This window comes from Lycorma delicatula, chromosome 1 (assembly GCF_047948215.1).
Source record: "Lycorma delicatula isolate Av1 chromosome 1, ASM4794821v1, whole genome shotgun sequence".
NCBI lineage: Eukaryota > Metazoa > Arthropoda > Insecta > Hemiptera > Fulgoridae > Lycorma > Lycorma delicatula.
Window position 1 is genome coordinate 357,969,497 of NC_134455.1, and position 72,089 is coordinate 358,041,585.

At 31.1% G+C, this 72,089-nt stretch overlaps 1 protein-coding gene across 1 annotated transcript; it reads right to left on the bottom strand.

Moving 5' to 3' along the window:
* Positions 1–4,861: 4,861 nt before the first annotated feature.
* LOC142317920 (uncharacterized) lies at positions 4,862–34,434 on the bottom strand. The gene is made up of 2 exons (XM_075354459.1): positions 33,670–34,434; positions 4,862–4,945 (listed from the first exon to the last, which is right to left on the bottom strand). The coding sequence occupies exons 1-2, from the start codon at positions 34,432–34,434 to the stop codon at positions 4,862–4,864; spliced, it is 849 nt and encodes a 282-aa protein (XP_075210574.1).
* Positions 34,435–72,089: the final 37,655 nt, after the last annotated feature.

A 72,089-nucleotide genomic window follows, 5' to 3' on the forward strand; every position in this document is an offset into this window, starting at 1 on the left:
GTAATTTGCGTTCCTATCCGTATGGACAATGGTGTAATTTATTTACTGGTTTTGACCGTGATAGACTAAGCTTTTGAGCCTAGTAATCCCGGCGTGATTCCCCTTCAGTCCATCCGCTGAAGTACTTCCGGTACCAGCACCTATGGGCTAGCAGGAGTGCGCCTACCGGAGCTCTAGTTATTTGGAGAAAGAAATGCGCCCCGTTCTCCAGACGGAGTCGCATATGCTGACTAATTGAAATTGCGGTCTCCTCGTGTGACGGTGTGGGGTTATGTCTAGCTTTTTATAGTTTTAACTGGATTTAATTGCGAAAACGGTCACTTCCGCGGCCGGAAATTTTGTGCGGTTTCCATTTATAGGTTACGCAATATAGAGGCTCCTAAGCCTGGTTTGTCAGTTTTGACTCTCCTACCACTTCTTCACTGTGGTTCGTTTAATACGGAATGAGGCCGTTTTCTTATATCCTGTATAAGAATACGGTCCTCTCGGCAGATGTCCCGGAAAATGGCCGTGTTCGGACACGGCCACTCTCTCGAACAGTCTGCGTGCCTGCGCCACTCCCACCTCGGATACGGTGTGTACTCCCGCATCGTAGCGAAGAGTGACGTTTCTGATGAATAAGCGTACAAGTCATGTTGTGTCCAAATTATATATTTTAGATTAGTTTTCAGTTTTGCAATCATCTATTATAATGCAAATAATTTTGAAATGTTTACTGAAAATCCTGTCTATCTCCTAAAAATACCATGCCATCTGTTGACCTTATACAATGTATTTCCTTTCTATTTGACTAATTATTATTTTTTTATCTAAACACAAATGTTGAACAAGGTTGGTAATATTCTACACCACCACCTTACTTTTTTAATCATATCACACAATTTGGTAATATGTTATTTTTATATCCATTTTCTGATTTATACACAATTTCCCATGTATCTGTTCAAACTAATTTTTTGCTTCATAATAATTTGAATTTTTTTACATCATTTTGGTTGATTTCCGGTTGAATGGTTTTCTTCCACATATATAAAACAAATATTTTTTCTTTAGCTTTATCTATGTACCTCAAATAATCTTATTAGCTCAAAATTGCAACCTCAAAATTGCAACCTCAAAATTGTTCTCATTCTCTTGCTGAATCTAGTTATTCTACAAGAATTCATTTTTTTTATTTATTTTAAATACAGTATTCAGTAAATTTGTGAAAATACATTGTTACCTTGTTACATTGTTACATTGTTGTTGTAAAAATTAAATATTTTATATTTTGAAGAGGATATAGATATAGAAAATAATTCATGAAAAAAAAGAAAATTTTAATTTAATTTAACAATTAAATAAAATTTTCACTTTACTAATTCTGTTAGTAACCACAGAATCAGCTTGGAATGATCACTACAATATAATCGTTAAAATTATTTAAAAAAAAAACGAATTAAAGCATCATTAGCGTCATTGAAGAAGAAAACTATATTTCCTTTTTTTCACTGTAGAAGAGAAACTTACAGAATTTCCCCTATTTTAAGAAAAAAAGAATCAAAAGAAAATGTAATAAAGTTTAATAATTTGCCTTCAAGCATTAATGATGTCATCTTATCATTACTTTTGGTATATAATATATAGAAAATGGAATAGCATTATTCAGGAAATTGGATTTTTTAAACAGCAAAAATGAGATTCAGTTAAATGATTCGAGTTTTAATAAAATGGGAACTTAAATAATAAGATAGGATTATAAGTTATCCCTGAAAAAATAAGAATAATTATGAAAATCAATTTTACATCATCTTATTAAATATATTTTTAAGATAACTTATGTAGTAATAATATAATTGTATATTTAATATAATAATACTCATCAATGAAAAATATTGCCTTATTTAGTTTAAAAAAATTGTATCATAAAATTGAAACTCTAAAGAAAAAGAATATCTAATGCAATTCTATATTTAATATAAAAATTGAATGGCAACTATTATTTCAGGTACAATATTAGATATATATACGAGTATATAATTTTATAGTTTTATTTATAGTTTATAGTTTTTAGCGACTTATAGTGTAACATAACTATACTGGTAAATTTGTAATCTTGAACAAACTCAGATCAACTACTCCTGAGACGTGTAGTTAATTGAGTGAAACCCAAACAACAAAGAACACTGGCCTCCGTGGCGTGAGTGGTAGCGTTTCGGCCTTTCATCTAGAGATCCCGGGTCGAATCCCGGTCAGACATGACATTTTTACATACGCTACAAATCAATCATCTCATCTCTGAAGCAATACATAACGATGGACTCGAAGGTAAAAAAAGACAAAAAAAAAATACCCCAGTATCCACGATCTAGTATCCAAATCCGAATAAAATCTTTATTAGGATTTGAACCTGAAAACTTCGACTTCGAAGTCAGCTGATTTTCGAAAACGATTTTACTAGTAGATAAATCCGATGGGTTTGATAGATATATTGTTTGGTCAAAAGACTATCATAGTAAAGATTCAATACCACTAAGCAATTAAAATTTCAGTATGTTTTTATGTTTACTTTCACGGAATAATTAATTAAAGCTATTATGAACCGCTTATATATATATATATATATATATATATATATATATATATATATATATATATTCTAATTATAAACAATTTAATTTTAAATGAGTATTTTCAGAAAAAAGACAATTATAAAAAATAAAGATAATAATAATAATAAAAAATCATTAATTGTGCGGACAAGGAATATGCGACCACTTTGTTCGTATTTCGCTTTTGTATCCTGTTTATTGAACGAAAACTTTGAAATAGGTGAACGGACTTTAAAACAAAGTTCCCGAGTTCCTTAAACTTTGATACGAAGTAAGTTTCCTCAGGGATAAAGCTGGCTGGTTGGTTGTGCAAACATCATGCAGGATATGGTAACCGAGATTTGTTTTCCAATATCTTCTTTCTAGGTTATTTGAAAGAAATATATACTTTGGGCTTTTGTGGAAGTTGTTTAACGTATTTTTTTTAATAATAATATAACATTTTTATAATGTTTAAATAATAACAATCACTATTTATCTCAACAAAAAAAAAATTTAATCCGTGAGATATATACATTTTTTTGCTAATATGTATTCATAAAGACTGTTTAGTTCAAATTATAATAATCAATAGCATGTGTCAGTTCAATTCACGGGAGAACTAAGAATGAAAAGATATTGAAAAATCAAAATAATAAATGTATTTTTAATACAGTTGTAAGCTAAGTATTAATGAGAAATTTTACATACATAAGAAATAGTTTTATCTTGGTAAATATTATATATTGTTATACAAAGGTTATTTTTTTTCAAGGTCCGATCGGTCACGAAATTAAAACCACAGTGAAAATAAAAAAAAAATTATTTTTAACAAGTACTTACATAGTTACGCAATTTCTCTACATAGCCGCTACTCCGATTTAGATATTTGTCGTAGCGTGGTACCAACTTTCCAATACCCTGGTCATCGAACGGAGCCGCCTGTGTTTTCAGCCATGTTTCTATGCTGGTCTGCAGCTCTTGGTGGAATTCATGGAACGTGGCACGATCATTACTGCAGCATCATACTGCGTGACACTTCAACGTCTACGAAGGGCAATTCAGAATAAGCGGAGAGGAATGTTGTCTTTCTCCATGACATTGCTCGGCCGCACACTGAAGCTGTAACAAAGAAGCTCCTGCAGCGTTTTCGTTGGGAAGTGTTTGATCACCCACCATACAGCCCGGACTTGGCTCTATCCGATTTTCACCTCTTTTGTTCACATAAAACGCTGGTTAGGAGGACAACATTTTGGCACAGACATCGAGCTGCAGACCGGCGTAGGTTCAAAATGTCAGCTATGTTAGCTAAAAACTTATTTTAGCTGACATAACTCACAAAAATCAATATTTAACTTTTATAAAATATTTCAATCATTAGTATTTCATTTTATTATTTCTTGCACTTGAATTCATTACGTCAATAAAGCTTGTTACATTTTTATGACGCATCTGTATGGACTAGCGTTTCTAAATCTGGGGGTGGTGATCCCATGGGGATCAGGGAAATTAGACTACAGCGTCACACGTAAACGATAATGAAATCATTTTATGAGGAAAAAGTTCATTTATTATAAACATTTTACTTCTATTTTTAAGTACACATATATAGAAAATAAATGGGATGGTTGTGTTTGTTTTTCATTTAAATTTTCTCCGTAAGTGGATCTATGATAGAAACACACAAAGGAAAATTGATTGCAAGTGATAAAAACTTATTTCTATATTTAATTTTAGCGCAATCATAGACAAAAATCATTTTTCAAAGAGGTAAGATGTAGTGAAAGAGATTATTTTCAATTCTTGTGTGACTAAATTTTCATATTCACTTCGGCGAGCAAACCAAAACGTATCTAAACTACCAGTTTTGAAGTGCAGTTGTAACGTTTTATCTACAGACGTTTCGATGAGCTGGTCGTGAATCTCAACCGGTAACTTAGCAGCTGTAACAAAATTTTCAGTAAATAGATTCAATAGCCATCGCTTCGAGAAATCGTTTTTATCTTTCAGGAAATACTCCTTCAATTGAATTTTTAGCTCACGAAATGCATTTTCATGCTATCCTAACTGTAGGAATAATAATGTTTTCTTCATCCAAATTTTATTCAATATAATCGGAAGTGAGTAATCGACTTGAATTCACATTCAAGTCGTTTAAGGGGGGAAGTTCATCAGCTAAGTAAATCAGCAGCAAATATACTCATTATTCTGTAAAAATATTGAGAATAGCATTTATTTATGCTAGAAAAATATTATTAATTCGTCTCTCAATTTCAACAACCTGGTTAAAACTAACCTCGCAATAACCATCTGACTTCTGCATGGAAAAGAACTGTTCTTTTCTTTTCGCTAATTTCACCGCTTAGTTCAACAGCCTGTTGTATAAAAAAAATAAAAATTTTTATAACTTTACAAAGAATTTGTCTAAGATTTTCTGGTATATTTTTTGTGGTAAGAGCATAGTCTGTGTAGGAAGCAGTGCGCTGATTCTCTGCCCTTGGAATAAGACTATCTTTTGTTTTAATTTTTTCAGAAACACACTCTTCTTTCTTGTTACCGCCTTTTGTACCATCATAACATATTGCAATACATTTCGCTCAATCAATGTTATAATTTTATTATTATTTTACTAGATAAAGACACATTGTCTTCTTGTATGATCAGTATTGATTTGCAGTTAAACATATTTTTATTTTATTGATCTGTTCCTATCGCATTCATATCTCACAAAACATAAGGAGTGACAGATGTTTGTAATTTTTTTGCTGTTACAACGCTGACCATATCAAATTCAGCACACAATATGAGGTTTCTCCGATTGTACGGGATTTTAACATCTAAGCTACTCTTAATTCTACGAGATAAGATGCTTCAAGTGTACTTTTACCAGTATCGCTTTATTTATATATAGAAGCTCGATGATTTCTAAAAATATGCGATTTTCTTTCAAACAAATTCTAAGGATTTCCAAGGTTTTTAATTTCGGATATTTAGTTTTCAAGTGTCGGATTAATTTTGATGGCTTCATGCTTTTGTCGGAGAGACTTGAAAGCAAATAACACACTACTGTTTTCCATCCAGTGAGTTAAAACTATAATTTAAACAACAGCCATTGTACAAACTTGTCTTTTTACAAATTGATTAACTGAATGTAGATGACTCACTTTGTTTTTTCACAAATTTATCCATTTTGCATTAGAATCTAATTGAAAAAAATTGAACAATTGCATCATTTGACCGCACACTAAAAAAGCAAAACCTTAATTATTATTATTTCCAATGAATCTACGCTTTTACGCATGCTTCACATTTGAAACCAAACTGACGTTCTACAATCGCATACGGCGTCTTTTTATACTTCGCTCTTAATTTCTCGATTGCTTACTACTCATATATTAACGATATTAATTACACTGTATTTTATCGAGTTTTATTTATTTATAGTTCATGTATGATCTGGATTAAAGGATTAGATACAGAATACTTATCTTTTCAGTATTTTTGTAGGGATATTTTTAGACAAGATAAAATGTAATTTACTGCATATTTGATAATTATTTTTTAACGGTTTTAATAAGGTTATTGAATAAACGCTTACTGAAAAAAAACACAAAGCATTAGTTAAGTGATGAGGCCGCTTGTATGTTGTAAATAAAAACATGAGAACATGTAAGTAAGAAACACCGAAAAAAGTAAATATTATTCATAACATTTTAACATGAAATAATTGCATGTTTGAATTTTTTGTTTCCTAGATAGTATAATTTGTATGTAATAGGAATCTAAAAACCAGTCTGAATGTGTTTCCCACTTGTTAAAAAAAAAATTGCCTAACAGCAATTAAGTTTATATTTTAATGGCTTCCCACCAAATTTTTTAAATACATATGATAATTGTTTAAATTAACTATTTTATAAATAAAAGATAATCTTAAATTTAATACAGGAGTTTTATAACATCAGTTGCAGTTCTTGCCCACTAAAACCATTATTTATAATCGATAAACTGCTCTGTTTGCTATGGTATCCAATCTTTCCAATAAACTGTAAAAATTCGGACAATTTCATTGTCTATTCTACTAAACTATTACAAAGAGTTTGGTAATGATGTAAATTTTTCAGTTTAGCTGATTACTTGAATTTATTTCATACCTAAATTTACCTTTACAACCCATCATGTTTCTTTTTGAAATGTTTTACAATATTGTTTGATTTGTATTTTAAATTGAATAGTTTTATTTATAATAAATTTTACTCTTTATTGTATTTAAATGAATTATTTCTTCTTACGAAGATATTATGATAGTATTAGCTGTAATAATGGTATTAATTTTATTCTCAGTAATATTTTACTTTTCTGTTTATTATTTTAAAAAGATTACTAAGTAGTGTTCTTGTTTCATTGATAATATTATTTTGTCTTATCTTAGTATAACAAGTTTCTTATTGACAGTTTTAAACAAAATATTGAAAATAATGGAATTTTATTATTAGTTTCTTGATTCCATTCCAGGTATAAGCTATATTTATCATATATTTGAAATAGTAATCATAATATAATATCAGTATTATAGTAATTTTTTTCAAACTGACGTTCTGCAATCGCTTTCGCCTCTTTTTACTGCTGAAAACACAACGTGTTCAAACGTATTCTATGCATATTCGATCATGACTCTCTCACAGCGAATATTATGCAAGAAGACCAAATTATATTGAGCATCTATACATCAAGTTGGAACCTGTAAATTGCTCATGTTTTTACACCTCATACATGCATGTTCATATCCGTTGTAATCAATGCAGCTAATTAGTTTCAATTAGGTTTCATTGGTTTGGGGGAGGGAGGTCGTGAAATATTTGTTTAATTTTTTTTTACTTTTTGGGGGTCGTGGAGCTAAAGGACACTGGTGACTTCATTAGATTTATTTTTATATTATTTAAATTTTAAGTGAAGCGGTAGTAGTTCACGTATCGAGATTGCCTGGTGAATGAATGATGATCATTTCTTGTAATACATTTTTTTAACTATAGTTAACGAAAACAATATGCTGTTTATCTCTTGTTCACAACAATTTAAACCACTGATCTCGTCTATTTGAAAAGCATTATTGAAATGTTATTTTTTTTTTTTTTATGAACCGTTGGTTTACCTTTATGTCATTTTATAAATTGTAAATGTGGTTAACATAATTATTATGATTGGGAATTTCCAATTATTTGTTAATTTGTTTCAACTAATCATGTTTTATGATTTAAGAAACCAATATAACATTAAAATTAATTACTAATGACATTCGACAACTTTACAACAGTGAATTCAATTGAACGTAATTAGGGTAAATTACTTTCATAATTTATTAAAGTAATAAATTAAGGTTAATTACTACTATACCGTAATTAACTGAAGTTATTACAAAACGAAATAACAATATTTCATTCAGCGTTCCACTCCTTAAATTTATTCGCTAACAGTTTATTTCATCTAATGTAATTCTGAGTGCAAATTTAATAAAACTCCATTAACAAACTAATATTTATTTCCAATTAATTTCATTAGAGAACATAATTTTTTATCACTTACCGTAAATTTTTACATCAACATTTCTTAAATATGAAATACGGTATATTTTCTAAAATATATTGCTATTATCTTTTTTTTAGAATTTCGTAAAAACACATTTTTCCAAAATTGTAAAAAATTACTGGTTTTAAATAAAATGTTATTTAATTAACTGAGAAATAATATTAAAAAAAATATAGTAATGAAAATAATTGTATGATAAAATATATTGTATACTATAGTAAGAACTTTATTGTATAATAAAGTATGTAACGTAATTTATGATACATTTTTATTTTAAAATGCTAGTATTTATATATATATATATATATATATATATATATATATATATATATATATACTACAAAAGGTAAAAGTATGTGATATTTAACTTAGGAGTCATTCTCTCAAAGGGATGGGGAGACAAATGGAGTTAGGTGTCATACTTATGTCATAATTTTTGTATTACGGTTTACTTTATTTAAAAAGATAAAAATAAATCTTCATGTATGAAAGATTTTCTGAAAGTAATTGTAAAACTTATAAATAATGGTTTTAGTCCAAATTTTCAACTTTCTCATGATTTTATGGTTTTTGTTCAGATATAATACATATATGAATAAAATATTTTTACCATTCTAAGTATTATGGTTGTTTCTTTTTACCTTAATATGTCTTAATAACTCAGGATTTAATTTCACTCAAAATACTCAAGATATAAAGAGGTAAATCAAAATGTATGAGGTTAGAAATGATTTTTTGGTGAAAGAAAAAATTGTTTACCGAGACGAAAATTTTAATATTCTGCTGCCAATTGTTTTTTTTTTTTTTTTTTTAAATTATTAATGTAAAAATGTTAGTTGGAAATCATGTACTCCAAAAATAAGTGTAGGTAAAAATGCGCTTTATGGATTTTTATAAATAATATAATTTTCTCAATGTTTTATTGAGTATTTTTAATTTTTTATACGAGAACAGCCTGTAATGAGTTTTTTTTTACGAAGTTTTTAAACAAATATATTACCGTTCCTGATATAAGCAAACTTTCTCCTTTTAAAAGTTGAAAAGTTTTATTCTTCCCTTTATATGTTACTTAATTCACCGTAACTATTCTAAAAAATTGTAGTTTTGATTCTCATTAATGAGTTCAAAGAAGATTCATGAAAAATTTTACAAGAAGTGCTATTTATTTCGTCTAGATAATCACGTACATAGAGACATCAGTTTAACCATTTCCCATTTACACATTATTTTTTCTCATTGACTGACGAAATCGGTTCATTGAAATGAAATGACGTTCATGAAAAATAAATCAATTGTACAGATAAAGAAAAATACATATGATAATACAAGTTACACATTATATGATATTTTAGTTTTGTTTCAGTGATTTTCAAATAGATTTTTTTTTATTAGGTGAATAGAGACATTTGAAATCAGGCTGATTTTGTTGTATGGCTCAATTTTAGTATTTGTAATTCATAAACACCTTTTTAATTTTAATTTTTACAGCAAATATATATGATATTTTATTTTATTCAATGGCCTAGTTTATCAAAATGATGGATAACAATAGATACTGTCAACATCAACCATTTGGTGATTCATTAGGCCATTCTGAAGATACACTGGTGAAGTAAAGAAATAATTTATCATGTACACCATATCATCATGTTTTATAATATTTTATACGAAGTTAAATTTTCTACATGGTGTGTTTATGTATTTATTATCCATTTGACAAAGTTACTGTACGTCAAACATAAAAAAAATAGGAATTTATACGCCAATATATTGGTTTTCATTCCAGATTTCTCAAAAACTACGGCATATATGGTTCTGAAGCCTATTTTATTCAATTTTTCAGGTCAAAAATCATAATAAATCACTAATTCTTCTGCTTAATATTCTCCGGGGTAGCTGAATTCTGAGCAAAATCTATCACTACCGTAACTCGCAAAAGAAACATTTTAGGATGTATATGTTTACGTAAATTTTTCTATTATTTTTACGAGTAGAATAGGCTATAATAGTCCCGAGAGAATCTCGTGAAACTCTGTGTATGAGTTCAAATGTTTTTATAAAAGAAATGCATTCCAAAAACATTTCATTTTACGTTTTGCTATCAATAGAATGCTATTTCTTGTTTAACAGGAAAATGATTGACTTAATTTTTAAATGTTAATTACTTCCTCTTTTGAAGAAAACTGTACTAAAATTTTTGTTCAAACAAATACTGATTACGCATAATATTGGTTCTAACTACTCGTAGATTATATAACTTTTACTTTGTGTTTCCTAAATATTTGTCCCGTGCATACAATTATTAAATGTTATTGGAATTTCATCATTTAAATTTTTCTTGAATGTTATAAACAACGTTAAAATAATTTTACTTTGTTAACGTACTTTTCTAGGAAAATTCCTTTCCTGCTTAAATCCTTACTATTATTGCTTTATATTATTATTATAGATTTATTTGATTCAGTTCCTTACGTTAAGAATGATTTTTAAAAAAATACTGTTTATTCAACTCTTAAATATTGAGAATTTTTATTTGTTATCTATTGTTTAAATCCTTTATTTATTATTACTGTTTTCAACTCGGCCTTATAAAGCACATTTTTGTAAAATTTCCTTCTGAAACATCAATCTTATCAAATATTTCAAGAATGTTGTTTTATTTCTATATAGGTGTTTCAATGACTTCATTATAGAGCATTTCTTCTCATTTTATTCGTAAACCTGTTAATAATAATTTAAATACATACATAGTAACATCATTTAACACTTTTGTTATATCGGTATCATTCTGAAATTTTTATGTTGCATTTTAGAGACGTAAATTTTAACAGCAAACCAAGAATATATTATCAATGAGTACCTTTATTGTGGTTGATGAATTTCTAAATAATTAATTTAATTTAATTTTTAGTTTTAAAATGTGCTTCATACGAGAATTATACAAAGTCCCCGGTTGAACTTATATGTAACTCTGGATAAATAACAATGTCGTTAAAAGTGGGTTAAGCCGACTATGATTAACAGTGATAAATATCAGGACATGTTAAAGATAAAAAAATAAAAATCTGATGTAGACACCACATGACTTCCTAGTACCTCTAATTAAATTAATATACAAATTTTTGCTGCACTTCATATAAGCTTATTTCATTTCAAAGTTATACTATTCTCCAATTCATTAATAAAGTGAACAGTTATACAATTGTAACAATGTGTTATACAGTTATACAGTGTGATGGTAACACCACATTACATCACATTTCTTTGTGGTATCCGTATCAGCATTTTATATTAATTTATATGTTAATTTTTTTTCACAACTCTCAAGTAGTTACGTGGTGGTGTTAGTGAGAACGTGTCGGATCTGTAACCAAGTACATATCGGTTTGTATCTGATTTCATTTACATAATTTTTTTTTTAACTTTTTAAATATTTATTTAACTTTTTCACTTTTTTATTTAAATATATTGATTTATTAATAATTATTAACCTCTGTAAAAACTGTTGCATTAAAATGCAAAGCAAATATAATTTTATTTTTATTTTTTATTGTTATTGTAATTTCTTTTTACAATCATAGAGACCTTAATAATTATCAATAAATCAGCATATTTAAATTAAAAAAAAAGTTTAAAAAAATGTATATGAAGTCGGATTCGAACCGATGTACTCTTGTAGGATCCAAATGTTTCATAAATTAAAATTTTATTTGGCTATAACTCTATAACCAATGTAAATAAGTACCACTTATGATATATCATTGAAAACCTCTCACTGAGGACTTATTGCTACAGTTAACAAAAAGCCCAAAATCCAAACTGTTAAAGATTTTGGGCTCTTTTGGATACTTTTAGTCCAGTAAATTGCAATCAAAACTGGAGGTGCACAACTAGGTGTTACAAAAATCCAAAATTTCAACATCCTACCGCAAATCGTTTTTGAGTTATGCGGGATTCATACGTACGTACAGGCATCACGCCAAAATTAGTAAAAATGGATATTTCCGTTGAAATCTGAATACAGAGACTTTTCGCGATCTAAATACTTCCTTTACCTCATGCCAGGAAGTAAAAATGATCAGTAGCCTCATAAGTAAAAGAGGAAGGAATTCTTAATTGCTGAGAAGCTAGTGGAACATTGAGGATAAAAATTCAGGTAAATTATCTGTTTTTTGCATGTTAAAATACAAAAAATAAAATGTATGTTCTCTTGATAAGAAATATCATTATTTACGAATATTTATACTCATACAAAAACCTATAAAATATGAGACGTTAAGAAATGTTCCGAGTTACGAAAAAAAAATTATTTTACCTACGTTTTAATGTAAAAAAAAACAAGGTTAAATTCTTATAGCGAGAACTCATGTTACTCATTCATCATCCTTGTTAAAAAGTATAAAGCTTCATTACGGGTACAACTGAATGGAATATAAATCAAATGCTATTAGATCGATCCAATTTGAAGTTAATTTTAAATAAGAAATAAATTATTTAAAACTAATAAGATTTTTCAGTTATTCTAACCTCATTTGAAACTAAGAATATAATTTTAGAAGAATAAATATTTTTTGAGATGTTTTCTAGCAATTTTGACTATATTTATTAAAACTTCCTTTTCCATATTTACTCAAGCATAATAAGTTTTAATTAGAAAAACTCAAAAATTATTTGTAGAACAATATTCTTTTATTAAACTGTTTTTACCATAGACATTCTATAAGGTTCGTGAAAAAAATATTGATGAAATAATAAACGTCTTGGTTATAATTTATTACTTTCTTCTACAAATTATTTGAGAAAATTATGTATTCTATGGTTTCAAAATTTAAGTTTTCCCGAATATTTAAAAAATTTATTTTAATAAAATATATTATTACACAACTGCAAATATTGAATTAACGTTGAAATATTTTTTTCTTAAAAAAAGAACATATGAGTAGGTTCATTAGCTAAATTTGAATAACCACTTAGTTACATAAAAAGAAACACGATCAAGCATATGTACTCTGGATAACCAATTAAAATTAGAGTACATAATTACCTTACTTTTTAAAATTTCAATTATTTTTTTCTTCAGTCATTTGACTGATTTGATGCAGCTCTTCAAGATTCCCTATCTAATGCCAATCGTTTCATTTCGGTATACCCGACATACATCCTACATCCATAAAAATTTGTTTTACATATTCCAAACGTTTCCTGCCTTACAATTTTTCCCCTGTACCTGTCCCAATAATATGAAAGTGACTATTCCATGATGTCTTAATATGTGGCCTATAAGTCTGACTCTTTTTTTGGCTATATTTTTCAAATGCTTTTTTCTTCTTGGAATTGCCGCAATATCTCTTCATTTGTCACTTTATCCACCCACCTGATTTTTAACATTCTTCTATAGCACCACATTTCATGCCTTTTCTAAATGCCATGTATGTCGGTTTGTTTTTCTTTAATCTTCCTTCTACTATTAATCTGAGCGATAAAATTACTTCCCTTGTCCCTGTACTTTTACTGATACCAAATTGGTCTTCTCCTAACACTTCTTCCGCTCTTCTTTCAATTATTCTGTACAGAATTCTAGTTATGATTTTTGATGCACGAGTAGTTAATCTTATTTTCTGTATTGTTCACATTTTTCTGCTTCAGATTTCTTTGGTATTATGACCACAACACTGTTTTTGAAGTCTGACGAAACTTCCCCTTTTTGAATAAATATTACACACCAGTTTGTATAATCTATCTATCGCTCTAAATACAGGCTCAAATTTCTATATAGGGTCATTTCTTCCCAGTTTTCTTATACGTATTTTTTCCTTATTTCTTTAATGTAAAAAAATATTTTTAAGTTTTTTAAAATGAATAATCATTTAGAATGTCTCAATAATAATTACGAAGTACAAATTTATTGTAAGATACACAGTTAGAAATTTAATCTTACGGTGTAGTTTTTATACAACAATGTAAATACTAAGCGCTAAGAATTAACTTTTTGAAAGTACAGAGGATCAGAATTCATTAAAGAACGTAATGTTTTCTTAAAAAAGTTTTAGTTGTAATATCTTAAAATTTCCCATACTTCTGTTCCATTTATTTTAAATTTAATTTAAGCCATACACGTTCATATTCCCATCGTGCTCATCTATACTAACTTAAGACATTTGTAGATCCTTAATTGCTTTTGCAAGTTAACTTAGAAATTAAATTTATAGTTTTAGAAAGGTTTATATACCAGTAAAAAGAATGGGGTGAAAGAAAGTTACGTAGCAGGTTGAAGTACGTTTAAATTTATATGTACTAAAATAGATTGTGTAGAGAAGTAATCAATAATTTATTCCTGAAAGAACAAATAAAAGTATTGACTTAAAGAATTTTTTAATTTGACTTTCCTTGTTTACAGTACGAATATAACTTATTTATATAAATCGTCTTTTATCTATTCCCATAATAAAAAGTTAATAGAAAAACGTTTAATGAATAATTTCTATTTAAATAAAATGATTCATAAATAATGTTACATATTTTCAGGAGGTGTTCTACTGGTGAAAACAAAAAAGTACAAAAAAATACGGTTAGGAAACGCTTCGTTATCGAGTGTAGGCTGGCGAAATATTTCATCCAGATTTATGCACCTTATGTAAAATTAAGCAAGACTGAAATTTACGGGCCAATTTAAGGGAGTAAATTTAGTGTTTATATATACAATCTGATGTGAAATATTGAAAAAATAGGGAACAAGACTGTAGTTTTTTTTTTGAGAAATCTGAGGTAATATATAAAAGTTGGGATTGAAAAACACTAGTTTATGTTTGGCGTAAAAAAAAAGTTATTAATTTGGTAAAAAACATGTAATCATTTGGTAAAAAATTTTAAGAAAATTTGATTCTGAGTTGAATGGTTTGAATAATTTTCTTGAAAACTACATAGAACTTAACTTAACTCCATAAACCTAAGAATTTGGAAATCTATAATTTCTTTTTTTTAGAATTTGGTACAATAACTGTAGAATTATCTAAAATTACACAGGATACAATACCGTTCAAGTTCCAAATGGCAAATTTCATATATATTTCATTAATGGATTGAAGTTAACGAGAATTTGAGATATAAGTGAATACAAAAATAAGGATTTGAACCTTAGAACTTCGACTTCGTAATCAGCTGATTTACGATGACGAGTTTACCATTAGACCAACCCGGTGGGTTGTCCTTAATTTTGTTTATAACATTATCAGTTCTAAACGGTTAGTCAATTTATAGTGAAACCTGTTTAAAATTTGAATAAAAAATAAAATGTATAAAACTTGTATAAGAAATAATAAAATTATCATTACTTTTTGAATTGTTATTCACATAAAGCAGAAAATGGAATAGAAGAATATTTTTTAAAAAACCTGAATATTAAACGATTTATAAATCCTATCTATATAATATGTGTATACAAACTTATGTTACTACGTGGTTATGAAGTCAAGGGGCTTCATAGTCAATATATGTTATAAAAAATCAACAAATTTTATTTTCTTTAAAATCTTACTCCTATAATAACTGTAGAATTATCTAAAATTATTGAGGATACAATACCATTCAATTTCTAGATGGCAAATTTCATATATATTCCTTTAATGTATTCAAGTTAAAGAGAATTTGAGATACTAGTCAATTCAAAAATAAGAAATAACTGACATGGTATTCCACAAACGTTTCAAGCCAAAATCTACTTTTTGTTATAATATAACTCAAGTAATTAGTTGTCATTAACCATAATTTAAGTAAATAAAATTACTGCGTTTCTCATAGATTCTGTATCATAACGACGGCAGTTATATAACTTTTCCATCTGTCTTAAGTATAAGGATATAGTATTCCTACCACCTCTTCACTGCATAAAAGACAAGCCGTTTCCTTTACATGATGTGTTGTGAAGCATCTTGATGGAAACGGTACGACAAGATCTGAAATGGACACTACTCATCACTCAGCATAAGGACAAGATGTAAATAAGAGGAGAATCCACTCTCTAATGTAACTTTCTACGTAGACTAGCGAGTATGAAATTACTAAATCGGTGTATCCCTAATGAAGAGAATACCTATGGAAATAAAACAAAATGGCGACTGGAATCTTATATTTGTAATTAATTTCAATATATGCAGTCAAAAAATGATATTTAGAAGTCGAGAGTTCTAAGGTTCAAATAGTAAAGGTTATCACTTTTAGACGGATTTGAATACTAGATCGTGGATATCGGAGTTCTCTGGTAATTGGGTTTCAATTAACCACGCTATTCAGGAGTGATAGACCTGAGACAGTACAGGACTACATTTCATTCATATTCATACATGTCATCCTCATTGATCATCTGAAATAATACCTCCCAGTGGTTCCGGAGGCTAAACTGAAAAAAAGAGTGTCAAAAAGTAATTATAAAGGAATTACAAATTATAATTCAGTCAGTGGCAGTCATGATGATTGCTACAAGCTAGCTATTCATATGCTTTTATGAGTTAACACTACTAGTGGTATGAAGATAATTTACTAACTCTTGAGAAACGTGTTACAGTAGATCATTATAATTTCGTATTAAAATTATTATTCTTTTTGTATTAATTATAATTTATTTAAACTATGACTTCATTCTTTTAATTAAACTTTAACGAATATAATGTTTTACATTTTTTTTTTTGCTAGTTTAAAAATAAAATGTGTTTATTGTAGGATGAGCTAAATGTTATTTACTGCTTTTTTTGAAATGTATATGGTAATAGACCATGTAAAAGAAAAAAAATATATTAACAGCTAAAAACAATAAAAAATCAATTAAAGAAGCGATTATGTTTGTCTGCAGGAGAAAATCACAATAAAACATTTAATTCAAATAAACATATATTTTTAATAGTTTATCTCCGTAGTTTACAAAAATAATGCAAATTTAAAACTTATCCTGTGTGTCTTCAACCAAGTGTTGAAGGTTATTTGTTATAAAATTATATAGAAATTTCTAAATCTAAAAAAGAATGCGTTTATGATTTACATTTAATAAATGTATATAAAAATGGGTGAGGAAAGCATATACAAATTTGGGGATAGAAATGAGGAAGCTGATAAAATTTTATGTAGATTATCTTCTGCAAATACATATGACAATTGTCCTACTTTTCCTTTCTTTCGTTCTTTCCTTTTTTTTCTGTTTAACATCCGGAACCACTGTAAGGTATTTACTTCAGAGGACGAACTGGGATTATGTGTATGGATGTAAGTGATGTGTAGTCTTGTACAGTATCAGGTCGACCATTCCTGAGATGTGTGGTTAATTGAAAACTAACCACCAAAGAACACTGGTATCCGCGATCTAGTATTCAAATCCATATAAACGTTTTTACTAGGATTTGAACCTTAGAACTCTCGACTTCGAAATCAACTAATTTGCGACGACGAGTTCATCACTAGACCAACCTGGTGGGTTGTCCTATTTATTCTGATACATATAAACTTATGAAACAATGTGTGTGTGTTTAAGGAGTGAAAATAGACATTACAAAATGTGTAGCGAATGGTCTAGGAAGACAGAAAAATCTTTAATTAAAAATGTAAAAAAGAATGGTGAAATAAAATTTTATACGCAGATGATTGTAAATGGTTAATTAGACAACATTGGCAAAAATTTTCTTTGATCATGATTATTTTTTTATCTTTGCTGTTCTAATTAAAATGCTTATTTACTTTAAATGAACCACATTTTTGTAATTCTCAAATATGTCAGATAATTTATGATTTAAAACAAAATGGAGATACGAACATTAAAAATGTTCAATTTACGATTAGTAGGGTACTAAAAATACCAAAACCGCCAAAAAAAAAACAATTAACTATTATAAAGTGCTTCTTAAAAATTATAAAGTAATAATTATAATGATAATTATAACTTGTTTTCTTCTAGTTTTTAACTGTTGAAACCACAGTCAACGTTTTGTATGTTGTGTTATAAGAATAATAATAATGTTACAATCATTGATTTTTTTTATGTTAGGATCATCGACTGTAAAAAGACTAATGACCGTAATGGTCATTAGTCTTTTTCAAAATAAAAAAAACGAAAACATTTTCTTTCCCACCCTGATAAAATCAGTAGCTAACTTGTCAGAACACTAGTCACGTCAAACACATCATCCAGAAATATAATTGTCGTATAACATTAAAATTCTTAAAAGTACTTTAGATAACAAGGGTATATATTGCCCATGTCGCTAAAAACACTCAATCCATTACTAAAGAAACGTTGCCAAATCTTTCAAAATAACTGTGTAGTCATAAAATTATTAAAAAACTCATCATAATTATTTTTTCATTAAATTTACCAAAACCTCATAAATTCTTGTCTTCTATCGCGGAGGTGTACCCTTAGGAAATCACTCATTTTTTTTCTTTTGTCAGTGTTGCTAACGGCCTTCACTTCAATTTTACGGGTATCTGATGCCTTGAAGATTGAATATTCCGATCCTCCGCTGTAAGTTACAGAGGATGTTTTGGTGCCAACATCAGATGACACGATTCAGTTTGTGCGGTTAGGAATGAAAAAGATTCACTCCCCGCTAAAGCGTATGGTGGCTGAAATCCTCGCCCTCACTTAAAGTTCTCCGTGTTTTTGGAGGGTCAATTGTTGGTCGTAAAATATCTTCTTTTTCAAATACCTCTACCTCTAGCTTCTGAGTTTCCTATATAGAGATTTTTTATCAATTAATACTTTCACTTCTGACTTTCTCTGTCATAGGTTTCTCTTTGCTTCACCGTGGAACTGTTCGAAGACTCATTCCTCAATAAAGAAAAATAATTTTCTGTTTAATGACATCTGCTGTTTTCTTTATCGGTTTCTGGCTGTCTTCTCTGGTTGGATGATTTCAAAATTTTTTATTCACAGTACGTTAACTGTACTTACTAACGCCGATGCTAGCTCCGCAATTACATCTTTCACTTTGAAAGAAACTGCAGTAGCCGCAGCAACGTGTGCGTACGATACAACCTTCAGCGATCAATTTTGGAAAAGTATTTCTCGCTTTGAAGTAGCTCACTTTTTGAATTGTTTTAACCTCTTGGTTTGCTACTTCATTCTTGTACGTTGGACAGTTTCTTCATCTTGCAATATGATTTATAAAACAGTTGACGCAGAAAGGTGAATCCCTGCATTGGTTGTCAGGATGCAGTGGCTCACCACAAACACAGATCTATTTCCTAGTGTATTGTGCCGCTGTTTATCTAAATCGCTGATATCAAAAGCACCACTACAAAGAATTCGGGATGAACGGATGGATATCCTGTTTTTTCGTTTTTCACTAGCCTATGTTTCCTCAGCACATATTTTCAGGACATAAAATCTAATTTCTTGAACTTGTGTTTGTTTTTTATTGGGTTATTTCACATCATATTTCTCAGAATTAAATTCTTTATAAGGTTCTATAATAGATTTTACGCACTTCTTAATCATTTAACAAAACTTCTCTATTATAAACGAAAAAAAAGTGTTTTTAGATAACAGTTTTTTTGTTTTACGTCGGATATGAAAACTACTAGGAAAGTGGTTCCTATTTTATTCAATTTTTCAGATCAAAAACTATAAGCAACTATGAAGTTTATCCCTGCGTTAACAGAATTTCAGTTTGATTTTACTCCACCTTTTGTCTAGGAATCAGGCTGGAAATTTTGTTAGACGTTACTCGCCAACGAGCGTTTCCGGATCATTGTTTAAATGAACTTTTCTATTATATTCGCTAGTATAATGAGCTCAAAAAGCGCCGGTAACATTACGAGTATCATCCTGGTGTGTATGTTGTCGAGTGTTCCTAGTTCAACCGGGATATTTAGAGACTATCAAACCAAAATTGTTTATATAAACACAATTTATTACTTTAGAGACTTATAAAAAAAAAAAAAAAATAATAATTACAATAAAAATTATAACCCAAATAATAATAATAATGACAATACATAAAAATATTGTATATACTCGTATAACATAAAAAATAGTAAAATAAAAAGAAACAAGATTTATTTAATAAGAGTTAAATTATATACACCAGAATACAGAGTAATTTAATTAAAGTATAAGTACTGCTAATATTAATACTTAATATTGCATTAACAAGAAAACACTAGAAAAGTTTAAAATTGAATTTCGGCAAATGTTATTACTTCTACTGTTAACAATAGAAAGAACAACCCTACACTTTATGAAATAATATACAATCATTTTGACTATTTTTTACCAATAATCACCGCAAACATTTCGGCATTAACCCACCGTCCACAGTGGAATGTTCGTGACGTACTCCTTATTCGTTGTTACCACACGCTTACTGATATCGCTGTGACCGTAACCGCGTTAAACTCGGGCTTCCGAAACTACGCACTGTTATTACCTATTATCACGACTGTGCCGAATACGGCCTAGCAGAAATACTCACCATCTCGGTAGTTCCTTTTTTCCCCTTTCTTTTTCCTTTTTAGTCTCCAGTAATTACCGAGACTGAGATAATTATTGAGATAATACCTCAGAGTATGATATGTATGAGTGTAAATGAAGTGTAATCTTGTACAAAATTCAGTTAGACCATTCTGGGGACGTGTGGTTAATTGAAACTCAACCACTAAAGAACACCAGTATCCACAATCTACTATTAAAATCCGTGTAAAAATAACTAACCTTACTAGGACTTGAATGCTTTGGACTCGACTTTCACATCAGCTGATTTGAGAAGACGCATTCACCACTAGACCAACCCGGTGGGTTATCTCGCTATTTCCTAGCAGTATTTATATCCTCTGACCTGCAGAACCAGTACCCGCCTCATCCCTTTAATTGTTAAAGCGTAATAATTTTCATCGTCCGCGTTCTTACGTTTTTCTATAAGTTCTTATGCCAGTCCGCTTACCTTTCTGGTCGAACAAGAGCTTTTGGAGGTGCCATTGTCTGTAATACAAAGAACAGATTCTTAAACGGACGCGTTACTCTGAAAAAAGAATCCATTTTAGTTTTGTGATTTTTCTTTTCATTATTATTTTCTCTTTCTTTCTTTCTTTTTAATGGAAAAAATTCATTACCCTGGTCCTTTATATGGTCCTGAGCAGTTTGTGATCTATTACGGATAGTTTAATTGGTTAAGCATGAAAAAAAATGATATTTTTTTCCTTTCTACAAATAATATGATACATAAACAGTTGACATTTCTTTTTACAAAAAAACAAAGATTAAATTAATGTCCATTGTAATGTATCGTAATTAATTCTTTTAACGGATGAATAACAAGTGTCGAGTTTTCACATTGTATGTTTATACCATAGTAATATTTTAACAGTTGTAATTTTCTATGATATTATGTAGACCGTTAAATTAGTCTTATGGGGTAAGAGATTAGAAGTAAAATCAATAATAGAATCTATTTCCAATTATCTAGCAAAATGTTTTTCAGTTGTTTCCAAACCAAAATATGGTTTGTAACATTAAATTAAAAATTAATAATAGTAATGATAAGTAAAATACAATTCCTAAATTATTTTTTTTTTTCATTTAATTACTTATATATATATATAGTATATTATTACATTATATCTTTTCATACACAACATAACTGTAGTAATTAATGTTGGAAAAGATTTGGGATTTATATTCTTAAAATTAGTTTTGAAATTATTAAAAAAAGACTTTTGTTTATTTAGTTAGTAAAAAATATTTTGGAATTGATGAAGGTGATGTTATGGATTTACGGTTCTGAGGTGAACATTATAGTTTGTATAATACAGCTCTTAATCATTCTTTATCAAATTGAGAGGTTTTTGTTTTACTGAAGTGGACTATTATAAAATCAGTAAACACAGATGCTCTTCTTAAATATTTAAAACACATATCAACCTATTTTAATTCATATAGGTTTTCATAAAGTTTTAGTCATATATTTATAGTACTGTCTTAAGATATATTTTGATATCCGTTGTTTAATTAAACAAGAGCCATTTGATTTTCGGATAGGTATGCAATTTCAGATACTGGTTTAAGGGATTTTTTTGTTTATATAGATTATATAAATAAGTAAAGCAAAACAACCAAGTTTATTATACATCTACTAGTAATATATATCAAGAATTTTTTTGTGGCAAAGAATATACATAATGACACATTTTAAAGTTTTGAAGAATTGAGTGTCTATAGCAGTGCAACGTTGGATTTGTAAATACAAAACTTTGACATACGAAACTGTTAAAGTATGTTTCTCGCTGTGTAACATTCTTTTTTTAAGGCTGCTTATATTATATTATAATGAAGAGCATTTAGTAGCATATATTATTTATAATATATTAGGTTTTTTCGTACAACTGAAATAATTATTATTATATCAAATAAAACAGATTAGATTATCATTGTACTACATATTAAGTATATTGAATACTGGCAATAATTTTTTTAACCATAACTAACATTTTTTCATGTTACCCAGTTATTACCGGTGAGCAACGCCAAACTCAATTCCCACACGTGTACGGTTGTCTGTTGTACGTAATTAATAAACCCCACTGTAGTTCTATCAAACGCTCCACGTATTGATTCACTTACACACAGAGGAATTCCTTTAAAAAAATATTAACCACAAATCTCTATTTATTTTTCACTAATAAATTTGCTTTTTAATTTATTTTTAAATAAAGGAATTAAAAATACGATTTTTTAAAACCGAAAGTTAATTATTATTAAAATTAAACACTTTTTCCTATTAAGATTAAAATAAACCCATAACCTCTATCTTAGTTGCTAACTAAAATCGCACATTTGGAAGGAGGATATAGTTAACAACTAAATCCTACAAATATGTTATATCCTTCCAAAGATGTTGTTTTGGAAAAGGAAATATTTTAAAAGTTTTTATACAACCTATGTATTTTCTAAGAAATATATGAAATTTGCTTTCATAGAAAACGAAAGTATAATTTTAAAACGAGTGATCCTTTCATTTAGCCTATAAGCAGAGGGCATAAAATGAGCAGTTTTATAAAAATAATACACTGTAAAATTACTAGTAAACATATGGTTATATAAACAGCTTATTTATATTAGGTATAAACATTTTTAGTCTATCTTCACGTAGACGTAAACAAAATTTTCGTGAAACGAGTTTTTTTTTGTACATTACAAAAGTGAGTGATACTAATTTTGAGCAACGTTGTGCAATCAAGTTTCGTGTTAAACTCTGTGACAATGCTACTAAAATCTTTTCAAAATTGATAAGACGTATGGAGATGACCCTTTGTCACGAGCCCAAGTTTTTAGGTGGTTTAAAACATTTTAAGATGGCCCGGAATCTTTTGCGGACGATCCACGCTCTGGAAGACAGTTAATGTCAGAAAGTGACAACAATATTGAGCGAATCAGATATTTATACGGAACTACCGGAAATTAACTGTAAGAATGATCGCAGAACAATTGAATTTGAACCGTACTACAGTCCATCAAACTTTGACAAACGAATTGGATATGAAAAAAGTTTGTGCAAAATTGGTCCAAAAAAATCTCACTGTTGAACAGAAAAACAACTGGGCGGAAGTGTGCCCCGATCTTCTAGGGAGAATTCAAAATGACCTTGATTTTCTAAAAAAAATGTTATTACTGGTGATGAATCTTCGATATATGAGTACGACTCAGAAATAAAACGCCAGAGCAAGGAGTGGCACACTTCAAACTCGCCACATCCCAAAAATTCAAAAATCAAAACCATGCTAATTTGTTTTTTCAACAGTAATGGCATTGTCCATAAGGAGCTTTTTTCTACAGGACAGACTGTAAATCAATGTATTTACCGAGAAAATCTTGAAAGACTGCGGAAAAGAGTTGCCAGCATGAGACCAGCCATCAAAGATAACTGGATGCTGCATCATGACGATGCACCTTGTCACACTGCACTCTCAATTAATGACATTAGGAAAAATAAAACATTCCTGTAGTTCCTCAACCACCTTGTTCACCTGACTTGAGTCCTTGTGACTTTATCTTGTTTCCGACTTTGAAAATCACCGCAAAAGATGCGATTTTGAAACAGTAGAAAACATAAAAAATGTAACCGACTATGTAAAGGATATTCCGGTTTCTGAGTGCCCACACTGCTATGAAGAGTGGAAAAACCGTTTGACGCGTTTCGTGGCTTCCCAAGGAAACTATTTCGAAGGTGACAGAGGCCATGTATAATTGAATTGTAAATAAAAAGTTTTTCTGCACCAGTCTACTTTATTTACAGACCTCGTATTACATTCGTAATAGTCAGTTAAATATTGAAATCATTTATACTTTTAATCACAGGATACGTAATAATTTACGAAGCCAAACCTCTTCAAAACCAATTTTAAGGAATTGAATACTGATTTGACAATAAGCTTCTGTATATATATTTATATATATGAGTAAGAAATACCAATCAGTTAGTCATTCTTTCACTGGTTGTTGCTAAAATTGTAAAGTAATCAGATATTATTTTGCAGGCTTTGTTTTGGAAGAGACGATAAAATATCTGTAAAAAGATATCTGGAATATAAACTTAATATTACAAGTAGAACTTTAGAAGAGTGAATACTTTAAAGGATGTGTTTCTGGGCACATCAATTAAAGAATGAAAATCAGGTATTTTCCTATGGTAAGCGTGCTTGTTAATAAACCTAACTTCTGAAGAACATAACTAATTACTAGTAGTTTTCAAGGTAGAATACATTTAAATTTTATTTTGTTTAAGTAAAAGGAGTTATAAAGTGGATTAATACTGGGTAGAATTAAAATGCAGCAGTTATTTTAAGCCTTTAATAGCAACAGGTGAGGCAGGAATATCAGTAAGGACATGAAGAAAGGGAGAAGCATAGTTAAGAGTGCATTGCCGTACCAGTCTGCACTGCGGAATATAAGTGCCAAATATTCTTCAAAATTTCTTGGATTTTTGCCATTTATTGCAAAAAATTATTCGTACGGAATGATGTGATAAGTTAATACAATAGAGAGACAACATTTAGAAGCTACGATGCAGCAGAGATATTTAGTTTGATTCGTACTTGTGAGCGGAATATGAAATGAAGAATGGTCACGTAAATTTCTGATACGGATACACCACGATGGATGCGCTGAAGCTAACTAGGGGAAAATGGAGGGTGGAAGTAAAAGAGGCCATGTAGGCCAGAATTAAATTGTTTGTGTTCGTTTGAAACGATAAATGATTATGGAGAGATAACTGCATTTGTAGATATCGACTAAAATAATAAATGTAATTCATTCTTTCATTAACTGTACTTCTCTTAATTAACAAATTATCTTTCAAATTTTATCGTAACAAATCTAAAAGTCGTCTTTGTAAAGCGTAAATATTTTATTCTTTCCTTTGCTTATCTTCTAAGTTCTATGCAAATTCTGAGTAATATCTTTAAAAAAAAATAATCCAATTTTGAAAGTTGAGCACTTCGTATCCTCGGAAAAAACTGTTAACATAATTTAGAAGTATTTTATGTGGTCGGAAAATCAAGGCTCACAACAAATATTTTGCTTTTCTTTAGCGATATTATAATTCTTAAAATTTTGTAGCAAAGCTGCGAAAGAAGCCTAAATGAAAAAAATAAATAAATAAAAATAAAACATTTAATATGAAACTATTAAAGTTAATTTTAACCCAAGAACAAAATCAGAAGTACACTTTAAATAATAATCAAGGTGGTTATCATATACTAATGGTTTTTTTATTTTTCTGTTTAGCCTCCGGAACCACCGTAAGGTATTACTTCAGAGGATGATATATATGAATGTAAAAGCAGTGTAATTTTACAGTCTCAGGTCGGCCGTTCCTGAGTTTTCTTACTAACTGAAACGCAACCACCAAATAACACCGGTATCCACAAATCTAGTATTCAAGTCCATATAAAAGTAACTGCCTTTATTAGGATATGAATCTTAGAAATCTCGACTACAAAATTTTTTGTTTGCTTCAAATTAATCGATTATAGCAAAATTAAATATCGATTATATATTTGGATTAATCCAAATAAATAGATTAATTTGAATATTTATATATCGAAGCCTTTGGTGAAAAATAAACTTTTGAGTAAAAAAAAAATACTAAATCAAAGATAGCTAAAGAAATTTTACATGTAATTATAATTAAGAATTGTAGAATTTTAATCTTTCTATTAAAATTTAAAATAAAAAAAAAATACAGTATTATTCAAAACTTAATCGCAATCCATATACCTGGTTAAAAAAATTGTAAAGCCATACACGAGGAGAATTACGAGAAAAATAGAATTCTAATTAATTTGTAAAACACTCACATTAAAAATATGAAAGAATTTTACTAAAAATTTATCCGTATCCTTATTACTCCTCCTCTCCTGCAACAGAGAAATTTAATAAATTCTTATCTTATATTTTATATAATATAACACCACCTTCATATTAGACAATAAAACTTTGTAGACTTTTTAGACAAAACTTCAAACTTGTTAGAATAGAAGACTTGATATCTTCAATACAAAAATTGAAAATTCCTAAAACTTCGCTAAACGAGAAATGTGACTGAACAAGAATTATTTGACAAAGAGGCTTATAAGAAAACCACATATCTGCCTCGGTCAATTTCAACTAGAATATCTCCGGATGAATTTTTCAATTGTAATGAAACAAAGACCAGCAAAAAAAAATTAAAATTTTGTTTCTTATTCATGATGCACTATATAGGTAACCACTACAGAAATGGATTTAATTTCAAATTAATAATTTTACCATATAGAAGTATTTTGAACATCGAAAAAAAACAATAGCTGACAGATGCTTGGTTTAAATTTAATTTAATGTAAATAGAACATTTAATAAATATTATATTTTACGGGTATTATTTGTAAATATATATATATATATAAGGAATTTTTACAAAAATAAATATTTGGATGAGATATGACAGGTTATTCAGTTTATTAAACAATAACTTATGTCTCTGATAAAATTCGAGTTATTAAAATAACCATATACTCTTGTAAATTTATTTAACCAACATTTCGAAGAATATTTAATATAGATAATATTACAGTAAAATAACTTTTATAAAAAAAATTAGCAAAAATTAAAACATAAGAATTAAATATTAAAATATTATATTTATTAAAGTATAATTAAAGAATGAAAGCATAATTAAAACAAATTATAATTATTATAGAGTTAGTTTTGTATTTTAATTTGTATGAACTTTATTCATATAATATTACTCACAATCAAATTCTATTTAAATTTTGTTCAAAATGACTATTACGTTTAATACCCATTTAACAAAGTTATTTTATGCAAAACATAAAATAATGTTTTTCGATCCCAGTGTTTTGTATTTTACCTCAGATTTCTCAAAATTATTAAAAAAAAATTTTTGAACCTATTTTTACAATTTTTCAGATCAGATTATATATAAATTCAGTAAATATACTCCCTTAATTTGGGGCCCATTAATTACAATCTGGCTTAATTTTACCTAAAATTCATAAATCAGGGTGAAATCTTGTTTAAATGTTTATATGAACTTTCTTCTATGTTTTACCAATAGAACACCTCCTCTCACTCTCTCTCTCTCTTTTCCTGTTTAGCCTCCGGTAACTACCGTTTCGATAATTCTTCAGAGGATGAATGAGGATGATATGTATGAGTGTAAATGAGTGTAGTCTTGTACATTCTCGACATTCTTCGACCATTCCTGAGATGTGTGGTTAATTAAAACCCAACCCCACCAAAGAACACCGGTATCCACGATCTAGTATTCAAATCCGTGTAAAAATAACTGGCTTTACTAGGACTTGAACGCTGTAACTCCCGACTTTCCAAATCAGCTGATTTGGGAAGACGCGTTAACCACTAGACCAACCCAATGGGTAATTGAACACCTCCTCAAATTGCGTAACATTACGTGTGAATCACTCTATATAAATAAAAGTTAATCATAAAAGGTTTTATTTGTTTACTTTCTATTTATGAGCATGAATAAGAGAAAATTTATAAAAATAAATATAAATTTTAATATTAAATCAAGACGTTCGTTAAAACTTCGCCGCTAACAGACTGCTGAAGTAGAGGGCACGGCGTAGTCAACGAATATGACCTAACCCAAAAATGAAATGAAAATGGAGAAAAAATTTAATAATAAGCATGAAAAAATTATATTGCAGATCAGTTAGATTTGTAATAAAGAATACTTACAAAAATTACCTGGAATTTAGTTAGACAACTTTTTTTTCTTACATTTGATGAACCGCGGGACTCGAATATGTCTTTTATTCCTCAAGAAGGTGGGTTAACGAATCGTGCCACTAGGTTACAGTACGTATTCCTCAAAAATGTGGGTTTACGAATTGCGCCTCTAGGTAGCAATACTTAAAGGCATCTCTGAATTTACGAATGATCTCGTACAAACACTTGATAATGTACTTGAAATTATAAAATTTAAAAGAAAATATATTACAACTTGTTTTAATAGTAAATGATCTTATGCAAATGAAATTACTGAACACGAAACAATTTTTTTTATTTCCATCACTACATAAAAACAAATAAAAGTATTAGTTTACAAGAAATTATAAGGTGTAATAAAACACAGAAAACATGAAGAGTAGGAAAGCTGTCACATTTGTTGCAAATGTGGCAACAAAGATTTGGTACATAAAACAGAAATAAATTCGATTGGTAAACTTTTTATTCTATTGTTAGAACTATTTGAACTATTTGATGAAGAAACAAAAAGAAGTTCATTTAATAATAATAATAATATAAAACGTGTGTCCACGGATGCGATAAAGATCGAGGGTTGTACTTAAAAAGTAAAAAGTGCAATACTCCATAACGGATCTTCAATTCGTGAATACCATTTTACTAGTTTTATTAAACAAACTCTTACTGGGCCGGTAAGAGATTTGTAACAAATTTCTCCATTTTTGCTTATTATACGGAACGCTAAAACATTGTTTATTATCTATTATTGTATATCAATTGTCTGTTACATATATTTAACATGTATTTTTTTTTAAACAAAATTCTAAATGAATTTTGATAATAGAAATATACTTACATTTTGTGATATCAGTATAATTTTGTTAAAATCAGTTTTATATATATTACAGAAATGTTTGTTTTTTGAGCGGAAGAAATGATATCTGCGAGACTTTTACCGTACGGTTTACAATTTCGTTGTAATTTATTTGGTTTGTTATATTTTGTACAAGGAAAGTCGAAAAGTATAAAATACTTTATGGTAAGTAAATACTTTTATTTTTTCTTTCAGAAATAAATTATCGATTATTTCTCGACACAGTTCGTTCTATTTCGGTACGTATATATTTAAACGGACTTTTACTTGTTACATAATTTTTTTTAATCCCAATACTGGTATTAATCTTTATACCTTTATACCTATATTAAACCATAAATTTACTTTCTAGGTTAACTGGCAAAACAATTTAAGTTCTACAAATGTCTGTCTTAAGTTAGAATAGATGAGCACGGTGGGAGTATGAAATTTTGTGGCTTAAATGAAACTTAAAATAAATGGTTCAGTGGCACGGGAAATTTTAAGATATTACAACTAAAACTTTTTCGTATAAAACTGTATGTTGTTTAATTAATTCTGATGTAATTTTAAAAAGTTAATTCTTAGTCCATAGTATTTAAACCTCATGATAAATTACACCACAGATTAAACTTAAAAAGTTGTAATAGATTTGTATTTCATAATAATTATTGAATCACCCTAAATAAATAAATATATTTATTTTAAGTATTCAAAAAATATTTTTTTACATTAAAAAATGAGAAAAAAACGATTAAGAGAAAAATGGGGAGAAATGACCCTGTATAGAAATTTAAAAAAAGTGAGGTAATTACTCTAATTCTCATTGGTCATTCAAATTACACATTGTAAGAAGACTGATATAACAAACCCGAAGATCGGATTCCTACCAATTACCACAAAAGTAGTAGAAATATAATAATGGACGGAACCCATAAAGGGGCTAAAAGGAAACTTTCAGTAAAGATATCATATCCGTTTAACAATCGTCCTTTGTAATACAGTCCACTGACACACTTAAACAAATGTTGTCCCGTGAGAAGAGTTACCAGACTCAGATTTGGATATTCAAGGGAAAACGTGAGAGTGGACAACATTCTCACACTTCGAGTTGGGTCTAGTCCTGCAGGTAAAGAGGATGGGAGTAAATACTATAGGGAAGACCAGTCAACAGTAAATTTTGCGAGATGTGAGTCTGCGAGGAGAGTCTGCGAGAAAGCGCCACGATATTGGAGTTATAATGCGAGTTTGAAGCTAGAATATTCTGCGAGGAGATCTGTGAAGGAGGAAATTTCTATTTCAGGTTCAACGTAAATTAAGCTGAAGTCATAAGTAATTCCAGTACACCAAGATAAGAAGTCGTTCAGTGAGTTACTGTTAGACTATAAATGAAAGAAGTAATATACTAAATTTCATTCATAAACTCTAAGGGCAGTTTCATTTATGAACAACAAAGATATTTGCAGTGAAAAAACATTATATTTGTCTTATCTTTTGCAATATTACATGGATTTTGACTTTTGTCAGTGTGACTGAATTCTTGTTTTCATTAATTAATGAAAATTAATGTGAATAAATACTGACGATTACTTTAAACTTTGTTTTGTATGTAATCAATCTGTTATTTTTATTATACTTATTATTGTGCATGTGATTACGATTATTATTATTATTATTATTTGTTATTACTGAGATTTTTTATTAGTATTACTGTTTGATATTTTCATTATCATTCTAATTATTATCGTGAGTTATTTGTTATTTTCGTTTATTATTATTATTATTATCCCACACTTTCACAGCTTTTACTTTTGCCGGTGACATTCCTTAAACTCGGAGTAATTTATACCAACGAGATAAGGCTTGGTATTGTTACTAAGTGCCTTCCAGGCAATATGGCAGGTGTCAATTATCACTCTCTTTGCATTAGCGTGTGGGTCTTCCACTGGATCTTCAGTTTTTCAAGACTGTTGTGCAAATTAGATGGTATTATTCCCTCCGCAGATATAATTATTGGGATTATATAAACTTCTTTTTGATTCCATATTTCTTTAATTTCAAAAACAATATCTGTATATTTCTGCAGCTTCTCATTGTATTTAGTGTTGATGTTGTTACTTGATGGGATGGCTACGTCTATTAGGTAGTTACTTTTTCCATTTTATCAACTACTACTAACTCTGGCTTATTACAGTTGATGAGTTTTGATGTTATGGTTCCAGAAACTTTTTGCGTTGTTGTTCTCCAAAAAGGAGGCTGGCTCATTAGTATAGTAGGTTCTTTTTTGAAACACTAACTTGTATCTATTGCAGAGTTCTATGTGTATAATTTTTGTCACGTTGTTGTGCCTCCTGGTGTACTACGTCAGACCTAGAATCGGAGAGCCAGTGTGGTTTATTGTTTCATTGTGTTGCATACATAGCCTACATTTGTAGTTGATATTTTCTTTAAGAATAACTCTCTTATAATTTCTTATTACTACTACTTGATCCTGTATGCTACACATAAACCCCTCCTTCTCAGAATGTGATTTTCCATGCACAAGCCAATTATTTGAAGCTGCTTTGTCGACTCCTTCCTGCTCTAGACGGTGCCTATATCTCCCATGCAGCTCTTTTCTTTCCCAATCTAGAATTTTATCTGCATTATTCTCTTTCTTGTGTTTTACGTTTATAGTCCTGTTGGCTAGGTTTAATGGCGTATAGTTTTGGTCTGCCGCTACGATGGCTTGATAGAAGGGGTGTTGCCTGCTATGGAAGTAATACCTTAAGTTTTCGTTCTGAGCGTAGCATAGATTTTTAATATCGAGTACTCCTCTTCCACCTTCCTTTCTCGGGATCGTGAATCTTTCTTTTGGCGAGTGGATGTGGTAGGACTCTTCTTGGTAGAATATCTTTCTAGTGAGTCTGTTCAACTCGTCTAACTCTGTTTCACTGTACTTTATTATACTTAATGCTTACGTGGTAATGCATATGTGTTCACTGCCTTCACTTTATTTCCCCCATTAAGTTCGGATTTTAAACTTAATTGTAATCTCTTTTCATACGTTTTCTTAAGTTTTTCCATAATGGCTTTGTGCTCCAATTTTATCATTTGATCGCATCCTAGGTACTTGTACACGTCCTCTTCTTTCATATCTTCTATGCTACCCAGGGCCTGCGGGTCGTAATTTTGCGCTTGGTGGAACTTTCCCTTCACAATGGCGTTTATCTTGTTTTTACTTATTCCTAGGTCCATTTTAATGTCTTCGCTGAACATTTCGACAAGTTTGAGCAGTTACTGCAACTGATGTTAAGTCCTTCCATAAATCTTTAAATCGTCCATATAGAATAGGTGTGCCAGTTTGTAATCCCCTGCTCGCGATTTTATATTTTAACCGTAACTTGCCTCCTTTAGCATGCTTGAGAGCGGGTTGATAACCACACAGAACTAGAGCGGGATCAGGGCGTTCCCTTGAAATATTCCTCTAGTTAAATTTATGGGTCCTGTTTGTATTTAGTTTATGCAATGTTTGTATTTACTGTTTGCAATTAGTATCGTGATCCAAGCACTCATTGTAAACCTAATCGTTTTTTCATCAACTTGATAGGTTTCTAAGATCTTCGTCAGGCACACTATCGAATGTCGTTTTATAGTCTGTATTGGCCATCCACACAGTTCTTTTAATGTATCGGGCTTGTTGCGTGGTTACTGTAGCTATGATTATATGTTCTTTGCTCCACCTCGCGGCTTTTGCACATCCCTTCTGCTTCAAATGGAGGAGTTGGTTTGTTGGTTTGCAGGTGCTCGTAGATTTTGTTGGTAATAATTGCTGTCAGTATTATTATTATTATTATTATTATTATTCTCTTGGGCAAGCCCAGTAAAAAGCATCCTGGCCGGCCCAAAGGCAAGGCGCAGGAGTTATAACTATTGTTCTGACATGCATTGTATATGGTAACATGAACTATTGAATACTATGGGTGAAATATATGAATGAAAGACAAAATACCAGACATAAAAATTTATGAACTGCCAGATGTTAACGGCCATTGTCCCCCGTCTGCAGCTCCATCTGATGACGATCAGGTGGCCCCTCAAGAACAGGCGTTATCTTATCGCGCGAGCTTGTGATGTACCGACGGACCAAGCGGCATGTATCCAGCAACACAGCCTTCTGCATTGGTCGGAACAGATTTGCTGGTGCTCCAACGGATCTTAATGAACCATGCAGAGAATGCGGAATCTCTCCCATCGCGCCCAAAACCACCGGGACCACTGTTACGCTCTCCTGGTCCCAAATCTCCCTGACTTGTTCTGCAAGATCCCTATACTTCACTAGTCGGGATTAGACTTGCATCTCGCAAGATGGCAGAGTAAAATTCTTCAAGTCGCCTGTGAACAGAAGAAAAGCGCTTGTACCAAAAGTTATGTACTCCATCAATCCCAGGCGCTCTCCAATTATGGGTTTTCCTAATTGCCTCCTGTACATCTTCTAGAGTGATTAAATTATCTACCATTGTCTGGACTCTATCAACTCGTTTTCGCTCCTCACGAATCCACCTTTCCCCACTGTTATGCTGTGAGGAACACGACCAAAGCGGGCCCCAATAACCCAAGACCTCCTCACTAGTAGGGGACGCGTTCGCCTGAGGTTGTTGCTGAGGTGAAACCTGCAACTGCTTATACAGCTCCTTTTGATTGGTACGGAACAAGTGAGCTTGTTCCCGGCGCATGTTACTCTGCCGATACCGCCGCAGCCGACATGACAATACCATCAATCGTTGCTTTAACAAATCCAGGACTTCATGGCCGGTGGTGTTTTCCGGGTTCTCATATGTTCGGATTATCGACTCCGCCGCCGATCGGATCCTTCCACTGGGGTTAGCAGATGTTAAGAAACTGGACAAACGACCAATCTCTTTTCTCAGCTCATCGACTTTCCTACACAGTCTCTCCTCCCAAGGTGGACGCTGGGGACTCTTACGCATTGCAGAAGCGACGATTCGCTGGCCATTCGCTTTGACTGCCGTAATCGCACCGATGTACACTAACTCATGGAGCTCAGTTATGGAGGGTACTAATCTTACTTTTTCTTCAAGAATCTCATTAATAAGGCTCACTATGTTCCTCGTTCCGCCATTAACCCTCAGCCTTGGTATACGCTGTCTGGCCGACGGATCCATACCACCATACAGCATCTCTTTCTCAGCAAATTGATCGGAGAGGGGATTGTCGGTTCTTATCGTTTCTTCTACAGTACTTTCATCTGAAGATGGGCTAGACAACAACCCCAACTCCCTAGAAACATCAGCTCGGATTAACGCCACCACATCCGCAGGAACCCTATTAGACTTAAAGAGGGATCTGCGCTGATCCAGGATGTTTTGGACAGACTTACATCGTAGCTCAGGGAACTTCTCAACCATCGCTTGGTGCAGCGGAACACTATACGGTTTCATGTCCGATTCCATTTTTGTTATAGTTAGGTAGGTACGGTAAAGGAAGGCATTATGTTCATCTGTCCATTTAAACCGCTTCCTACCCCGGGGTTCTACAGCACTGGGTGACTGAACTTCAGCCACAACAGAAGCCACAGAAGACGTTCCAGGCCTTGTGGTACCATTAGGTGAGGCGCCGCCACTCGCTCCAACACTCCTCACCCCAGACTGAACATCACGACGGCTCCGAAGGGTGTCAGCCCGCAACACCCTACCGCCCCGACATTTATTCACATCGTTGTTATATTATTGTTGTTATATTATCGTTGTTATATTATCGTTGTTATATTATATCGTTGTTTATTATTATTATTATTATTATTTTTTTTTTATTATTTTTTTTTTTTAACTGAATTTTTACGGGCATCGACTGCTAAGGTCATTAGCCCTCGTCACATTCTATAAAGAATTATTATCTCCATCAGGATCGTCATATGTAAGGGTGTAAAGGGCCCTTACATTTTATTTAAAAACACAAAATTCACAATAAACACTAAAACATAAAAGACAAGAACAATCACAAACACTTACGGGGTGTAAAGGGCCCCAATATTAAAATTTGAGATAGGTTCTCAAAAGACCATGAAATTATAATTATAATTAATCTTATCAATACCATATCTTTCTTTCTTTCTTCTATATGTATATATAAAACTACCGCTTAGAGTATCTTTTACCACAGCTTTAAACTTCCATTTTATAGACTTTTAAGAAGTCCACTGGCGTGTAAAAATGCAACTATATTTTCTTCATTTCCATTATCCAGATCAGCACTAATATTATTTGTAAGACGGAACCTCTTTCTGAGGTCCTCATATATGGTACACTCTTCTATTAGATGCTTGATTGTCAGTGTTTTATTACAAACACCGCACATTGGTCTCACTTCGCCGGTTAACAAATATAAATTTGTTAATCGCGTGTGACCGATTCTAAGTCTGGTCACCGCTACTTGTTCACGGCGAGTCAACTTAAAGTCGCTTTTCCATTTATAAGGAGAAGTTTTAACTGAGTTTAATTTTGTATTTAAACTCCTCCATTCAGCGTTCCACTTGTTTCTTACTATGTTTGTTAGACGGTTTTTAACATCTGCCACTCTTACAGGAAATGCATCCAAATCATCGCAGACTGTTGCCTTTCTGGCAGCTTCGTCTGCGATTTCATTACCTGTAATACCAGCATGCCCTGGAGTCCATACAAATACGCATCGCTGTCCTCGTTGTTTTAGAACGTATAAAATGGACAGGATGTTTGCAATTAGAACATCCTTAATGTTCTTGTTCCGAATTGCAACAAGTGCACTTAATGAGTCGGAACATATTAGCACTCTCTCTTCGCAATAGTGTTCAGTGTAGCGAAGAGCTTGCTGAATTGCAGTGAGCTCTGCCGTGTAGACACTGGCCACATCTGGCAGTCTCCAAGAATGGGCTTCTTCATTTACATATATCGAGCATCCAACCCCATGTTCGGTTTTAGAACCGTCAGTATAAATTCTAATATGTTCTTCGTAACTACTGACGGTTGCTAAAAATTCCTGCTGGATGATCACTGCTGGTTTCTTTTTTATTTCTCCTTGAGAGAGATCCAAACTTGTATTTACCGCTGGCAAGAGCCATGGCGGTATTTTTCTAGTAGAAATTGCTAGTGTCTCTGGTATAGCAATTTCATATTTTCTTCTTAATTCGTGATACCTAATTCCGGCTGGTCTGGAATAGGTAGCACGACGTTCGTATAATGCAGCCATGGGATGATTCATAAACAATTTATTATTTATATGAGCAGGGAATGCCCATATATTTGCTGCATATCTTAACAAGAGGATCTCTCTTCTATAATGTAGTGGCATTATTCCGGCTTCAGACATCAGACTAGCCGCCGGACTTGTGCGGAAAGCACCTGTTGCGTATCTTATTCCGCTATTATGAACTACGTCTAACTTTCTTAAGTGCGACTTTCTAGCGGATGAATATACGATACATCCGTAGTCTAGTTTAGATTGAACCAATGCTTTATACAATCTCAATAATGTCTCTTTTTCTGAGCCCCAATTTAAGTTCGATAAACATTTTATAATGTTTAGGGCTCTTTTGCATCTATCACTCAAGTCCTGTATATGTAATCCCCATGTAAGGGATTTATCCAATACTAGTCCTAAATACCTTACGCTGTCTTTATATTGTATTGGATTATCATCAATTGTCAGAGCAGGACTTTGATGAGGAATTCTCTTCCTACAAAAGTGTACACAGCACGTTTTTTCTGGTGAGAATTGGAATCCTGTATTCCTTGCAACTTCATTTAGAGCATTGATCGCTCGTTGCAGTTTGTACCTCACCATAGCAGTCTTGTTGCTGGCATATACGATTGCCAGATCATCAACATAGACGCTTTTGCTGATTTCTACTGGAATGGCTAATATCAATTTATTAATGGCAATGGTAAACAAGGTACCGCTCAACGGCGAACCTTGCGGTATGCCATTTTCCAATATTCTTTCACATGAATATTCATTTTTGACGCGTACTTGGAAGGTGCGGCCATTCATGTAGTTGCTGAGCAGTATAGGCAGATTGCCACGAATGCCCCATTCATGTAACTGGAGCATTATACCATGACGCCAGGTCATATCGAAAGTCTTCTGAAGATCAAAGAAGACTCCGACACAATGTTTCCTTGTAATAAAGCTGTTATATATAATGTCCTCTAAGCTGATCATTTGATCAGTGGTAGAATGGTATTGTCGAAAACCTGCTTGATACGGTGATATCAGGTTTTCTTTTTCCAAAACCCTGACGAGTCGATTATTAATCATTTTTTCCAATATTTTCCCCATAGCACACGTCAAAGAAATAGGACGGTAGCTATTGGGGTCTGTTAAATTTTTATTTTTCTTTGGTACTGGAACAACATGAGCTTTTTTCCACTGCTGCGGGTACGTTCCATCTCGCCATATTTTATTATAAAGTTCTAATAATCTACACTTTGCAGTGGTATTCAGCTGCCTGATCATATTGTAGTGGATTTCATCCGGACCAGCAGCTGTGTTACCTGATTTTTCCAACGCCTTCGCGAATTCTTCCATTTTAAATGGTACATTATATGAGTAATTATACTCAGTTCCAAAATTTAGTAGACCTTCGTGTTCTTCTTTTTTGGTTCGAAAACCTTCCTCGTAGTTGGCCGTTTTGCAGGCCTTTTCGAAATGATTGGATAACAGCTCTGCAATTTCATATGGAGTATCTTTTATTTCATCTTCATCTTGAAGGCTAGTTATGGGAGCAAAATCATTACGCCCACAAATCGCCTTCACTTTCCTCCAAACATCTGATGCAGTAGTAGTTTTGTCGATGGATGACACGTATTGCTGCCAGGATCGTTTTTTCGAATCTATCATAACACGTTTTGCATACGCCCTGTATTTCTTAAAGGCAACAAGATTTTCTATACTAGGACGCTTCTTAAAGGCATTATACGCCCTTTTCTTTCTTTTTATAGCTTCACTTATTTCATCGTTCCACCATTGAACGGGTTTCTTTGTAAGTTTCCCAGATGTTTTGGGAATATATCTCGATGCCGACTCAATTATTGCATTTGTTATGGCGTCGACATCGTCTCCGATAACTCCAGTTGTTTCTGGGAGCATCGTTCTAGCTGTGAAGCTCGTCCAGTCTGCCTTTTCAAATAACCATCTTTTAGGGATGGGATATATTGTTCTAGTAACATCAGATACAATTTGCACCGGGAAATGATCGCTTCCATGCAGATCGTCTATAATATGGAAGCTGTACCTCGGTGCTATCGATCCGCTTATAAGTGCAAGATCTATACAGGACGTCGATCCATCTCTGGCATTGAAAAAGGTTCCTGATCCGTCATTTAAAATAATAAGTTCAGAATTCATCAGGAACCCTTCCAGTTCTCTTCCACGGGGATCTACTCGATCCGATCCCCAGAGAGAATTATGAGCGTTAAAATAACCCACCAGTAAAACAGGTGGGGGAAGCTCGGAAATTAGTCTTTCTATGTCATCCTTATTCCAATCGTAATTCGGTAAGTATATGTTGCACACAGTGATCTTAAGCGGTCGCTTCATTCTAACGGCGACCGCTTGTAGGTTGGTGTTTAGAACAACCGCTTCGGTGGTAGCTCTAGTCGATGTTAATATAGCTACTCCACCTCTAACTCTTACATTTGGCGGTTGATCTCGCCGAAATATATCGAATCCTTTTAATTTAAAATTTTCATTTCGGCGGAAATGCGTTTCTTGCAGACATATACAAATCGGGTCTACGTCATGTACCAAGCGTTGGAGCTCATGGATGTTTGAAAAACATCCATTGATGTTCCATTGTACAATCGACTCGCTAATTTTTAATTAAATTATTGCCTGGGTTTTCCTTTCGGCCATCCCTTTTTCCTTTTCTTCTCCATCCTACGAACAGCATCGTGTTCGCGGAGAAGGTCGTCGCCTGTAAGGCTTCCGGTCTCCGTATCGGAGACCACCGAAGCCGCCGACGACGACGGGCATGGATCGGCGCCTGTTTCAGGCGCCGATTGAGAGGCGACAACCTGCCCGCTCCCCAACACGGGTATCGCACCGGTCACCGCCTGTGGGAGGGGGGACACTCGCCCCCCCCTGTGTGATTTTTTGTGGCCTCTGAGGCTTAGAGGCCACTTCAGTTACAGGAGGCTTGGGAGCCTCCTGTAATAATAATAATAATTATTATTATTATTATTATTATTATTATTATTATTATTTTTTTTTTTTTGAGGTTTTTAGGGGCATCGACTACTTTGGTCATTAGCCCCATCCCACTTCAAAAAAAAATAAAAAAAAAGGTTCAAAATTTCACATTTTCATGTGTCAAAAAAATGATCAAAATTTTACTTTTCCTTATAATTTCTGATCCAATTATATTACTTTCTAGGCTTTCCTTTCGGCCAACCTTTTTTACACCGTTTTTCCATTCTGCGAACGGCCTCAACTTCCAACGACAGAGTGTCTGAGGCTTCGGACATGGCATCGTCTTCTCTTTCTGACGCCAATGACGTTCGCCGGCTTACATCAGGTGATGAAAGCTTCAATGGTGCTGTGAGCATCGTTGCAATTGAGTCTAAACTTGCAACCGATGCACTTTCGGCGGCTGATGAACTCGATTCAATGTCTAAGGCTGTGCTTGGGCCGGCTGATACAGATGCTCTCGCCACAGTTGTTCTCTGAGCTTTTGGGGCCTCTGTAGGTACGGTTTTAATATCGTCTGTGTCTGGTGCTTTTTCGATAGTTACTTGCACCTCCATTTTGGTTGACGCAGATTTTTCCTGTACTCTTGTCACAGTATCCTTAGCTATATGACTCGTCGTCGGGGTGATCTTTAGATCTTTGTTGGATAGATCAAGATTTTTCTTCATTACGTCTATTGCTGGAGTTATAATCGAGGATTTTGCCGGTTTTTTAAACTGCGCTGGTACGGGTCTTCTGTCGGCGACGTCAGTCCGGGATTGAGCCTTCTCATGTTTACTTTGTTGTATCTGATGAGTCGACTCGATCTTGGAATCAATGATTCTTTCTATCATTGTCGCGAGACTTGGTGCCATCGTATTAAGCAACTGCTCCACGTTGATTTTAGGTGTGGGGGGAGGAGCAGCAGCTGCTTCTGCGTATGAAGTCGATGGTCTAGGTGTACGTAGGTTTACAATCTTCTTCGCTTCAGGGTAGCTGACTTTTTGAAGCGTTTTAACCTCCTGAATGGCTATTTCTGATTTGTATACTGGGCAGTTCCTGGATCGACAGTTATGGTGCCCTTTACAATTAATGCAGACTGGAGGGTCTTTACATGGATCACCCTCATGAATCTTCATTCCGCATATACAAATTTCCTGCGCTTCACATCTAGCTGCAGTGTGTCCGAAACGTTGACATCTAAAACATCTCATCGGCTGCGGAATAAATGCCCGTACATCAAGCCGATGGATGCCAGCTCGTACCTTTTCAGGAAGACTTGGCCTATTGAATGTCAAAACATGAGAGGCCGAAGGAAGAATCTCACCATTTCGTCTCATAGAAAGTCTGCGACAATGTGTCACTCCCTGACTAGACATTTCCTCCACTATTTCTTCTTCAGTACAGTTAAGAAGATCACGGCAAACAACAACTCCTCTAGATGAATTAAGTGTACTATGCGGTTGGACAGTAACCGCAAATTCACCGATATTCTTCAACGCCTGGACTTTCTGACTTTGCATGTCGTTTATAGTTTCGACATGTAATCCGTTAAACGTCTTACGGATTTCCTTGACAGGACCACCAGCACAATTTGTAATCTCTCTGGCAATTAAGAATGGACTTACCTTTTGGAAGTTACCATTCTCTTTTGTAATGACCAAAAATCTTGGTTTGGGAACATTATTTCCAAACAAAGCTTTTCTCAAATCTTTACTGATTTTATCAGCATCTTTTCTAATCTTATCACTCTCCTTACTTTTTTCCGCTTCGCTTGTGGCGAATCGGCGGTTTCTAAACGAGGGTGTTTACGTGCACCCTCTGCCACGTTTGAATGTTCAATGTTCATGAACAGTGGATCCCTTCTGTAGCAAGGCTAGCCGCCGGGGTACACCCCCACTCCAGGGCTACTAACCTTGGAGGTCCTATCCGGTACTCCGGTGGAACCGGCATATGTCCTGGCAGAGAGCGGATGCGCAGTCTCTGCACTGACTCCAGGCTCCTACTCACCGAAGCTTTCAGAGCTCCCATGCACCGACATACATGGGCACCATTGCTACATGCTTGCCATCGCAGGGGGCATGTGGACAACGGAAGGGTCTCCGTTACACCTGCAATAACATTGACCCTGGCCGCCACATCGCCAGCTCTAAGAATGGTATGAATCCATTTCCAAAATCGTTTGTTATTTCATTTCCTGCAGGTAGCCAAAAATCCAGTCCGTTTAGTGACCTGAAGTTGGAACCAGGTCAAACTTAGCAAAGCATAACCGAGGAATTTACTCGGAACCCCGTTAGCCAGCTATATGTGATGTACAAAGGTACAGCTGTTGCCGCCCTGGACGTGGAACATAGATGTTGTGTTCCGGACGTGGGGATTATCTACCTCAGGGCATTATTATTGTTATTATTATTATTATTATTATTATTATTATTATTATTACTATTGTCATTAATTTATTATTGATTCGTCTTATTTTATGTATGTTATTAAACAAATAAATTTTAATTTTATAAACATTTTCAATTGTCAATTTCTCGATATCCTGATCGAACTTCGAACACGCGACAATAGGCTTGATCGTGTTTCCGCCACCTCAGTGGTTATTCAAATTTAGCTTATGAACCCTTGCAAGTTCAGAATTTTTTCAGAATAATTTTTACAACGTTGATTCAATATTTAAGAGTTACATTACAATTTATTTTATTAAAATTTATTTTTAAATATTCTTGTAAAATTTAAATAATAAAAAACAATGATGAATAATTAAATTAATTTAAATACTACTGTATTTAGAAAAATGTAAGGTAGGTTATATATTATATAATCTCGGTTATTTTAACAAACCTTACATAGACATTCTATTAAATTTTTTGTTACCATGTCTATGGCAACAAAAAATTAAAAAAAAAAGAATTATGTTCTACAAACTGTTTATGAATTTTCTTTTAATCAAAACTTATTACGCTTTAATATATACGAAAAAGGAGATTTTAGTAAATACGATAATAATTGTTAGACAATATGTGAAGAAACATTTATTTCCTAAAATTATCTTCTTAACTTCTAATAAAGTTAGAATAATTTAAAAATCTTATTCATTCATTTTAACCCGTAGAAGTTAATTTTATTAAAGCCAATTATTAAAATTGTTTAATTTTATTTACGCTATATAAGTTTATATTCTCATCATGCTCAGTAACTTATGGACCTTTTGAGATTCTTAATTACTCAATAATGTGTTTTATTGCAAGATGATAACAACAGTTTTGCGGCCTCAGTTGGAAGCCATGTATTTTGGCTTCTATCATTATAAGATATTCTTTCAGTAGGATGGCGGATCATGTAATAGGGCGAGCGAAGTCATTTATAATGGTTGATACAGCAGAAATTTTATCGGCGGCTGATTTAAAAAAATATCACACTTGTCCACCAAGGCTATAGAATCTAACACCGTATGAGTTTTATGTCTGGATATTTGTAAAGTCCATGGTTTGCAGCAAACGCCCGCTAATAATTCCTAAATCTAAAGAAGAAATCTGGTGTGCTAACGCAATTGAACCACAGTTTGCGAAAATGTGATTGAAAACTTTTTCAATAGGTTGTGTCATTATGAGATGTGGAGTACACATTTTGGTTATTATTTCCCATACTTAATCTTAGTGTTTACTCTTTTAAAGTACTTTTAAAGAACTTTGCCAATTCATGTATAAATAAAGGTTCAGTTTGTAACTTTAAATCCTGCATTTCGTTTGGACATACTATAATTGCTGAAATATAATCCCAATTATTTTCTTTGGATTTTATTTATTCTCCTGTAGTTATATATATGCTAATTCATGAAACGTCAACCTATAAAGGTTTTTACTAGAATAATTACAATGACGAAGATCGGTATTAATTGAAAAGATATAATCGTCAAACAGTTAAGTTGAAGGTCGATTCAGTTTTTAGCCATATATCTTCTTTAATATATGTATAAAAATCCCTTTCGGCACAGCGAAAGGCGGAGGTAGATTTCACCGGCGCTAAGTAGGGATAAAAATGATTTCCACATAAAAGTTAAGAAAAACTTCAAATTTACGCAATATGCAATTGTTGCATATGAAAAAATTTCATGGGAAAATGTTAAGCGTACCACAAGCCCCATCTTCTTACAATTCCAACAACATTTTGGTATCCTTTGCCAATACGGTTAGTCACATCAAAAAGTTTGAATAAAATTTTTCAGGTAATGTTGAGAGTACTAACGACCACTTTACGATTCGATAGTGTGCCTATTAAGAGAGGTATGATTTTTTTTTTGTTGTCTTCAAAAACCTATTTTTTCCAATCCTGGGCTAGTAATTGGTGATATCAAAAAACGTTACTTAGAGAAATTTTAGGCCATTATTCAATTTTACCCACCGAGTTGGTCTAATGGTTAACGCGTCTTCCCAAATCAGATGATTTGGAAGTCGGTAGTTACAGCGTTCAAGTCCTAGTAAAGCCAGCTATTTTTACACGGATTTGAATACTAGATCGAGGATACCGGTGTTCTTTGGTGGTTGGGTTTTCAATTAACTACACATCTCAGGAACGGTCGAACTGAGAATGTACAAGACTACACTTCATTTACACTCATACGTATCATCCTCATTCATCCTCTGAAGAATTATCTAAACGGTAGTTGCCGGAGGCTAAACAGGAAAAAGAAAGGCCATTATTCAAAGAATAGTAGGAACTTTAAAAATTCGATATTTTACTTAACAAGAAAGGTATAGCGATAATTTTTTTCGAAAAAACCCTCCCATTTCCAACCCCATGGTCCAATTTTGCCCATTAACGAACTCGAACGAGATTTTGGGTCGTTATATTTTATGTATCAATTTGAAACTGATCGGCGCAAAACTATGGCTGTTATCGTGTTCACAAGAAAGTGAAATATATATGTATATATAAACTTTTGGCTTATATATTTTGACGGTGGTTTTTGGGTCTGAGAGATGTGAAACGCGAAGATATGTCAAAATTTTCAAGAAGTCGGATCATGGTACGCATTACAATAGGTAGCTTTCTTATAAAAAAAAGGAAGAGTTTATTTATTTAAATGCAAGGTTTAGGACCCCCAAAGGTATTAAAAAAAAATCTAATTCGGTAAAAAGGTTTTATTAATTGCAAGGGTGATTTTTGTGTTTTTCTTTTATACACTCAATTATCCGGTCATTCTCTTATTCCAAAATTCATTTTTATCTGCGAGACGGTATGACCAATTTCAAAAATTCAAACGGCTTATTTTTTATAATGCTTAGTGCTAACGTTTGCATGAAAATGAGTAAGCTGGATCATCAGTTATCTGGTTATTCGTTATTTTTACGAAATTTAATTATATCTACGGATTGGTGCGATCAATTTAAAAAATTCAAATATCATGTTTGCTAGCGGTACAAGGGCTTACGTTTGCACACATAACATGTACTCTCGATCATCCGGTTTTCCCGTTTTATATATATATATAAATAAGGAGTTGATTTCTTTGAAATGCAAGATTATGGATCCCCCATAGGTATACAAAAAAATTTAATTCGCAGAAAGTTTCTATTTATTGCAAGGGTAGTGTTTATGTTTTTGTTTTTTCGATGCGACTGCTCATGCGGTAGTAAACCGGACAATTCTATTGAACAAATCCACCTACGCAACTTTCTTTTCTGAAATAGTTAAAATATTTATTTTCTAATTATTTAACGATATGTCAAATAAAACCACATGTTGTCGATCGTCATTAAACGTTATCGGCTATTAAAGTTTTTAAAATTTCTATTTAATTAAATAACTTTTAAATAAAACGTATAAAAATGAAATTCAGGACAATGGTAAATCTCGATTTTCAGAAACTTTTGAAGTTTTTACAACCTTTCTACACCCAGTATTAAAGTCGTTAACCAGTAAAATTTACAGCGCAAGCGCTACTTTGTAGTGATTCTTTTAAAAAAATTGAAGTTTTCCTGGAAAATGTCTATTGAATTTTTTTTTTTTTTTTGGTTGTTTGTGGGCGAAAAACGCCTGGGCGTTATCATCGCCCGAAAATGAACTTTTGGTTTCATAAGTTGCGAATCGATAAATGGAGCTGTAGCTAAAAAATACACTACAATAAGTTTATCGCGGCGAAACGCTAACAATACATTAAAACCGTTTATGAAATAATATTTTCTGATCACTTATAATCAAATTGCTAGACGCTCGGTGAGCGAAGCGAACACTGACCGGCTGTTGCTATAGTAAATTTACTAATAAATTGAAATAGAAAAATCGTTATTAATCAAATTTTTAAAATATATTTTTTAAGTGGTCATTATCTTATAACATTAATACAATATAAAAATTACAAAATACTTAACACTTCACATTATTGTTTTCCGAAGGATTAATAAGAAGACATCCTGAGTTCGAAACCTGTTTGGGATGGTACTTACTGAATTTTCCATCGGATGTAAAGAAATGGAAGTTGGTCAACCTGTTTAACCCATCTGCGCAATTTTAAAATTAAGTTCGTAAAAACACTTTTCTGTTTTAATTTCCTGAAAAAGTTTCAATTTTGTTGCGGAATTTCAGTTACAAAGTGACGCACAGTAACAAACTTGAATTTATTGTATAATAATATTGTAATTATAGTAAATAAATTAACAACAGCGATTTTCTGGTTTGATTATTGATAAATTATTATCAATTAATCATTATCTTTAGAAGGGATTGAGAAATTTTGTTGTGCTTATTTATAATAGTACAATAGAAAGAAAATACTTCACCTCCGTTAAATATGAATTCTCCAACTATTTTTTAAACTTCGTCCTACTCACACTTTTTTTTTTCAATATTTAAAGGTAGCTAAATATGAGTAAAACTTTTGTAAATCTAGGTAAATCTTTTTGTAAATCTTTTGTAAATCTTTTGTAAATCTTTTTTAAGTTTAGGTAGAAATGTATACAACACATTTTTCAATACTTTAGTTTCTTCTCTTTCGTTTCAGCGTTCTTTAGTACTTCCGTCAAAAAAAATTGTAAGTACTTTATAAGATATACACGTTTCTAAATGGTGCAATCCTACGGATTCTAAATAAGGGTTAAGTATGCTCAATTTTACGCCTATTAATTATAATTCGAATAAATGATTATTTTATTGTAATTAGAGTCTTTAAATTGGTATAAAAAGTAATTCCCCAAATCACTAGTCCATAATTCGACCTTCGAACTAATAATTAAAAACTAGATAGTTCTTAATAGGTCAATATCACAAAAGAGTTCTTAGCATACAAAAATTCTTAGATAACCAAACATTTAACTTGACGTAATGTGATTCCTTCAACTTAAATCAGCATCAACAAGAATTCGGAGGTATTTTATTTCCTATACGAATTTTAATGTCGGACAATTACAGTCGAATTGTGACAACATATAATATGGTATTTGAGGAGATATGTAAACATATATGATTGCTTAGCATTAAAAAGTATATATGTATTTTATTTTGGACTCATGACATTATTAGTTAATCAGATTCTCAGTAATCTTATCATTCTGAATATTATTTATTAATTTTCCGACCGTTCTTGACTTGTAACATACTGCATTATCATCTGCAAATGCACCTACATTGTCTTTAGATTTTCCAGGGCGAAGATTGTTTACATACGCTAGAAACAATGGGCCTAAAAGTACAGATCCCTGCAGGATGCTGTGTAAGAATTTAGCTTGTTCACTAATTTCCTAACCCATTCATGTGCACTGGATGCGTCCAGACAGAAAAGAGGTAAACCTGCTGAGATAAATGCTTTTCCGTTTACTTCTGTGTTATATATTCTATCTAGCAGGATTTTGAGGTCTACCGTATCAAAGGCTTTCATCACATCAACGAATAGTCTAGCACAATATTAAAAAAATATTAGTTCAAAAATTATTTGATGTTATTATAACCTTTGTTTGAATTATTGATGTAGGAGATCATTTTACTTACTGTCTTCTACAAATTGGCCGTCCTTATCTAATTATAGAAGATTGTAATTCCAACTCGGAGACAAATTAAGGCAGATTTCCTGCTCAGAAATCTATTATCTGATTTCTCCATATTCCTCCTTAAAAATATATTGACCAATTTTAAGTTCATAAAAAAGTAAAATAAAATTTAATTCAAATACAGACTTTCCAGAAAGATTACAGTTAGTGGGGATAAATTTTTGAACGAAGAATTGCACAGTTTTAAGTTAGGAAATGTTAAACAATGAAGCCACATGATAAAGAAAGATAAATTATAGGTGTAACTGTAATATTAATTTTTTTTACCGACTATTCAAAGAAAATTACGGTATTTCTTTTGGTTGCACGGTTGGAATGGTGGGTGAAAATTAATTTTCATTACGTTTTAAGGTATGAGGAGTACGAAATTATTATTCACTTAAAATTGAATCTTCTTTTATTTATAGAGACCTATGTATAAAATGTGACTCGAAGATCTATAAAACTACTGGATCAATTACCTTAAAATATAGACATGTTGTAGTCTAGTAGTCTATTTGGAGTTGCGCATGTAAACGTTTGATGAAGATTGGTTGAGTCGACCTTGAGTTAGGCTCAATTTAATATCGAAAAAAATTTGAAGTTATATCTCTTTCGCTCTCTTTTTTCCTGGTAGTCTCCGGTAACTACCGTTTAGATAATTCTTCAGAGGATGAATGAGGATGATATGTATGAGTGTAAATGAAGTGTAGTCTTGTACATTCTCAGTTCGACCATTCCTGAGATGTGTGGTTAATTGAAACCCAACCACCAAAGAACACCGGTATCCACGATCTAGTATTCAAATCCGTGTAAACATAACTGGAGGTTATTTATTTATAATTTTATTTATTTATTTATTTATCTTACTGGAAGATCTTTATTTTATATGAGGGTAAGTCAGTTATTATTATATAAGGTTTTTGGTTGAGCTGCGAGCCAGGAATGCGCCGTTTCTTTCACCGTTTCGTCCGAGGTAAATTGACGGCCCCTTAATGCCTCTTTGAGTGGACCAAACAAATTATGTTGGCTGGAATATATTATATACAAGCTTTTGCAGTGAGTCACAGAGGAAGTGAACTGAAAATTGATGCTTGTGTGTAGGATCTACTGGTTAATTGATCGTATGTAGTGCGCAAGAACAGAACAGAACAGAACTGCGCAAGATTTTTTTTTTAATTTTACAATAATGTAATGGATATAGCATACAATTCAATTTACTACGTATATTTTATAAAAAATAACTAAAATCTGTCCTTTTAACTTTAGTTGAGGCTTGAATAAGAAAGCAGTAGATTTTGTTGAAGATTGAGAAACCATCCACAATGTTAGGTTTATATACGATATAGCAAGGACAGCACAAAGTCCGTCTTGGTTTTTAAAATTCAACGTTCCTGGATTATCCTTAGATATCTCCGATTTCAATCGGTTGGCACATTGAATTTTAGATGTTAACTACAGAGTAATCTACGGTATCACAACCTGGTCAGTTTTTCCAGATGGGTCAACCCTCGATTGAATAATTTGTTTTCCTCGAATCTATTCTCTTGTATGAAATGCAGTTCCAGATACACCAAAACAATTCTGTGTACACTTTGAACTAATTTTGGATGTTCATTAGCCTTTTGCGTCTGTGGACTCCAGCAGAAAAGTTGCTATGTTAACAGCAGAGATCTCATCCATACTACATAAATATAAAATTTTGATAGTTAACTATTAGTCGTTGTTATTTAGATCACCTTAATTACAATGTAAAAATAAAACAAACATTTAATTATAAAGTTTTTAATTTTTTCTCTGTGTCTAACATTTTTTTATGTATATAACTTTGGGGAAAATTGCTGTTAATAACCATTTAACGATGATAAAAAATAACGATAATAGGTTCGGTTATTTGCGTATACTGATTGACAGTGAACCTTACAGTATTTTTATGGGTAAGCAACTGTCTAGATCTAAAAACACATCATAATTTCTTGAAAACTGCCGCCGATAAACGAACAAAAAAAATTATGTGATTGATATCATAAAGGATCTCGTATTAAATACATAAATTAAAATAAAAATAAAAATTTAACTTACAAGATTAAAATTTTAACACATTTTCTGTATACTATATAATCCACATAAATATATACATGGGATGTTTCTAAAATTCTGGGCTAACTATACTTTTTTCGGATTTTATTTGTAAAACAAAAAAATATCCTAAGGAAAATGGCAATTTCTTGCCGTTTCTTTTTCTTCATTTCCCCCTGTCCGCCATTTTGTTATTTTTATAAAAACATTTATATCTCATGTTCGGATAAAGGAATCAAATTAAATATTATGTAAGCGTCTTTGTAATAAAGTTTTAAAATTTACAAATAATCAGGACATAAATACCTTTGAAAATTACAAAATGGCGGCCATTTTTTTTTCTATCCGTTATACCTCCATAAATATAAGTTTTATCAAAATGTATGTTATTTGCTAAAATATGAAGCCTTTTATTTTTAACAAAATTATATATATATTTTTTTAAATGGTTAACAATCGAGTTATGACAGAAAATACAAATATCAGTGTCGAAAAGCAAGGTATTGTTTTTCGAATTTTTTTGAAAATTAAATGAATTTTTTAGTAAACAAAAAACACTTAATTTTTTCACACAGAATTTTGTTTTTTACGTCGAATATATTAAGTTAAGACATTTAAGCTTAGAGAATTCTAAGTAATTTCTTAGTTTGTAAGATTATTTTGTATGATGTGTGTATGAATCAGTATTGTCACCTGAGGAAGCTTAGAAAATTCAAAGTGAAATGTTGTGTATTTAAGTTGTTATAGTTGATTGATAAACTCAAGAGAATAATAAAAAAAATATTTTTAAGTAAAATATATCTTGTTAATATAATTAATTTTATCCATTCAAGAGGAAAATATACTTAAATTGCATTTAAGTTAATATTCATATTTACACAATATTTATATAAATATATATATTTTTTTGCTAAATTAATTCCAGTAATGTATATTATCTATCATGACATACTCCATAAAATGTTTGTTAATTCTGCAATATGAAATACGAATTTATGAACTGATTATACGGATATATAGTAAATGGAATATTTGTCATCCAAACACTACTTTCTTCAATTAAAAGTAGCTAGAACAACGTCCGCCTAGGTTTATTACCTCGGTTTGGATTAACTATTCTCCCCATCTAATTATTCCCTGATTCAATAAAATAAATAACATTCCTTAATTAGTTTATATTTAATAATATTTTATTATTTTATTATAATCCTTAAATTTCTATTTTATACATATGACACTTTCGTATGTTAATTATTTTTATTGATATTATAAAACATGTTGAATCTCTGATGGCTGGTACTAGACTGACAATAGAGAATTAGATTCATTGTTAATTTAACAAATCAGCTGCGTCAGAGCCAACTGATCGTAGACAAACTCATATAATCTATAATGCGTAAGAACTCAATTTTTTAAATTTATTTTATTTTTACGGATAAAAGGGAGGAAAGAAAGTATGAATCTTACCAATATTTATGGGACCTGTTTTATCCTAAAATAAAAAAAAATAAATATATATATATATATATATATATATATATATACACGAGGTGTGTGAGAAAAGTAATTAGACTGACTTTTTACTTATCAAAGTTTTTATTGTTTTCGAACAACAATATTATCTCCTTGAAAGTAGTTCCCTTGGGCAGCTATACACCGGCGGAGTCGTTTCCACTCCTGGTAGCAGAGCAGGAGGACTTCAACTGATAGGGCTTGTAAGTGGTCGGTCAACGTCATTTGAATGTTTTCCATAGTTCCAAAATGACGTCATTTTAAGACATATTTCAATTTCGGGATAACGAAAAAGTCACAAGGAATCAAAGAAATCAGGTGAATAGGGAGGTTGAGGAATCGTAGAAATGCGTTTTGAGGTCAAAAATTTGGTGACGGAAATGGCGGTGTGACACGGGGCATTGTCACGATGAAGCATCCACATGTCTGCAATGTCCGGTGTCACGCAAATCACTCTTTTCCTGAGCCTTTCAAGGACACCTTTGTAAAACACTTGGTTGACAGTTTGTCTTGGAGAAAGAAATTCTTTATGCACGATTCCCCTACTGTCAAAAAAGCAAATCAACATGGTTTTGATCTTTCATTTGCTCATTCGACATTTTTTCGGTCGAGGAGATGACAGAGTGTGCCAGTCTTCGCTTCGCCGCTTTGATTTAGGATCGTACACAAATATCCAGGATTCTTTACCTGTGATCACACGATTGAAGAATTCTTGGTCATTGTCAATCCCCACAAGAAGATCAACGCACATCTTTCTTTAATTGTCCTTTCGTGAGGTTTTTCAGCACCAATTTCGCACAAACTTTTCGCATGTCCAAATTGTCTGTCAAAATTTGATGTACGGTGAAATTGTTCATATTTAACTGTTAACTCATCATCCTTATTGTTAAACAACGGTCTGATCTCACAAGAACCCTCACACGGTCAACGTTTTCCTCAGATTTTGAAGCAGAAGGTCTCCCTGAACGAGGTTGATCTTCAACGTGTTTTCGGCCTTCCAAAAATGATTTGTGCCAGCGGAAAACTTGTACTCTTGATAAGCAATGTTCCCCATAGGCCTGTTTCAACTTTTTAAAGGTCACACTCGCGGATTTCCCAAGTTTAACGCAAAACTAGATCGCACAACGTTGCTCTAAATTCCGATGCTCCGTTTTCGTAACACACAAGAAAAACACAACTTCACTGATGGCGCTGTCAAAAATAATATGTTGACCGAACTTAGTTGAAACTCGTACTGGGCATGTGGAAGGGATGAACAAACCGGTCTAGCACAGACCGGTAGACACAGCGTTGCCAGATCGCTCGCAGTGTTTCTAATCTCATTACTTTTCTCACACACCTCGTGTATATATATATATATTGATTTTTTGTAGAAATTTAATTCTAGTAATATATTATTATCTATCAAAATAATTCATCATAGAATAATTGTTAAATTATTGCAATAATTAAATGTTAATGTTGCATTATGAACTATGTATTAAGAGCTATTTATACGATTAAATAGCGACTCGATTATTTGTCATCAAAACATTGCTTTCTTCAATTAAAACTATTGTTTAATCGTTGAAATAATATATATATTTTTTAAATTTTATATGTATATAATATTTTATGAACAGTAAACTAATTAATATACAGTAACATAATAGTAATAGAACATTAGGTAGAAATATTTCTTTAATAGCTTTTATTAACAAGAAAAAATGGGATAAATAAATATTAAATGTTTTGAACTCATTTTAAAAGAAAATATATTTTCTACGTGCTAATATTATAAAACTTGGATAAAATACATGTAAAAATTTGTTAAAAAATAAAAATCTTTCCTTGAATTATTATGGTAAATAAAGAGAAAATACATTACCTCTTTTTTTCCTATGAAGTAACATAAAATATTCCTATAATTGCATTTTTCTATTACGTTTCCCTGAGCGTCTAAATGTAATAAAAGAATTTTCTCAGGGATGACTATGTTACTCGACTATGAAACTGAATTTCGTCTGCTATTTATAGTTGATAATTTTCCTCTCTACGAGAGTAAGATATTCAAGTATACTTAGTTTATTTTTTGCCAGTATTTTTATCTCTAGTATGTACATTTAATAATAAAAAAGTAAGTTTTCCTATTTTTGCTATGAGGCAGAAATTTTTTGTCATTCTTATACTTAAGCTGTTATTTCTCCTTTGAAAAAATAATTTTCTGTTTTTCAATAATATCGAGATTAAACATTTATTCATATCGAATAGTTGAAAAAATATATGGTTATATACTTTTTATATCATAATTTTGTATGTTTTTTTATATAAATAAAAAAAAAATCTCATTTAATATTTAATATATATGATAAATTCTATTACAAAAATGAAAATTTTATTAGTTCTCTGAAAATTACATTTTATCCCTACGACGGAATATTTTTAAGCCAGTTTTTTTTCAAAGTAATAGAAATGTAATTTCGTTTGGAAATTTTTGTTTGCTCTTCCATTTTGTTTACCCACAAATATGAAAGAATGAAATTTTCAGGAATGCTTTTCTTATCTAATCCAAACACAAATCTGTACTTTTTATTTTAATTTAAAAGAAAATTTCTCTTTGGAGAAAAATTATTACTTATTATAAAATGTTTTTACGCATAATTTATCTATTATAAATGAAAACCTTTTGGTATTTTATTAGTTTTGATATTTCTAAATGAAAGATTCCTGAAAGAAGATAAACTCAACTTTTATAAAATGTGTAACAGTTTTATTAATTTTTTTTTTGAAACTGTATCTCTTGCCTCATATCGGATTTTTGTATTTTTAGACATAAAAGAGATAAATGAATCACTTCTGATCGTAAACGATCGTATCTTATAATTAAGATATTCCTGTTGGATGAACGTCCACATCAACTTATCTTCATTTCCTATTACCTAACTTTGAATCCGTCGTCTTTGTAGTTGGCTAGAGAATTTAATTTAAATTTCTTTTGATTTCATTCCTTTAATCATTGCTTTAATCATTTATTTTATGACTTTAATACATAAACTTTGTTTATAACTTTAATCACTAAATTGCTTTTATGTATATTTTTTTTTCTCTTGAAATTGACTAAAAAGTCTGTTAGAATTATTATTAATATAAAGTTATGTTTTATCAACATAATTTTATTTTTTCTAATAATTTATGTTGCTGTTAGACTAACAAGAGATCTTTTTCCATTTTTAACCAACTTAAATATATCTCCTTCCTTAGAAATAATGTTTATATTTATTTTTTTATTAAAATTATTTATTTTTTTATTAAAAATAATATATTTTGATAACAAAAGTTATAAAATAATTTTAAAAAGTCCCAAACGATGATTCGATGTAAGCAGGACAGTCTAGAACTGTAAGTAGTCTTTTTACAATGATATATTTTTATGAAAAAAAATTTAGTGCTCAAAACATTACGAGCACTTTTATTATTCACCTCTTTCGTCTACTTTTTCTCTACATTTATTACTTCTTTATTTAAATGGTTATCCCAAGATTTGCTCTTACTTTCTTGAGTGGATAAAATATTTATTTTCTTATTTTTCCTGAATCTATGAGAAATACTTGTTAATTTCTTCTCACAAATTTATATTTCATTTTATTACTCATCTATCTTTGTCCTTTTTTTTGTAATATTTTAACTTCTAACCTTATTTCGTGTGATGTGATTATCTGAAAATGAATGACATAAAAAAGACGAAAAAAATAATCTAAAGGGATTTTATGGTAGCCGTTGAATTCTACTTTCAAAATTTCTAATTAAATAATATATAAAAGTAACATACGAAAAAGTTGGACTATTTGAAAATGATAAAAGAAATTAAACTAGTTAAAAACTATAAATAACGGTTTTATGGAATGAATTAATTAAAATCTTCTATTGAATTACTAAAATTAGCATAAAATTATGTGTAAAGTCTTATTAATAATCCATAATTGTTTCAGTAATCGAAGGATATAACAAAAAATAAAAGTATGAATTAAATGATAACTGAATATGGTAAATTATTTCAAACTCTAATTACTATTAAATCAAAAATGATGAAACAATTAATTTTTAGGGTTTCCTACTTTATGTACTGGAATCACTTCTTTTTTGATTTCATTCTTCTAACGAGTTTAACTATTATATACATGTACATTTTTCCTTTGAAATGGATTATAGCTGAAATATTAAAATATTAAAGTTATGCAAATACTCTCCTAATGTTTATTTTTATTATTTTTTTTTTTTTTATAAAGTATACGGCTGTTTTTTTTCTTCAGTCGTTTGACTGGTTTGATGCAGGTCTTCAAGATTCCCTATCTAGTGCCAGTCGTTTCATTTCAGTATACCCCCTACATCCTACATCCCTAAAAATTTGTTTTACATAATCCAAACGTTACCTGCCTGAACAATTTTTTCCTTCTACCTGACCATTTAATATTAAAGCGACTATTCCAGGATGCCTTAATATGTGGTCTATAAGTCTGTCTGTTATTTTTACTATATTTTTCCAAATGCTTTTTTCTCATCTATTTGCCGCAACATGTCTTCATTTGTCACTTTATCCACCCATCTGATTTTTAACATTCTGCTACAGCACCATATTTCAAAAGCTTCTGATCTTTTCTTCTCAGGTACTCCGATCGTCCAAGTTTCACTTCCATATAAAGCTACGCTCCAAACGTATACTTTCAAACATATTTTCCTGGCTTTTTAATTAATTTTTGATGTAAACAATTTATATTTTTGACTGAAGGCTCGTTTGGCCTGTGCTATTCAGCATTTTATATAACTCCTATTTCGTCCATCTTTAGTAATTCTACTTCCCAAATAACAAAATTATTTTACCTCCATAATCTTTTCTCTTCCTATTTTCACATTTAGTGGTCCATCTTCATTATTTCTACTACATTTCATCACTTTCGTTTTGTTTATTTTCATGCAGTAGTTATTGCGTAGGACTTCATCCATGCCGTTCATTGTTTCTTTCAAATCCTTTTTACTCTCAGCTAGAATTACTATATCATCTGTAAATCGTAGCATCTTTATCTTTTCATCTTGTAATGTTACTCCAAATCTAAATTGTTCTTTATCATCATTAACTGCTAGTTCTATGTCACGATTGAAAAGTAACTCGGGGGATTGGGAACATCCTTGTCGGACTCCCTAACTTATGACGGCTTCTTTCTTATGTTTTTCAATTATTACTGTTGCTATTTGGTTCCTTTAAATGTTAGCAATCGTTTTTCTATCTCTGTATTTCAACCCTAATATTTTTAAAATGCTGAACATTTTATTCCAGTCTACGTTATCGAATGCCTTTTATATGTCTGTAAATGCCAAGTATGTTGGTTTGTTTTTCTTTAATCGTCCTTCTACTATTAATCTGAGGCCTAAAATTGCTTCCCTTGTCCCTATACTTTTTCTGAAACCAAATTCGTCTTCTCCTAACACTTCTTCTACATTCCTCTCAATTCTTCTGTAGAGAATTCTAGTTAAGATTTTTGATGCACGGCTAGTTAAGCTAATTGCTCTGTATTCTTCACATTTATCTGCTCCTGTTTTCTTTGGTATCATGACTATAACACTCTTTTTGATGTCTGACGGAACTTCCCATTTTTCATAAATATTACACACCAATTTGTATAATCTATCAATCGCTTTCTTACCTGCAGTGTGCAGTAATTCTACAGGTATTCCGTCTATTTCAGCAGCCTTTCTGCCATTCAAATCTTTTAATTATCTCTTAAATTCAGATCTCAGTAATGTTTAGCCTCTTTCATCCTCTTCTTCCTCTATAAAACCATTTTCTTATTTATTTCCTCCGTATAACTCTTCAATATATTTCATACAGCTATCGACTTTGCCTTTCGTGTTATAAATTGGTGTACAATCTTTTTTTAACACATTATTATATTTTAATTCATATACCCCAAAATTTTCCTTAACCTTCCTGCATGCTCCGTTTATTTTACCAAAGTTCATTTCTCTTTCCACTTCTGAACACCTTTCTTTAATTCAATCTTCTTTCGCTAGTTTGCACTTCCTGTGTATAGTATTTCTTAATTGTCTATAGTTCCTTTTACTTTCTTCATCACTAGCATTCTTATATTTTCTACGTTCATCTTTCAGCTGCAATATATCGTCTGAAATCCAAGGTTTTCTACCAGTTCTCTTTGTTCCGCCTAAGTTCGCTTCTGCTGTATTAAGAATTTCCTTTGTAACATTCTCTCATTCTTCGTCTACATTTTCTACTTTATCTTTTTTACTCAGACCTCTTGCTATATCCTCCTCAAAACCTCTTTACCTCCTCTTCATCAAGCTTTCTAAATTCCACCGATTCATCTGACATCTTTTCTTCAGGTTTTTAAACCCCAATCTACATTTCATTATCACCAAATTATGGTCGCTATCAATGTCTGCTCCAGGGTAAGTTTTGCAGTCAACGAGTTGATTTCTAAATCTTTGCTTAACCATGATATAATCTATCTGATACCTTGCAGTTTCACCTGGCTTTTTCCATGTGTATTTTTATCTATTATGAATTTTAAACTATACGGCTGTTAGACTTACTATAATTATTTTACCGGTATTTAATCGATTTCAGATATCTCTTTCCTTTAAATTATCACGTACTTTTTTTAGTCATTAAAATTAGTGAGTGTTGATAACGAAACATGTAGTTTCTCTTTATTGATGGACAAACTACAATTCTGGATGAAAATTATAATTAATCAGTGTTGGATTCAGAAAAATTGATATGTGCATTAAGATAAATTTACTGAAATTTCATTGTCTATTTCAAGTCCAGTTGTGTTTTTCATGGCCGATGTTTTTTCATTGTGATCACGACTGTAACTAATAGATGGTCAATTATTCAACTAATACAATAATAGAAGCAAATATTTAACATATAATTTATGGCATACAACCATATTATAAATAATAACGATTAAGTAATCAATTTATTATAAAACGAAAAACCTACTTAAATCAACATTGGTTTACGATGAACGAATGATAGCTCATTTGGCGCCGACAAACGTTAAAATCGCATTTTAAAAGTAAAGGCTAATAGCAAAGTTGCTAGAAAAATTTGATATGAACACCACATGATTTCCTTGTACGACTATTTAGTTACATATATACATTTTTTAACATGAAGAAGAGTACCCAATTTTATTTCATTAATACCTTATTGAATTCTAAATTACCGTACTTTTTTTTCAATTACAGATTAATAAATCCAACATGAACATTATTTATACAATTAACATTATTACAACTGATATACATTACCGTAAATAATTGTCTTTTAACATAATTTTGCCTATATATTAATGATGAATTAAATAGGACGATGAAGTGCATCGAACGAGAACTAATATAACTTTACTCGACGAGAGTCCATTCAGAATTGAATAATAATTCTGTACATTTGGTACAGAATGGAGCTACACTGCATTCCATTATACGGTGGATTTCTAAATATTAAGTGATATGAAACACTGAAGCACGTGGTTTATGGAATGCAATGCGGTCAGGATATTACTGTAACATAACTTCCCCATCCCCAAATAAAACACCGTGGGGTTGATTATCAGGCACAGGTGTGTTTTCCTATAAATATTTCAATAAACAATACAATGCTAACAATTACAATTAATATGCAATATAATATTATTACATAAATCGATATATCAGCTGTGACCACATTATTTTTTTAAATTATTTTTTTAAAATTCTAACGTCTTAAGGTCTATTGATAATTCACAATGTTCACTTCATCCATATTGAATTCGTTTACATCAATAAATTTAGGATACCCATCATTTTTATTACTTAACTGTAGTGAACTATATCCTTAGAAAATGGTTCACTACTATTTGAACTTATTAAATATATCTTTTGTACCACTTTAGTTACACTTTCTTGATCACTTACAATCGTTAATATTTCTTTCCAAAAATAATACGATTCTAAATTATAATTTTCAATTAATATTAAATAATCAGATATTTCACCAACTTTATTACATATACACATATGTAATAATGCCCATTAAATTACGAATACATATTTTTAAATTTTCGTAACATTTTATTTCACTAATAACGTTGAATTTTTTTTCATTTTTTTTATTGTTGTTGAATAATTATTTATTGTAATTTTTTTTCAATCACGGATTAGTAATTATTAATAAATCAATATATATATATATATAAATATATATATATATATATATATATAATTAAAGATATAAATTTAATAAAGTTAAAAAATAAAAAGAGATGAAGTCTGATTCGAACCGGTAGTGTACGTTACCGTTATAGATCCAAATATTTCATTTTTCATTTGGCTACAACTCTGGAACAAAGAAAAATAAGTACCACTTATTAAATATGTCGTTGAATAGCTCTCAATGATAACCTTTGCAGCAGTTAAGAAAATATCCAAAATCCATTTTTTTTTTTTTTTTTTTTTTAATTTTGGGTTTGTTAGGATACTTTTTTGGTTCAGTCGATTGCAATCGAAAAAGTAGGTCCACAACCAGGTGTTACTACAGTCCTAAATCCAAAATTTCAACATACTGCGGCTAATAATTTTTGAGTTATGCGAGATACTTACACATATACATACATACGTACGTACAAACGCCATACCGAAGTAGTCAAAATGGATTGACGGTTGGTCAAAATAGATATTTCCGTTGAAATCTAAAAACCGAAATTATTAGCGATCACAATACTTCCTTTACTTCGTAGCAGGAAGTAAAAAAGTTTATGCTTTTATTTCAAAAAACACTTAAGTTCTTCTATTACACAGTGTTAAAGAGCAGTATATTAGTAAGTGACAATTCATGCGGAAAAATTTGATATTAAAATTTGATCATAGGGAAAAACTTGTGTTTTAACTTTCAACTTAAAAAATCTTCTTACAGAATATAATTGATATTTTAAACTATTCGGTTAAACTTTTCCCAGTAATTACTGACATAATAATTTTTTTTTTTTTTTTTAATTACAATCGGCTTTCCTACGGAGCCATAAGTAAGTTTCCTGACAAAAGCCCGTGATAAGGAGGTCCTTAAGGAACCCCAAAAGTAAATAATACACAATGTTAAGTTGCACGTAAACTTAAAGTCAAATATGAAATTTCAAGCTCAGTCATAAATCACAAACCAACAATTTCAGCACCATATAGTCCACAAAACAAACATTAATAACAAATAAAAATAAAAAATGAAGAGATCTAACAAGAAATTAGATACGACACCACTAAACTTGGCAGTGTTAGATTCCAAACTGTTACGCAGAACCAAAGTCGAGCACATGGGCACGTTTAAACCATTGGACGTCTCTGTTGTTATCCTCTTCATCATTACGTGACACGTCCAGGTCAAACGCCGATCCAGGTGAAGTCCCAGATACCGCACAATCTCCGTTTGCGGGATCAAAACACCATCGAAGTACACACCGGGACAGTCACTTCTCCGCATGGCAAATGTGACATTTTTCGACTTATATTGATTAACCTTAATCCTCCACTTTTTCTGCCACAAGCAGACACGATCCAGCGCCATTTAATGATTTTGCAAGGATAGGCCAGGGTTTTTGTTAACGGCTAGAATAGCAGTGTCGTCAGCGAACATGGCGACGATGCAATCATCCAGAACCGGAATATCCGCAGCGAATATGGAATACAACACAGGGCCCAGCACAGAGCCCTGAAGGGCACAAGACCCAATCTCAAAGAACCTTGAAAACTCGTATTAAATTTCACCTGAGCAAAACGCCGCTCAAGATAAATCCGCAAGACCAGAAGTAGGGTTGAGGAAGTTGAAGCTTTAAATTGTAGAGTAAGTCAGGTATCCATAGCTTATCAAAGGCCTGTTGGAAGTCTAAGAACGCCGCCGAGCAGAATTTCCGCTTCTCCAGACACCCACTGATAACTGTGATGACTCTATGCGATTGTTTGTGGAATGACTACACATGAACCCAAACTGATGATCCGGAATTATCACCTTACTCACCAACACTGGCCTAATCCTGTGCAGTAGTAGCATCTCAAACAGTTTAGATAAGACCGGTAACCGGCTAATTGGTCTGTAAGAATAAATTTCCTGTATAGGATTCCCTGGTTTCAAAATCAATGCCACCTGCGACACCTTCCATTCTGCTGGGAAGTAAGACGTCAGTAGAACAGCGTTAAACAGATTCTTGATGTACTCGATACCTTTAAGCGGTAGCATGACAAGCATTTGTGCGTCTCTAAGTCAAAGCCTGGCGCCATTCTTAATCGTCTTCCTTGGTTAACTAATTTCAGTATCTCCTTTGCAGTGATCAGTTTAATCGGGAAACTGATTGATAACTGGTTCTCAAGGAAGTCGTTAACATCCACATCACCGGAGCCCTCTGCAGCGTGGGGTTGGAAACCCAACGTGTGAAGCAACAGATCGGCCTTTTCTTTGTCAGTCTCGGTCCACGATCCAGTACGCCACTGTAGGGAGGGGAACGTTCCTGATGATTGTTGCAGTCCCTTTGTAGCCTTCCATTAGGAGCATCCGTCCCCATTAACTTATAACTTATAACTTATACCTAATTATAATTAATTAACTTCCAAAATACAACCGCATTTATAAAACAGAACGAATATAACTCAATATAACCCAAAACCAATTCTAGGTAGAAAATACATACATACGACTATCTCAGCTGATATATCGTTTGTGACAATAAAAAAAATTGTAGATATTTTTGGATTAATTGGAAATAATAAATCAAAAATTTACGGCATTTATAACACAAAGGTTCAGTAATTACTTTTTCAATTTAAACATATTTTATTTTTCATTAAGTAATATTATGGAGTGTGAAAAGAACATATCTTAGGCATTCTTTTGTTGATGATGTAGACTACAGAAAGGGCAGCAGATTTACTTGCTTTGTTGCACAATGTGTTATAATATTAGTTGAATCACTGAATAAAATGGTTATAGATCAAAATACATCATAGGCTTCATGGATAACATTTTTCATACGTTGATAAAATATAATATAACGAACAATAGTTTTATTGTTTAACTTATTTTATTTATTATTTTCTTTCTTAGTTCATTCAAAAAATTTTCCTTTTATTATTTATTAATTCCTTCTTTCCAATTATTTATTAATTACTTATTATTCCGTTTTATTATTTATTTCTTCAGGGTGACATCCAAAAAATACATACCGATAAAACGTATGTACATTTTTTTGTAGTTCAAAGCTCTAGCCACATTAATGCTTAACTATCGATTCATTCAGACGAAGACTGACATTACTCCCGACAAACCAAATTCTCTCTCCTTCCTCCAACTTGTAATAATCGGTCAAGAAACCGTCTACAACCACTAAAAGCGACATATTCCTCGAAGTGAGTGCACTGGATCCGCTAAAAATCAAGGGACCCATCAGGCCCATCCATTCAAAAATACAGTACCATTGAAAGGCCTTCGGTGGACGGACTAAAAGGAATCTCTTCGGGAAGATGAAAGTATTTTTCTAAACTGTCAAGGAATAACCAGAGTAAAAATATTTTTCCCCAAAAAATCTACAAAGGATCGGAACGCAATACCAAACCTCGTGTCTGTTAAAAACAAACCAAAAATAAATATATAAACGTAATTAAAAAAAATAACTACGCGGCAGATAAATAGAAAGACTTCAGGAACATGGGAGTGATGTCCTAGCATTGGAATAAATAGGGGAATAAAAAATCCCCGTGCAACCTTGCATTCAATTCCGTTAATCCCGTCGGAATCATAGCGGTCATATGTGTTCGGATTTACTACATCTAGTCTAGAAAAGAAATTGAAGTCGATTGTATTTCTTTTATACTACTCTTATACATGTAAAACCAAGTAAAAAAAATTTTATTACTACAGTATAAAAAAAGATTACAAAACAGTATTCCGAAATACGACAATGCTGTATCTTATGACTGTTGTTGTCAAAGTTAATCTTTCTTTTCAACTCCAAAAATATTCGCTCTATATCGCTTGTTCGTAATCGCTCAGATAATAGAATGTTAAAGTGAAGGTTCAGAATTCGATTCCGTATGAAAATCTAACAATTTTTCATCCTTTAACTATCACACTCGGAACGAAACAAACAATTTTAACCTTTTCTCCGAAAAAAATTATTTTGTCATCGAATTGCTTGTCTTTTTATAATCTTACAACAAACATAAATAAATTTATTTATACAAATATAAAAACGTGGTTTTTTTTTTTTTGAAAAAAATTGTCACTTTCCTTGACTGTTTGAATTATTGTATTTCATAATTCCAAATGGTTGTATCATCGATGTAAAAGTACGTTTTTTATAATTCATTAGTAGATTCTGAATAATTTGTTATTTACGAATTTTTATGTGACAATTAGTATCATGTTGTTTAGAATATAATGAAAATCATATTTTAAATTTGATAAATACATTAAATTATTTTAATTACTGTCTTATTCGTGATTAAATTGATTAATAATATTTAATTTGATTATTAAAAATTTATTTTAATTGATTAAATTGGTTAATAATAAAAGTAAAATAAATAATAATTAACGCCTTTTTTATTTTTAATAATCTACTCTCCTACTCTTTGAGGATCACCTACTACCTCACACTGATGAATGTGTTCCGGACATCCAGGAACACGATCATTGGTAGCCACGAACCGCCGCCATAATATGCGTGGTGACCCTTGTCAGTGCAATCACTGAACTTAACCTGTCGAAATTCGTATTTGCGATCAGATAACTGGCTGCATGAGTCGATTGCATCCTGTAGTCTTTCAAATAATATCTCTAGCAATTTACCATAAGAGTTCAGAGAGTGACCTATACCCAGCCACGTCGCCATCATTGCTTCCATGTTTCTTCAGCAAGACGAGCCTTGCGCTCTGTTTGAAATTTAAAGATTTTTATCTTGCCATTGATGTACCTAAGAAGATGTTTATTATTTTAGAACCATTTATCATGATCTTCAAATATCTCCGTACATCTGCAATTGTTTTGTTATAAAATCGTCGTTATATAAACGAAACTTTATAAAAACTAAATATCTATTTCTTTACCTTTTTGAATCGATAGAATATTACAATACATAATGTATCTTACTTATCTTAACTGAAATAATTTACTTTTTCGTGAAAAAAAAAATGTACATAAATTAACATCATTTAGTTCATTTTTTAAAAGTGAAGTTACAAAATTATACCATCCTATCTTAATTCAATGCATGAAATATAATTCTAAAATGTCTTTTAATTCTGTTGCAATATCTACTCGCATATTTTTAGGTAAATATTATTTTAACATACTTTTGAGAAATACACTAATCGCAGTAATCAAAAACAATCAATCTTCCTTTTAAAATTTATTTGAATGTGAACATTTGGCCAGGCGCTAAATCCTTCCTCTTGTATAAACGACGACGTCTGATAAACACAAATGTACACAGTTCGATTACTTGTCAGAATATGAGTGTGCCTATCTTTAACTTCATTAATATCTTTCCATCCATTTCTGCCACAATAATAATTTTTATTTTAAAACTGTTAAAATTAAAATTCTTTCGAGATGGCATTTTTCTTTCTTCTTTTTCTGATAGAAGTCGATTATATTCATAATTATGAAATTCAGTTCATTTCCCATAACTTTTACTCTTAATAGTAGATGATTCATATGTTTATAACGCATAATTTTTATGTATTATAATGTATTTTTAGTAGTAATATATTATACTCTTAGATTGTTCTTGGAATCTTGTTCCAAGTTACGAGGAAATTATTTTATTTTTTATTTTTTGCTTGTTTTTACGGGCATCGACTGCTAGGGTGATTAGCCCTCGTCACATTCTTTAAAAGAAATTAGTATCACCATCCTGATCGTCATATGTAAGGGTGTAAAGTGCTCTTACATTTTATTTAAAAGCACAAACTTCACAAAACACATTAAGACAAAACAAAAAAGACAAACACAACACTTACGGGGTGTAAAGGGCCCCGATATTAAAAATTGAGATTAAAATTTCGATGAACATGAAAAAAAAAGGAGAAATTATATTTATAAAGTCTCTTCATCATCGAAAAGACTTTTTTGAAGAGAGGTTTTCATTGAAATACTTGGCAGATATCAATCTGGTAATGGATATTCTTATTTCATATTGGAACAGGTTCAAGAGATAGAAAAAAACAATCTGGCTTTTTGTCAGAATAAATTAGTAGAAATTAAGCTAAGACGTTGTATTTATATATTTTTTTTTTATTTGAACAAAGTTCAGATATTATTTCTTTTTAGTTTAGTAATATTTATTAGTATGCATTATTTAGTATCTAGTATTATTTAGTAATATTTATTAGTAATATTATTAGATGTATATGAAGTGTCATGTTATTGTTTATTTTAACGTATACGATTTTATTTATTATATGTTTTAATTTTTCTTTTATTATTTTGTTTAAAATTATGTTTTAACATTTTATAACTTAACATATTAATATTATAGAAAATAATAGTAACAATGATTCGCGTAATAATATTGAAAAGGTCTTTCTTACAATAAAATAAATTAGCATAACGTAAATTCTTTAGTTAATAAATTTTAAAAATCAGAAAACAAAAACCCGATTTTAAATAAACTACCTGCAGTTTACACGTCATCAGTATCAATAATTATAATTAACCCTTCAATCAAACCTGTTTACAAACCTCCACTTGATTTAAAAACGATGGTGGAAACACTCACGAAAATCCACTACAAAAATATATTTATTATTAATGTAGCTTAGATTTGAAAGTATTATTTATAGATGGTATGAAATTCATTTGCTTTAATACTTTTTAAATCGACGCATCAGACTGGACTTGATGTTTTTCAAATGTGATTGAAATTTTAATTATAATATTAAAACCAGTATGAGATTTTATAACTGTCAAAAATAATTTTTTTTTTAAGTGAAATCTTGAATACGAAGAGTTTTTACTTTTTTCCAATAATTCAAAAAAATGTTTAGCTGATTATAACCTTTAAACTAAAATGAAAGTCAGTTGAAATTAAATTAATATCATTACAAACGTTGTAAATTTATAAGTGCGGTATCAAAATAATTATTTTATTAAACTAATTATTTTCATTTCTTCGTAAATAAATATTGAATGATACAAAAATAACGATTTTGTTCATGTAATCATTTTCAGTGGATCTTTAAATTTTGTATAGATTTATAAATTTTAAAGTAGATTTAAATAGGTATAAGTTATCAGAATTACTAGCCCAAACATTCTACTACTAAAACAATTCGTCAAAATTTATATACTTTTATAACAGAACTGTCTTATGTATTGTATCGATTTATATTCATAAAATATAAATGTAATTTTCAATTACATTTAACAATAAGTTTTTTGTTATAAATAAATTTTATTTTTTGATAAAATTCTGTAGTTTGTTTCTACTCAGATTATGTTTTGACAATGTACTTATATAAGCTAAGAAATTATTTTCATTTATTTATAAAATTAAAAATAAAATGTTTTATGTACGAAAGTATAAGTAACAATAAAAAGTTAAGCATAAAATTATAACTAAAAAAATATTTTTTATTTTATTTTTCTATTGGTTGATGTATTAATTTCAAAATATTAAAACGTATGATTTTTTTAATATTCCATTTTCTACATGAATTTTTTAAATTAATTAATAAAGAAATTATTCCATTTATAATATCTTAAATCTATAACAATAACAAAGGAAAAGCTATTGCTGTTGCCTTATTATCTAAAATATCTATAACATTTCTATCTGAAGAAAAATAAAATCAATGAATATATTAATTCTCTGATTCAGATGGCTTTCCTTAAAAGCTTTTAAATATTTAAAAAAAACCACCAGAAATGAAACAATCAAAATAAAATATTTGATTTCGATAATATCACACGGAAAATGATGACAACTTCCAAAACATTTTGCTAGTAATGTGTTGAACAACGCTGTCTTGAGGTGATATTACTTCGCATCATCTTGAATAGAAGCTGAAATTATAATAATCATTTTTGGTTAAGCATTTCTTGTGGGAGCCATGTTTGGACTAATAAATCCATTACCATTTCCTTCCAAAGTACTAGAATAATTATAATTTTAAAAGATTAAGATCAGTTTTAGTTGATGTAACTCTTACACCTAATTACTAATCTGAATTTATCCAAACTTATTTTAGTAAACCAAATTGAGTGTTGTAAATAATATCTGTAAATAATTGAAGAAAATAGATTTTTTTAGAAGCTTTTCTTAAAATTACTCGAACACTGGTAAAGTTGACACATGAATCCCGTTTACATTATTTACAAGAATTTTCACAATGATATTTTTCAATCATTAAATTCTATTTCCAAGGTAGCAGCTACAATCGTGATGGAGGTAGAAAATATGGTGTTAAAATTAATTCATAACGGACTACCAACTTCGAAGAATGATACAGAAACGAAGCAAAATGCTTTTGCTTCACAATGATATTTTTCAATCATTAAATTCTATTTCCAAGGTAGCAGCTACAATCGTGATGGAGGTAGGTAAAATATGGTGTTAAAATTAATTCATAACGGACTACCAACTTCGAAGAATGATACAGAAACGAAGCAAAATGCTTTTGCTTCGTTTCTATTTTTTACATGCACATCTGAATCTCAGCAAGATAAAACGCAATTGCAATAACATTTTTATTGACTGATTACACAACTACTCAGCAAGAAATCCCAACTTCCACCACAGCGTCATATATAAATCTATAAGTGTATATTTTAATTTCACGCAATATTGATAAAAAAAAATTGGTAAATTAAATGAATAAAATTATTTGCATGTTTTTATTGGTTCTTTTATACTTTGGTTATTTGAGGGTAATTATTATTTTATTTTGTTTTTTAATTTAAGAATTATTCCTTTAATTTTATTTTTGATTTATTTTTATATTTTTTTTATATTATGAAATGTTTCTATTTTTTACTTGAAAACGAGACGTACCTTCAATTTTATTTAAGTTACTTACAAATTTTATGTCTTAAATTTAGACCAACGTGTTATCCAGCCATATAATTACCAGGAAGACACTATTGGCACATCAAATAAAAAAATTTGATGTGAACACCACGTGACTTCCTTGTATGTCTATAAAATTCATATACACATATTTTTCTGCAGTTCATTTAAACTTATTTCATTTTAATGTGACATACGATATTGCAATGCTATAATAAAGTGGACAGTTACACAATTGCTGAAATATTAGTTTTTATTAACATAAAATATTTATACAATTACTAAATCCAAAAATCTCACGTGAAATATTAGGATAAAATAAAAATCCCTTTATTACTCGTATTACTAGATCAGTATTATTCATATCTTCGTGAATTGCTGATCAACAAAAGTTTCAGATTTCTGGTGTGTCGTATAAATGAAAAATAATAATAATTAAACTACACATTCCGTTTAGTGAACTCCTGTATACTGGTTACAAATGTTAATTTCGACCTTACGGTGTAAAATATTCAGTTTATATTGTTGGATTAATTGTTGAATAATCAGAAATGGAAAAGAAACAATCATACAGGAAAAATAAAGATAACATGAGAAATATTCTCAATAAAAAAACATGACGATGAATATGAAGATGAATAAAATGTTAAGAGCAAGGGAAGAATAAGAACATTAAAAGATAAAAAAAAAATATAAAACGTAAGAAAACGTTAAGACCAAGGAAAGAATAAAAATATTGAGAAAGGATAATGAATATAGAGAGAAAATTTGAAAACTTAGTTCACAAATTAAGATCAGAAGAATTATATCAAACCAACGAGCGATTAAAAGATTGGCGACAAAATACAAATAAACGAATGATGATCAACTACGCCTTACGGAGATTATTGGTCAACAATATCAGAGGAGTAATAAAATAAAAGATAAGAATTTTTTACAATTTATAAAAGATCGGGCATGTATGCCTCACTGTATATGTTGTTCTTGTGAGGTTATTTTTTTACAGTCACTCTGTAGTTACCTTTAATGTAGATAAAATTAAACAGAAATTCCAAAATGATTAAGGAAAATTAAACTGAAAAAATTGAAAAATAATACGATTCTAAATTATAATTTTCAATTAATATTAAATAATCAGTTTTGTTTCACCAAATCTGTTACATAAACACATCTATAATAATCCCAATTAAATTACATATCCACATTTTGAAATATACATAAAATTTTATTTCACTAATAAATGCTGATTTTTATATATATTTTTTTTTAAATTATTTTTGAATAATTATTATTTATTGTAAAACTATTTTTAATCTCGGGAAGGCCCCGAAATTTTATTTTTATTAAAACTATTTTTAATCTATTTTTATTTTTACTTATAATAAGTCAATATATTTAAATTTAAAAAAAAAGTCAAACAACCTTAATTAAAAATAAAAAAGGTAAAAAAGTACATGAAGTCTGTTTTGAAACGATGTATGCCTTCTCATTGTAAGATTCAACTATTTCATTAATTAAAATTTGTGGTTAATACTCTGAAATCAATGAAAATAAGTATAACTTATGGTATATCATTGAAAACCTCTCGATTAGGGCTTATTACTGCAGTTAAGAAAAAGTTCAAAATCCAAATTTTTTTTTGGATTTTAGGCCTTTTTAGGTATTTTGGTTCAGTCGATTTCAATCAAAAGGGGAGCTGCACAATTAGATGTGACGAAAGTCCTAAATCCAAAATTTAAACATCCTACGGCTAATCGTTTTTGAGTTATGCGAGATACATACGCACATACATACATACAGACATCACGTCGAAAAAAATCAGAATGGATTGGGGGATGCTCAAATTTGATATTTCCGTTGAAATCTAAAAATGAAATTTTTCGCCATAATATTTCCTTTACTTCGTATGAGGAAGGAAAATAGAAGTTTTTATTTCCTTCCGAACTTGCGGTGTACAGTTTTAGTCTATTAAGCAAGAAACGTTGAGATATTTTTTAAGTTACAATCGACAGTATTGAATCGTCACAAACACATTCTGTTATAGACCGAACAATAAAATATACAAACATGAATATTTCCAAAATATGCAGAAAAATTGAAGATTTAAGCAGCTAATAATAAAGCTTACCAGAAAACCAAGATGATCCAGAAACTATAAATCTCCCTAACAGTGAAACACCTATAAAAGTAACACGATTGCATTCTACAGATTTACTTTACGAAATTTTCAATCAGATTTCACGGATATATAACTATTGGAGCCGTACTGCAGGTGATATTCTAAATTATAAACACGAAAAATTAAACCTAAACTAAAGATAGGAACTATACAAATTAAATGATCCTCTTAGAATTCTTCTATTACACTGATAGACAAAACAAATATTTTTTAATGTTCCTCTAAGTATGATAACATTTCTTGAGTTGCTATTTTGCATCCTTTACAGATCAGTAAATACAAATTTTTATCACCCTTAGTTTTAAATAAATTACGCTTCAAAAAAAAATTAAGGGAAAATATACTTAAAAATCTGTAAAATTTATAATTTTTCATGGCCATACCTGTGCTAGAATGATGTCACTGATGCTTTTCTTTCATAAATATCGTCAGGAACATCCCGAATTAATATTAATTAAAAAGTAATGAATTAAAAATGAGACAGATATCGACGAAAGCTTCGGCCGTAACCCCTTCTGGGAATGTCAGTCCCAGAAACCCGTGAAATACCAGGTTCCACAGCAGGGGACCGAGAACGGAACCCTGAGGGCTTCCCCTGGTGACGACGAATTTTTCCACAGCTCGGTGCTCATCTTTAAACAGAGCCTTACGATTAGACAAATAGTCACCTACTACGGCCTGCAGGGCTACGGAAACATTGCGGCGTTCCAGCTCATAAAGGCCAGAACTCCAACGGAAGGAAGGAAACACTTCTCTATGTCTATAAAAATTGCCAAAACATATTTACAGTCGTCTCTTTCTACCCCGGAAAAAGCATATAAGATGCAATCCTTAGCGCCAACCCTTTTTGTGAAGCCATATTCGTCTCGATTTAGAAAACAGTTCACCAAAATGCTTTCCCAGAGCTGTTCCACAACCAACCTTTCAAGCAACTTGCCGATTACCGGTAAGATGCTGATGGGCCGATAACAGCCGACCTCACTAGGAGACAAGACCTCACTGGTTTCAAGAGCACCCTCACCAAAGCCACTTTCCAACAAGTAGGGAAGCAGCCCCTGCTAAAGAACTCCTTGAACAGCCTACCAAGCGGTTCTTTTATGACAGGCAGCAGATGGTAGAATATATCTGGGTCAAGTTGGTCAATCCCCAGTGCCTTTTACAGTGCCATTCGAGAAACCACTCGGTCTATGTCTATGGGATCACCAGCCTATACGCCAGGGAAGGGCGTAGTCCCCGCTCTAACGCCGATCTCTGCTTTACCTTCCGATGCATCTGAAAACAGAATATCCAGGAAAGCCTGGTAAGTCGCCACAGATATTAAAGTGTGGTCACGACCACCAAACCAGCATCGAACACTGGGCAGCACGTGCAATGGTTCAGTTCCATACGTCAGCACGTCCAATGACTTTGGTAGTCTTCCCATATAAATTTTAACCAAATACGATGATAATCTTAAGAAAAATACAAAAAACCAAATGCCTCGACACCCTTAGCTGCGGACCGCTCGCAACAGTACACCGTTGCTCTCTGTTCCCCGTATGACTAAGATATTCACAACAGTCAATCATCGTTGTTTAGTCTCTGTGGACATATTCCTGGCATTTTTCTTCCTTATACAATTATTCCTTTTTCCTGCTACTTTCCTCTAAACACCACATAAATGTTGAAACTACACATAATATTTATATAAAATAGTAAAAAGTGTATTATCCCTAATTTTAAAATTATAATATAAATATTTGTATTTATATTAT

Coding starts and splice junctions, on each gene's coding strand:
- LOC142317920 (XM_075354459.1), bottom strand. CDS start 34,434: ATGCTGTATGGTGGTATGGATCCGTCGGCCAGACAGCGTATACCAAGG. Junction 4,946..33,669: donor GAGCGCCTGGGATTGATGGA/GTACATAACTTT, acceptor TTTATACAACAG/GCTGTTGAACTAAGCGGTGA.